This window comes from Onychomys torridus, chromosome 1, assembly GCF_903995425.1.
Source record: "Onychomys torridus chromosome 1, mOncTor1.1, whole genome shotgun sequence".
NCBI lineage: Eukaryota > Metazoa > Chordata > Mammalia > Rodentia > Cricetidae > Onychomys > Onychomys torridus.
In genome coordinates, this window is record NC_050443.1 from 130709922 (window position 1) to 130782010 (window position 72089).

Consider the following 72089-nt stretch of genomic DNA (forward strand, 5'->3'; position numbering starts at 1 on the left):
GTGGCTGAAGGACCCTATGCTGGCCAGACATCCTGTTGCTATGGCAAATACCAGAAACAATAAGGTAAAGAAGGGTTTCTTTTGGTCCATGGCTTCAATCTATGACTTTGACTTTGGGCCAGATGCAAGGTAGAACATCACTGCCAAAGGAATATGACAGAACAAGGTAACCAGGAATTGTATTGGAGTAACAGGAAGGACCAAGGCTAAGAAATGACCCTTCTCCCCTCCCCCAAGTGACTTACTTTTTCCAACTAGTCACAACTTTCATAATTTACCACCACCTAATTACTTAATTAAATATTGAATCTTTCAATTGCTTACACCAGTGATTAAGTCAAAGCCCCCACGATCTCATCTCTTCCAGAAAACAGCCTCATGGACTCCCTCAGAAGTGGCATCTTTCAATGGAAGCAAGCTAACCATCAAGAGAACCATCACAAAACCCAGTATGACTAATAGATAATCGCATATTTTAGAGTCAGATGTGCTGTGTAGGCTACCGTAACCATAAAAGGCAAACCCTATCCTATTAACGGTCCAATTGATTATATAGTTTTCTTTGTTGGTGGTGGTGTCTGGAGGATGGTTAGGCGGGCATTATTTTAGGATTTTTTCTACTACAACTACCTAGAAAAGCAAAAGGTGATGTTTAAACAAGACTGCTGGTCTGCAAAAATCTTGACAACATCTAGTTGACGTATGGCAGCTCCATACCTCAAATGTGCTCTTCTCTCAGTCTCTTGAAAAAGGTAATCTGGAATCACTCTCTACTTTGTCTTTGTAGGTAAATTCTAAGCCCAGGTTATCTTTTCATTTCAAGTTACAATGAGCCCATGTTTCCCCTTCTTATGAATCAACTTAGTATGAAACACTGGGTTATTCTCACTAGCCTTATGGTATTTTTAAATTAAATGCATACAAGAATGTACGGCTGTGAACTGGGAGACAGGTGGGGTAGAAACGACATATTAGGGAAAGCATTAATTCATAGCTGACTTCTTAGAGTTTGAAAGAGGCCAGAGCCAAGTCAAGTATCTATAACTCCTACTGAGGTAACATGGAAAGGCTATATCGTGAAGAGTTTGCAAATGTCGAGGCTGTGTGTGTGTGTGTGTGTGTGTGTGTGTGTGTGTGTGTGTGTGTGTGATTACTGGGAATCAAACTCAGGGTAGCTCACATTCTAGGCCTTGCCATCCTTTTCCAGTCATTTTGTAAATATTTCTGACATTCAAATTGATGGCATCTATGAAAACTCAGTAAGAGAAATTGTTAATCTTGCTGACAGAATAAGATCCTTACTATACTTTAAAGCCAACTTTGAAGCAAGCTTTAATTAAATACTGGCCAGGTGGATGGGCTCTGGCCAGGTCTATACCCAGGTTCCTGGGAAAAGTCCCAGAATCACAGTTTGTAGTGGCGTAAGAAGGAAAATTCGTAATTCACTGCATTTTCCATCAGGGGCAAACATACATCCTAATGTACCTCTAGCCTACATCCAATCAGCGGCAAGTGTACAGCTGATACATTTTCTGCCTGTGAAACTCCCGCTCACATGGGATCAAGCACATCAGTGCAGATGGGTAAAGCAAACTTGTTTAGGGGAGTGAAAACATGTGGCTTGTTATCTCCCATAAACAATATCCTCCAGCAGGCCAGGCTGCAGTGGTGCAAGTCTTTAATCCCGGGAGGCAGAGCCAGGCGGATCTCTGTGAGTTCGAGGCCAGCCTGGTCTACAGAGCGAGAACCCAAAACAACAACAACAAAAAAGCAATAGCCTCCAGCATATCAGGAACTATCTGTTCTTGGACAAGGGGCTTGCAGATCAGAGGCATTTTTGTTTCATGGATCTCCTAGGCATATTAATTAAAACTTAAAATGTAGGGGCTGAAGAAGTGGCTCAGAGGTTAAGAGCACTGGCTGTTCTTCCAGAGGTCCCAAGTTCAATCCCCAGCAACCACATGGTGGCTCACAACCATCTGTAATGAGATCTGGTGCCCTCTTCTGGCATGTAGACAGAACACTGTATGTGTAATAAGTAAATAAATACTAAAAACAACAAAAAACCCTTAAAATGTAACTTTGACTCTTGCAAAACAAAACTAAAATACAATAAAGGTTATACCTTGCCCTTATAAAATTTTCTTCCCTCAAAATATTAGTATATGTGTATATAATCATTGCAATGCTGTTTTACATCATGAAATCTGGGGGATGGGTGATCCCTAATTAAATTGTGTTGTACCCATACAATCAATGCTGTGCATTAATAAAACACGCAACTGTAACTATCCTGAATTACCATCTCAAAAATTCATGAATTGGATGCCTAGCATGCATGAGGCTCTAGGTTCAATCCTCATTACTTTAAAATATTCTTTGAATTTAACTGGAAAAAAAAATTAAGCTGGTGGATCTCTGAGTTTCAGGCGAGCCTGGTCCAAAGAGTGAGTTCCAGGACAGCAAGGGCTCCACAGAGAAATCCTGTCTCAAAACAACTACAACTACAACAACAAATCATTAAATACTTTTTTTTAGTTGTAAATACTCAGTTTATTACTATCTCTTACATTTTAAGTTAACCCATATTCTTTACTTTTGCAGTGCCACATGGTGGTACCTTTATCTTCAGCTCCTGCTTCCTCTGTGTCTGACTCATCATTAAGTGTTTTTAATGCAGAGAAGCCAATTGCACAACAATTAAAAAAAAAAAAATCTCTTGAGATGTAATGGATCACAGGTAGTAACAAGGTCCTTGCGTCATCGCCTTTGTAACATTCGTGACTACTTCAGCCAAACTTAACTGACTTAATTCTAAGAAACAATATTTCCTCATTATAATCATACAGGTTAAAAAAGGACTTGCAAGCGTGGCCGAAATAGCTCAGTTGGGAGAGCGTTAGACTGAAGATCTAAAGGTCCCTGGTTCAATCCCGGGTTTCGGCAGCTGATTTTATACAGTACTACCTGGACTGCTACTGACGTTAAGCCGGATCTGATGTCATCTTGTGTTTCTTACTTCCTCATCATGTGTTCCTGTCCTCATTTTTGAATAGTATAGAGTTAGTGTCACCTGAGAGGTACTCTACTGAGCACAGCTCACTTCTTGATGACCTCATCTTTCTTTTGGGGTTTCCTATACAGTGCCTGCCAGCTGCGAGATTTGGGGCTCCGGCTCAGGCTGGGCATGGGGTGTGGCTGAGCTGGGTCCTACAGCCTGAGGGTTCTGAAGCCCAGGTCTCTGCCTGCCTGGCCCCTTCTGGAAAGAGTGTGGCGCACGGGGTTTGTCCATGTAGGGTGACAATAACCAGGATCCGTAGACTGCTGGTGGATGGAAGTGGATGGAGTGGGGGGGGGGGGGAAGGGCGAATGAAGGAATCCTTGTCCGGTTTCGCTCTACAGTAGTGTTACCAGGCCAAATACAGCATACCTAAATAAATGTGAATTTCAGAGATATAACCCTTTAGAATAATCATTGTCCCGAATTTTTCAGGGAACATATAAAGCAAATGTCGTCGTTTCCGTGGAATTCCGGTGTAACTAAATGCACTGTATTTTCATTTGCTACATTGAAAACCACTATTTCACAGCCTCCTGCCCTCCGACTTCAATGCTCATTCACCTTGTGTCCCACCCAGTAAAGGTACCCAGACCCCAATCACTCAACTGAATTTAAGAGGGAGAACTATACTGAGCCTCACTGCTTCACAGTTTTTACAAGCATATCTGCATCTTTGAGCTGACTGATTCACACCTCCAAATAGCCTGCTTCATCCCTTTCCCCACATACCCGACATGTGCCTAGGCCTCCAGAAGCTGACCACAGTCTTCTGAACTGTAGTGGAAAACAAGAAATTCTGAAGGCTTTGGGTTGGATTCTAATACAAAACAACAAACAAACCCAGAAACGTTCTAGGGTGATGAGTCAGCCAGGAGAGAACGCAATGGAGCAGTGCTCAGCAGAGTAAACAGCCTTCTATGAAGCCAGGTGCCAGGCTGAACCAAGTCTCACGCTCTGAGAACAGGCACTATGGTAGAAACAACTGCACCCCTGACAACAGTAAACCCAGCAGCTTTCTGCAAGCTGACTCTTGCTCTTCTCCTTCTGTTAATCCAAGAGGCTAGATGATACGGGTCTTCATCCACCAAATCATTAGCTTCCTGGGAGGAAAGACGTGTTTTGGTCAGAGACTCTTCAAACTCCAATGATGACCAGAACAAACCAAAATGGCCATCTAATAAACTAGACAGTTCAAACTTTGAACGATGGATGTCACATGAGCTGTGAGTAATTTTACGTGTCAAGTTGGATAACAGTGCTTGGTTATTTGGTTTATTTGGCTAAACACCAAAGTAGATGTTATTTATTGGAGAGAGAGAGAGAGAGAGAGAGAGAGAGAGAGAGAGAGAGAGAGCAGAGTCTGAGCACTGTGCGGGTAAAGGTAATTATGGCCAAGCCTGATGATCTGAATTCATTTCCCAGGACCCACTTGGTGGAAGGAGAGAACTGATTCCTGAAAATAGTCCTTCCCTTCCCAGTGTGCACGCCTTCCCCCACCCCCATACACAGATAAACAAATGTAACCTTTTTTAAAAAGGCTATAAGTAATATTCAAATCAGCAGACTTTGAGCAAGGCCAATTATTCTCCATAATGTACTTTGCTCCATGCAATCATTTGAAGCCCTTAAGAGCAAAGATGAATTTCTAATGAGAAAGGAATTCTAAAATCTTGGACATAGAACACCTGACTGACTCTCTGGCTGACTGCCTTGCTGTGTTTGTTTGGGATTGAGATCTCTTCATTACATCCAAGTTCTCAGAGATTTTTAGTCTGTCAGTTTGCCCTACAGGTTACATTTTTTTTTTTAAATTTTTGAGGATATCATATGTGCATACAATGAAATAGAATCATATCTATCCCCCTCCAGCTTTCTCCCTCCAACTCCATTCATATCCCTCTAGCACATCTTTCCCACTTTTCACTTCTTTCTTTCTTTTCTTCCTGTCTTTTTCTTTCCCACAAAGGCCAGTGGGTTAGTGCGTGGGTGTGGGGGCCATGCGCTGGAGCACAGGAAACTTCCCAGTGGTCACATCCTCAGCGAAGTTTGATGCTCTCTCCTCCAGCAAAGATCCACTGCCAACGGCTTTAGTATGATGTAGGGCCTTCAGACCATCACCTATCTATTAAGGGATTTGGGCTGGCTTGATTTTGTGCAGACTGTGAGTAGGTAACCATAGCTGCAGTGAATTCATGAATTTGATAGCCAGGCCAGGTTCAAAAGACAGCATTCCACAGCACGCCTCCTCATCCTGCAACCCTTACATTCTTTCTGTCTCCTCTTTTGTAATGTTCTCTGAGTGTTGGTGGTGGGGTGGCTGTAGGTGTCCTGTTTGGCTGAGGAGTCACAGTCTCTTATTCTCAGCTCTGTGACCAGCTATGCCTCGACTGCTGTCCACTGCAAAAAGAAGCTTCTCTGACCAAGGTTGAGGGTAGCACTGGTCTGTCAGCACCAGGAGCTAGGGCTACTGAGAAAATTTGAGCCCCTACAGGTTTTGAACTTACAACTCTCACAACCGTTTGAACTGAGTTCTTCAACTGTCTTTTGTCTCCACTTCTCTTTTCACCTCTGTCTCTAACTGTATCCATCAGCTCTGTTCTCTGGAGCAACCTGATAGCTTGCTTCAGCATCTCTTGAACACGGGTAAGGGGAAGGTTGAAATTTTTAATAAAAATGGGAATCACACACGCCTAGGAAATGTTGCGCTTTCGCCCTGTTCAGGTTTCAGCCAGAAGCAGAGGGAGGGCATCCATGACAAGCACTCGGGACCCAAGCAAGAAGTGAAGAGAAGACAGCTGAATAACTTTACTCAACTTGGAAGGCATAGTTCAGATGCCTTTATCCACCCACTCTGCAGGATGCTGCTTTGCCAGCTGGTTTCAGGGGGCACCCCAGAGAAGATGGCAATCCATTCTCCAGTGTGTGCGAGGGAGGAGACTATGCCACGCCCGAACATGCCACTTCAGTGTAAAGTCTGAGTCATAGGAAATTAAGAAGCCAATACAATGGAAAACTCTCTACCTTTTTTCTAATCGCATGCAAGCAGGACATACATGTACAAAGGTTTCCCTCCTCCCTTCTTTATCTCGAAGGACAAAGGTTGGTCAACTAAAGAGTTTTAAGTTCTTATCAGCTTGCAGATGGCACAGAGGAATCTATACAACAGACTTCCTTAACTCTTTATCTTTATTTCCTATATATTTATTTCCCCATAATCTGTTGCTCTGGAGACACAAGGTCTCTTTCCTTTATCTTGTCACTCATCCGAAAATATTATTATTTTTTCTTGTTGAAGGTGGTATATAAAACTGGAACTTTGGGCCCATGCCCGGAGTATGTACCTTTCTGGTGTTTCATTGAAATACACGTGTTTATACACTTGCTTATTTTTCTCTTGCTTTTTCTTTTTGTTAAAAGAACGTCATCTGAGAACGCAGCAAAACAGGGATTATTCTTCTTCCTTCCCAGGTACTTGGAGATAGGGAACGAACAGAAAGGGAAGTGCAAGGGGAAGGGAAGAGTACCCACCAGCAAAGTCCCAGAGGACTGAAAGGTTGTGGCAGAGTCTGCTATAAAAATAAAATACTGTGGTATCAGAGGGGATGGGATGGGTGCAGCGTGCTGGTGTTTGAAGCTGCGTGTGCGCAAGGCCGGCCGTGGGATGCGGCCAGGTTGGGTTAGTCTGACTCTTGGTACGCTAGCGCGGCTCTCTTTGCATATTGTGCTTCGTGCTTGTCTTTTTTGATCTGGGCACCCGGGATGGGGAGGAAATGAAAGTCGTGCGTTGGAAGAAAGGGCAGCCTGTTCGCTCTGGGTTTAGGGGAAGAAACACGTGGCGTTGCAATTGTTAGCGGTCGGCTTCTGCTCTCTCCACACACTTTTGCAGAACTCAGTGTTCATAGTTAAGGGAGGGAACAACGCTCTAAGTGAAAGGGGACTTACGTGATTTAAGAAATCTGAATCCAGATGGTAGGTAACCGTATCATTACACTTTATAATCCATTTTGCTTTCCTCTAATCTCACGTGGTCGGTGACCGGAAATTGTATTAAACACAAAGAAAGAACCTAATAACCTTTTAGATGATAGTGAATTTTAGAAAAAGAACTAAGAGTCTTCATATACTAAACTGAGTCTCACCCCCGCGAGCCCGGATAGCTCAGTCGGTAGAGCATCAGACTTTTAATCTGAGGGTCCAGGGTTCAAGTCCCTGTTCGGGCGCTGCTGTTTTTACTTCAAAAAGTTACTCGGACTCCTAGTTTTAGGTATTGGACATCATCCCGTTTTATTGAAATCCTGGCGAGCACACCAGAAGCCTCATGGCATCTTGGGAAGGAGTTCGAAAGTTTGGGAAACACGCCAGCAACTGCTTTCCCCAAAGCACTGCTTTTCCCAAGGCGCCTGACTCGGGTTTCCCTGCACCGCCCCACCCTTCTCTTGGGAAAAGATACATTTCCGGGAACTGACACCCCACACAGAGCCTCTTCCCTCTTCACACCAGGTCAAATTTCCCCTGCCCTGAAGTGTGCCCATGGATTACCGCGAGATGTTGAAATTGAGGCAGAGATGTCTGTTAGTGGGAGAAAGGGAGAGTGCATTCAAGGGCTGGGACAAATAAAGAATGTCAGCGCACATCCACGACAAATTCATACACTCTCATCCATATTCTTGCAAGACTTTAAGAAATTGGCTGGTAAACACAAAAAGTTCCTCGAGGTGGAGCATTTTTCCCTGGGAGGAGAAGATACCCCTTGCTTAACACGAATCGAGTCCTCCTTGATTCAAGCGGGCCACCGCAGGAAGCCGACCTCCTTCCTGGATGGGAAGTCGCCCTCGAAAAGCCTAAACTGTCCTGATGAGCAAGGAAGGGCAAAGACAGAGATGCAACGCGAGTGTGAGGCAGGGTCTTCACCCTCCTCACAGGGATGCTTCACGTAGGGTCCACACCGACCTCACGACGACCTCCTCTTCCTCATTCAAAGCAGTCTTCTCAGAAGTAAAGGAATAATTATCTTGGCTTCCATCTCATAAACCTGTGATGATTAAAGGAGACCAGAATGCACTTACAGGCTTAGCAGAGTCCAAAGGCAAGCAGGTGTATGTGATAATTACTAAGAGCTTTCAATCCAGTGATGAAATAAAAAAAAATGTTGAAACGGCTAAGGAATCATTTCAAAGAAACATATACACAATATACCTAAAGTCATAGGCCCATAGCCGCGAGGAACAGCAGGGGCCACTCATCCAAAGAAGAATGGACAGCAGGGTGAGATTCGGCTTTTGGAAAATCACCATTATCCGGATTCTGGGGAAGGGACCTTCATTATCTTCAGTTGTGTACCCACCGAGGCGCGCTCTAAGCTGTGAAGGATTGTTCCACATTCGTGGTCACACAGACGGCCTTGGTTAAGGTCAGTAGTCCTCAAAAACCGAAACCCAGCCAAGATACAAACAACAAATCCAGAAGACATGAATGTGGGCTAGAGCCTAATGGTAGGGCTGCCAGGAAGACGAGACAGGGTAGGGAGGGAGCTCCAGTGATTAGAACGCAGTTCATGTATGTATGAAATCGTCAAAGCACATTATCCAACAGAAGTTATTCAAAGTCATCATCGCCGGAACGGGAGTCTCGAGACTGAGAAGGCATCCTAAGGAGAGAAACAAGTGCCTGTACCCAGATCCTCTTCTTCAGGACACGCTTGGAATGCCCAAACCAGTCCATTCGGGCATCTGGAACTCTCCCGCTCTTCGCGCCCATCGTTTTCAGGCCAGGCTGGGTGCAGAACACTGCCTCCTGCTGTCTGCTTTCGGCTATAGGTTTTGTATGCACCACCCTAAGCCAAAAGGCGACAGACTAAACACTGAAGTCTGTCTCGACCCTGACCTTTTAGACCTCGGACAGATCTGGATGATCGAGGACAAATGGTTACTCCATTTAAGAATTATGCGCGTGGACCTTCCAGCAGGCGCGAGTGTTGAATGGGACCTTCAGGCCATGCCATACACATCAGGTACTCCCTATCTCTCTGGGACCCGAATAGGGGTCGAGAAAACTTATGAACTAAATGCCATGGTATTAATAATTAGGAATTAATTTTCTCATTGTTTTCAAAACGGCAACACTAGAAATCATACACCTCTAGAAGTAAAATTAGAAATTAAAAAATTAGAGGTGAAGTCACTTTAATTTTTTTCTTTTTCCTTTAAATTTCCCTTGGCCCCGGTAGGGGACCCTCACACCCTCGCTGAAATAGCTCAGTTGGGAGAGCGTTAGACTGAAGATCTAAAGGTCCCTGGTTCGATCCCGGGTTTCAGCAGTGGTATTTTGTTGGTATTTCAGTCTCTAGAGTCTGGCGTTTCTCCCCAATTCCAGTACAATAGTCAGCACTGTGAGGAGACAAAACAAGCAAGGCATTGTTGCTGTTCTTTTTAGTCTAATGAGGATAGGGTTCTGGCAGTGATATATGGCTCAAGATCTTACATGGAGGAAGCTGAAACGTTGATTGTAGAAGGTTTGCTCTGGGGAAGCGGGCTTGTCAAGGTCTACCTTCCCTCCTCATAAAGTCCCAGTGACAAACCAAAAATGGATTACACCAAAGTTCATCCTGGGAAACCAATGAGCTTACTAGGGTTATTTACAGATCATGGACGAGGGGTTATGGGCAGGAGCTTGAGTGACCCCAAAGAAGCCACCAGTTTGAACCCTGCCTTGTAAGTGGAGCCCCCTCCACCCGTCACTTTCCAGCTCCTCTCTGAGGCCACGCGTAAAATTGCATATGACCGGTGGGGAGGAGTAACTGGACCCTTCTCGAGTCCCTTTTCTGGAGAACATCAGCAGTCAACGAGCCCAGCTGCGATGATATTTCCCAACTAGATACAGCTGAACTCACGAAGGTGGTGGCAGTTTGGCTTCGAAGATATGCTTGTACCACACATGTCTGCTGCACCAGCTGACGTTTTAGGTCTGTCCCCCAACCGCCACCCCGTATTGTCGCTTTGCTAAGCAGCCTGTAAGTTTCAGTGACAGGCTTGGAGACAGTCCTGAAAGCATTTGCCTCCACAGCCAAGTCTCCTAAGTCAGGGCCCATCACAGAGCACAGGGAATCTGGCTAAGAACGTGTTCCTAGTTGGGTTAGACTACACATTATGTGTCTTCATCAGAAATACAGTTTTGGTACCCCGGTTTCCATACTGCGCCTTTAATAAGAGATAAGAGAAATCATTCTTCGTGGCGGCAAATGTACAGTGTTTTTGGTTATGTACTTATCGATGTCTTGATTACAAAAATTGCACCCAATAACAACCACTTTCCAAGCAAAAGCCAGCTCCACGTGCTCTGATTTCAATTTTGTAAACTATCCTTTGGAGTATGGGTAAGTTAAGTAATTAGGGACCTGAGGGCCTCTCCCTTGGCTCAAGTCAGTCATTCCGAGACACAGTCTAAAACAACTTCCGCCCGAACAGGGACTTGAACCCTGGACCCTCAGATTAAAAGTCTGATGCTCTACCGACTGAGCTATCCGGGCTCTTGTTAAAATATTTCTTTTTAGAATATCCAGAGTCAAAATTGGGCCTAGCCTCCAAATTCTTAGGAAATAGTCGAAAACCCTTAGTCTTTTAGCTATTGCTTCAAAATCGCGATGAGCAGACTTGTGGTGAAATTAAGTCCGTCTTTCTTCTTCTTTCTCATCACACGTAGAGTATGAAGACTAAAATTACTGGAGATCCCTCGTGCGAGAGGGCTCCGAAAAGCACTTCCCGGGAGGAACGCCCCTCATTTCGGACCCTTGGGTCTGGCCTCCAGAGCTGGTGGAGACATTTCTAATTCCAGTCTTATTTTTTGAGGCTCCCTAGAGCGCCTTGGGGGTGCAGTAGAGATGCATAACTTGAGCTTCGGTTTGTGTTTGACATTTTTTGAGCGTATGCTGAGTTCCAGGATCTCTGCAAGCTCACAGGGCTGCAAACGAACACATGGGACCCTAAGCATCAGCTATCGAGTCTAAGTTCAACTGAGAAGGCTAACTCCACGCCCTCTGGAGGGGGGCTGCCTGGCCAGGGGTCAGCCTCAGGAAATGACGAGCCTGGGGCGTGTTGCCCTCCAAACCTCGGGATCGACCCCCACGTCTTGCTAGAGAGCCTGCTTCCCGAGGGCCGTGCAGGAACTCGATGTCCAGACGATTGACAAGAAATTCTATTCATTTTACAGTGCTCACCACACACCAAAATTCTCCTGTTTGTTTTTCTGTTCTTTCTCTCTTCTGTCACACCTTGTGGGTCAAAAGACCTTGCTTTTTATTTTTTCCTTTTAAAATATTTTTATTTTTTAAACTCTATGCAATCCTGTATCTAGCCATCAGAAAAGAATCCAGCATGTAGTTAGGTCTGGAGAGTTAACTGTTGAATAAAGTGCATGTTTCTCTACAGCACCATGTATCTTCCGCTCTATGTCCCGTCTCAACGTCGTAGGTGCTGGGGTAAAAGAGGAGGAAAAAAACAACAAAATAACTCATCTACCAGAAGTGGGGTTCGAACCCACGCGGATATAAATCCATTGGATCTTAAGTCCAACGCCTTAACCACTCGGCCATTCTGGTACTTGAGGAAACTGGGCTCTATTTACCAGCAACTGGGACAATACCACGAGACTTAGAGTTTCTAAAAAGCCCTAAAATTACTTTTTACTCTTATAAAACAGAACATTGAAAAACAAAGTCACAAGGGAGGGAGATTAATAACTATGATTACACCTCGCTCATTTCTTCTCCCCAGACATTGGACGTGTGATTTGTTGTGGAAGGTGACTGAGAGAACGCCCGGGTAGTAGCAGCAGCAAGACTCCTGATAATTCCAAGTGGGTGGACGCAGGAAACGACTGTGATACATTCCCTTTTTTATTTTAATGGGTGGGCCAGGGAGGACATTTTAAAGGTCAAGGATTTTGTTCCTCATAACTCTGCTTCATTCTTCCTTTCTTACTAAAATAAAAGCGACTCTGGTGGGACTCGAACCCACAACCTTTGAATGCCTTCACTTGTCTAGAAGTCCAATGCGCTATCCATTGCGCCACAGAGCCAGGTATGTTTAGTTCTTGGTAGTGCCTACATCAGAGCGGAGCGGCGACTCGAGGGCGGCGCTCTCTTCCTTCGTTAACACTGGGTGTGCAGCGGGGAAAGAACAGAGCGGCGGCACCAGAAAATCCGAGCCTCTGAAGTTTCTCGGCGCAGGATACAGAAACATCGTGATGCTCATTTCCGGTCCAGCGTCTCTGTGTGTAGTTAGTCTATCTGGCACAGTGAGCTCCCGCCCGGTTCCATAGTGTAGCGGTTATCACGTCTGCTTTACACGCAGAAGGTCCTGGGTTCGAGCCCCAGTGGAACCACGTGGTAGGGGACTCCACTTTTTTCGCTTAAATGATTCAGTTAGTCTGGGTTATTGAGTTTTGCTTGTGACACACCCTAACGGGGGTTGTGGTGCTCCCTTCTCCCGAAGGCGTCACATTTTCTCCCAGTGCTGAAAAGTTTGGGTTCATATCGAAACCTTTTACTTTGAGGTTTAGAATTTTTAACTTTTATTTTTAAACCATTGTCAATTAAAACTAGATGTTTTCATTATTCAGTCTCACAACGCTTCTTGCGGCACGTGGTTCCATAGTGTAGCGGTTATCACGTCTGCTTTACACGCAGAAGGTCCTGGGTTCGAGCCCCAGTGGAACCATCGTAGTTTTTCTTACTTTACTCTTCATTAATGTTGCGGTTTCCATTTCATTCTGTTTCGGGAATTTGGGTTCTGGGCGGGAGCCATTGTGTCCAGACAACTGTGGACGTTCTCAGTAGGTTTCTTCCAGCACCCGGAGCCAGAGAAACTGCCCCCTCGCTTTCTCTTCTGGGAAGTGCAGGTTGTGAATGGCTTCTGCTGGTGTCACTGCGCCTGCGCAGCTTCATTCTCGCTTTAGGTGCTGAGGGTCTGACTTGCCCTGGGCCACCTTTCAAATTTGCTTCTGGAGGTAGAAGGTCTGGGTAGCAGACCTGGTGAGGAGATGCTGCTGCAGGCCTCTCGCGGGCACACCCACTGTTCCACACTACCGCTTGCACGACAAGGATTTTCCTGTTTTTCTTCACTTTTTTCTTTTTTTTTCTTCTAAATTTTATTTTGTTTGGGGTGGTGGTGGTGGTGGTTGCAAGGAGAGAGGGCAGATACAAAGGAACGGGAAATGTTTGGGATCGAGATACATGATTTGAAAGACACAAAGAATAAATAAAAGAAAGTTTAAAAAAGTTGCTCCCGTTGTGTGGTGGAGCACGTCTACAATCCTTGCTTTAAAGAAATTAAAAAGTTGCTACCATCAGTGCTGATTAACTACAAGCCCGTTGACTTAATACTGTATTTACTGATATAAAAATACTTAATGAGAAATTAATGTCAGGCACAAAAAAATGCAATTCAAAATCTTCTCTCTCATTTTTAATTGTTAGACGTTTCTTTTGTTATCTCCTAGAAGTATCCTATTACAGTTCTGCACAAGTGCATCTATCTTCTTATGGTGCACTGGTAGCAGAAATTTCATATGGACCAAAAATGTAAACATAAGAAGTGTTTTGTTACATCAGGAGCAAACAGCATAGTTTTTAAGAGCATAATCTTAAAATAGAGTAGATCTAAGCAGGAAAAATTTAAAGCCTGTAAATGATAAATAAAAGGACGTAAAAACCTTTAATTTCTGTATTGGCAGAGAATATCAGAAGTATAATGCAAAGACAAATGGCCAGTCTGGGAAATGTGTTTGCAAAGCCTGTCCCAGCCTGGACCTGGGGTTGGGATGGGTCTCGGTGGTGGCAAGCGCTTGGGGTGGAGAGGGTCTTAGTGGTACAGTTCAGTCAAGGCATCAGTAGCCTCTGACAAAACTGCTGTGATTTCGCGAGTAATTCCCGCGTTCGTCCTGCTCCTTCTTCTGAGATGTTCCAAGAGCCTTGGGGGTTGGGGTGTGTGTGGATCCATAAAGATGATGCACTTCTCTTGGGTGTATGGCCTGGGCAGAGTTCATAACCAGTGTATGGGCCTACCTGTTGTGTGCATTCTCAAGAGGCTTTGGTGAGCTGACAATCTCCGCAGTCAGCGCCGAGTTAATATTGTGTTATTATTTTGGCAGGCATACTTGGCACAGTTGAGTACATCACTGGGTCTTGCCCTGATAGACAGTTTTGGAAACTGCTAACTGCCAAACATGTCGGATCTTGGCTTGGTGGGCTGATTTCTTTGGCTTCTCTTTTCTCCATGTCCTTACCCTGTCTTTCTTTCCTTTTTGTGTCATTTTAATTAAATTTTTTTTATTTAATTTTGTTTTGTTTTGTTTTGTTTTGTTTTTGAGACAGGGTTTCTCTGTGTAGCTTTGCGCCTTTCCTGGAACTCGCTTTGTAGATCATGATGGCCTCGAACTCACAGAGATCTGCCCTTTAATTAAAATTTAACATCACTTCCTCTCTTCCCTTTACTTCCTCCAGCCCCTCCATGTCTCTGCCCCCTCATTCTGTCTGGAATTGATGGCCTTTTCCCCTGTAACTGTTATTGTTACACACACAGAGATATATTTACCACATAAATATATAAATACAACCTGCTGAGTGTGTTTACTGTTATATATATTTCATATTAGGGTGACCACTTTGTATTGGATAAGCAAATAGGTGGAGACGGTTTCTCCCTTTCTCAGCAGTCATTAGTTGCCTTTTTTTTTTTTTTTTTTGTCTAGGAGTGGGACCCTGTGGCAGTTTGAATGTAACTGGCCCCCATAATCTCATAGGGAGTGGCACTGTTAGGAGGTGTGTGGCTTTGTTGGAGTAGGTGTGGCCTTGTTGGAGGAAGTGTGTCACGGTGCAGGTGGGCTTTGAAATCTCATATATGCTCAAGCCATGCCCAGTGTCTCAGACCACTTCCTGTTGTTTGTAGGATCAAGGTGTAGCTTTTTCTCTACTCTCAGTTCCTTCTCTGCACCATGTCTGCCTGCATGCCATCATGTTCTGCCATGATGATGAACTAAACCTCTGAAACTGTAAGTCACTCAAATGTCTTTCCTTTGTAAGAGTTGCCATGGTCGTGGTGTCTCTTCACAGCAATAGAAATCCTAACTAAGACAGACCCCATGAGATTTCCTCTACCTAGGTTAGTTAAATCACGAATCTTAGAGGAGAATCTACTGTTACCACTTTACTAGACCTGCATATTTCCTAACCACATTCTGTTTTTATCTATCTATCTATCTATCTATCTATCTATCTATCTATCTATCATCTATCTATCTATCTATCTATCTATCTATCTATCTATCTATCTAAATATCTATCTATCTATCTAAATATCTATCTATCTATCTATCTATCTATCTATCTATCTATCTATCTATCTATCTATCTGTCTATCTATCTAAATATCTATCTGTCTATCTATCTATCATCTATCTATCTATCTATCTATCTATCTAAATATCTATCTATCTATCTATTTATTTAATTTTTTATTTTTTAGGTTTTTCGAGACGGTTTCTCTGTAGCTTTGGAGTCTGTCCTGGACTAGCTCTGTAGACCAGGCTGGCCTTGAACTCACAGAGATCCACCTGCCTCTGCCTCCCGAGTGCTGGGATTACAGGTGTGTGACACCACTGCCCGCCTAACCACATTCTAAATACTTATCTTTGTAACCACAGCTAAGTGCAGCTCTTACCCCTCATCAAAGATGCTTGTCTTTAAGCAAATGAAGACCATTACAGAAAGCCACAACTGGTCAAAATGCAGCGATTAACTGTAGGGAATCCAGCCCCAGTAGATATATCTACAACACAGCTCCTGCACCTGAAGGTCAAGGAACTTCAAAGAAGAGACAGAAAACTTGTAAGAACAAAAGAATCAGGGAGGCTGATGTGAGATTGTGTTTCTTAGAAATGATAGGAAAGCCATGATGCCTCAACAATATGGCTGTCTACACAAGACCTGAACAATGTCAATATCAGTCAACACTGTCTTTCTTTTAAGTGTGTGATGGTACCCCAGTTTCCCTTTTTGTAAGGGCACCAATTATAATGGTTCAGAGTGGATCAAGAGGCCACATTTTTTTTTTCCATTTTTCTTTTTTAAGAAATTTTCTACTCACTCTACATACCACCCACAGATCCCATGTCTTCCTTCCTCCCACCCCCAGCCCTCCCTCCTAAGCCACCCCACATCCCCACATCCCCCAAATCGAGGTCTCCCATGGGGAGTCAGCAGAGCCCAGCACACTGAGCCTAGGCAGGTCCAAGCCCCTTCCCACTGCACCAAGGCTGCTCAAGGTGTCATACCACAGGCACTGGGCTCCCAAAAGCCTGCCCATAGACCAGGGACAGATCCCCATCCCCCTGTCTGGGTGCCCCCCAAACAGTTCGAGCCAAACAACTGTCCTCCATATCCAGAGGGCCTAGGCCAGTCCCATGGGGACTCCACAGCCCTAGTGGCCACATTTTAACTTGGACATCTTTCTAAAGACCCTCTTTTCCAATAAACTCATAATTTGGGGACCAGAAGTTGAAATTTCAACATATGATTTTGAGGTAGACATAATTCAAATCATACCATAAATTGTCCAAAATGAGCCACCGTTTCATTTTCCTTCTTGAAAAATTCTGTAGCTTAGATACAAACACATTGATCCTTTTCTCTTTATTCCCATCACTTGGACCGTAGAGCTGTAAACTCTTTTGTAAGCAGGAGATTCATTGCACTCCCCTCTCTATCCTCAAAGACGTCGCTGTCTCATCTGTGGACGCCTCCGTCTCTGGTCTTGCCATACTTGACAACAAGAGCAACTTCTCAAAATGTAGTCATTACACAGCCCTTCATCTCTCAACCCCTGAAAGCAGCTTGAGACTTGGTCCCTATGGCCACCATGTTTCTTGCTTTGTTTCCTTTCTTTCCTGGTTGTAGTTAGAATGTGGCCCTAAAGTCCATGTGTTGAAAAATTGGTTCCCAATGTAATAGCACTGGGAATATGGGGCTTAATGGGGGATGTTTAGGTCAGGAGCAACTGGCCTTTATGAATGGAGTAATGTTGCTTATGAAGCAGAAGTTCAGTGTCTTGCTCTGATTGACCATGAAATGCTGTCAGCCATGTCACCAGGTGGGGCTCCTGGATTTTGGACATCACAGCCTGCACCATCATAAACCCAATACATTTCCGTTCACTGTAAATTACCCAAGGCTGAGGTATCCTGTCACAACAGCATAGAATGCACTGTGATGAGTGATTTTGGTTGTCGCAAGTTGGGATTTAGCATCGTCATGGAAACAGTTGCACGGAAACAGGAGTTTCTAGAGTAGGTTAATTTAGGGAGAGGACACCCTGGAAATGTGGGGGGCATCGTTCCATGGCTGGGGTCCTGAACTGAATATAAAGGAGACAGTGAGCCGAGCACCCGTGTTCATCACGCTCTGCACCCTCACTGCAGTTGCAACATGGCTGCTTTCCTCCTGTCAGCAAACCTTCCTGCCATGAGGACCACTCTGCACTGGAGCCAGAACAAAGCACTCCTTCCTTAAGTTGTGCTTTTCAAGGATTTTGTCAGAGCAAAGAGTAGTGACTGCCCAGACTAAGTCCCTGGTGCTACACCCTTCAGTAAGCTAGTCATTCATTCTCTCCCTCCTCTCTCTTAAAAATATCTTTTTCAACTACATTTTCTAAAAAAAGATTTATTTTCATTTTAAGTTTTTATTGTGTGTATGTGTGTGGTGTGCATGCACACATGTGTGCAGGTACCCACAAGGCCAGAAGAGGGAGTCTGATCCACTAGAGTTGGAGTTATGGGTGCTACAACCTGAATTCCAGTCCTCATGATAGAGCAGTAAGTATCTTTTTAAACTGCTGAGCCGTCTCTACAACCCCCACTGTCATTATTTAAAAATAATTTATTGCACCAGGTGTGGTGGTCCATGCCTTTAATCCTAGCACTTGGGAGGCAGATGCAGGCGGATCTTTGTGAGTTTCAGGCCAGCCTGGTCTACAGAGCAAGTCCCAAGGCAGCCAGACTATTACATAGAGAAACCTTGTCTTGAACCCCTCACCCCAAATTATTTATTTATATTTACTTCATGTATATGACTGTTTTGACTGCATATGAGATGTATGTGTATCACATGCATTCCTGGTGTTGGTGGAGATCAGCAGAGGTCATTGGATCATTTGAAACTGGAATTATGGATGGTCGTGAGCACCATGTGGGTGCCTTGTGGCTTTTTACTCCTACCTACTGAACCATCTCTCCAGTGCTTCCCCCACCCCATTGCCATTGCTTTTTAAAATATATAATTTGTTTTTATTTTATGTTCGTTGGTATCTTGCCTGCATGCGTGTCTGTGTGTGGGTGTCAGAAGCTCTGGAACTGGAGTTACAGACAGGTGTGAGCAGCCATGCGGGTGCTGGGAATTGAACCCTGTTCTTTGGGTCCTCGTGCTCTTAGAACCACTCTCCAGCCCCCACAGTCATTCTTAAAGGCCTCTTGTCACCCCCTCAGGACACGGTGGCTTCTCCTGAACGCTTTCTTGACTTCCATCCTGGTCACTAGGCTGGCTCACTGCTTCCTTCCAGCTGTCATTCAGTTTTGGGCTGTCAAGGCTTGAGGCCTGACAAGAACCCAGACAAAGAGACGCTCTAACAGTTCCCCAGGCTCCAGTCTGTAAGAGGCCGATCATTCACAGACTTGAATCCAGTGTGTTTCTGAGGCAAATACTTTTAAATACTATTTAAAAGCTTGATATTCTTATGAAGTAACTTTAATTCAAGTTCCTTTGTAATTCAATTTTATTCCTCAAACAGGGCCCTTTTGGATCTTGTCTTTGAAGGTTTTCCAACAAAGCACAAATTTACTTATGTAAGAATGCCTTACCAGAGACTTCTATGCTTAAACTTCAAAAAAGCAGGAGAGAATGATGTAAAACCAGAAGCTATCAGGTATTACTTCTAGAAGAAGGTACAGGAGAAAAATCTTAGTGGTTATTTGCTGTGGATATCCTTCTGTATAAATAAAATGCTGTTTGGCCAGTGGCCAGGCAGGAAGTATAGGTGGGACAAGAGAGAAGAGAATTCTGGGAGGTGGAAGGCTGGGGCAGGGAGACACCACCAGCCGCTGCCATGACAAAGAAGATGTAAGGTACTGGTAAGCCACGAGCCACGTGGCAAAGTATAGATTAATAGAAATGGGCTAAATATAAGATAAGAGCTAGACAATGTTAGGCCTGAACTAATGGCCAAGCAGTTTAAATAATATAAATGTCTATGTGTTTATTTTATAAGTGGGCTACTGGACTGCTGGGGCTTAGTGGAACCCGGGGAGAAGAGCTCCAGCTACAGTTATTGGTTAGGTTAAAAAACAAACAAACAAACACCCTGTTAAATAGTACACAAAGATGTGATCTATACATTAAAACAACTTTGTTTACATGAAAAATGAAAAGTCTCCCTCCCCTCTGAGGATTCCATGAAGGAAAGAGAAGGAAAGCAGATTCAACAACAACCTGAGGGGTACCCAGGGCCCTCAGAAACTGGAGAGTCAGGAAAAACTCTCTTGTCTCCTAGGTCCTTTAGAGCAAACAGAATGCGGTAGTTTGAATGAGAATGGGCTGAGATGAATTTTTCTTTGGGCCACCAGCTCACAAATAATGACAAATTATTAATTATGAAAGCTTGGCATATAGCTTAGGTTAGGCTTGTCCCACTAGCTCTTATAATTTAAATTAACCCATTTATATTAATCTACATTTTTGCCTTGTGGCTTTTTACTTCTCTTGCACCTCCTGTTTCTTTGTGTTTTCTGGCATCCTCCTGTGCCTAGATTCATCTCCTGTTCCTCTCTCTCTCTGCCTGGAAGTCCTGCCTAACCTCTTCTTGCCTAGCTGTTGGTCATTCAGCTCTTTAACAAACCAGTCAGAAGGTGCCTTGGCAAAGACACATCTTCCCAGTGTACAAAATGATCATTCCACAACAACGAGCCAGGCTCATATGTTTGAAGGCTTGGTCCCCAGTTGGTGGAACTGTTTGGGAAGGATTAGGAGGCATGGCTTTGTTAGAGGAGGTGTGTCACTGGGAGTGGGCTTTAAGGTTTAAAAAACCCATGCCATTTCCAGTTAGCTCTTTCTGCCTCCTGGTCATTATCTCAACACACATGCTCTCAACTATTGCTCCAGGATGAGTAGCTCAATGCCTACCTGCTGCCATGCTCCCTGCCATGATGGTTGTGGACTGTAACCTACTGGAACTGAGTCTGAAACTAAATGCTTTCTTTTATAAATTTCCTTGGTCATGGTGTCTCTTCACAGCACTCGAAAAGAAACTAAGACACATGGTCTCCACTGTGTCTTTATCCTGCAAACAAACAGACCAATTCTGCCATGAATCCTGTAAATTTGGTTTGTGTGCAATACTCCCACCCCATGTCCCATTTGTGTGCAGTTCCTATGGAGGCCAGAAGAGGATGTCAGGTCCCCTGCAGCTGGAATTACAGGTGGTTGTGAGTCATTTGATGTGGATCCTGGGAACCTCTGAAAGAGCAGCAATCATTCTTAAACACCGAGCCTCCTGTCTCACCTGGATCTGCCCGCTTTTATATCTGCACATCTTGGCCCGCCTTCAGCAAGTGTGCTGTAAGTCATCGTATCAGCTGCTTGTTTTGTTGCTGGATGAAATACCCGACATTGGCAGCTTGAGGAAGGACAGGCTTATCTCGGCTCACAGTTTGAGGGTCCGTCATGGTGCCATGAGTGTAAAACTGCTAGTCCCACTGCATCCTGAGTCAAGAAGAGAGAACAATGAACGCTGGTGGTCAGCTCTCTTTCTCCGTTTATTTGTTCTGGGATCCCAGCTCATGGAATGGTGACACCCACAATTAGGGTGATTCTTTACCACTCATCTAGAAACTTCCACAGACATCCCGGAGGTTTGCCCATTAGGTGATTCTAGACTCTGTTCCGTAGACAATATTACTCATTTCAGTCGGCTCAGTCAGAACGCCCTGACCCTCAATGTCCCCATTAGCACTCTCCTTCAGTTCTGCTCCTTGGTTACAACTTCCCATCTGTGTTTACTTTGTTCAGAGTTGAGTCTATTCTGTCTGCTCTGCTGTGGCAATTATCACATTTGTCCTTATAGTTACGAATAAAGGTTTCCAGCACTTTGTCTGTGTGTGAAGGGGGTGGTGAGGGAGAAAGGATTCACTGCAAAGGGAAAGTTGTATTTTTTATTTATTTTATGTGCATTGGTGTGAAGGTGTCAGATCTCTTGGAATTGGAGTTACAGACAGTTTCAAGCTGCCATGTGGGTGCTGAGAATTAAACCCAGGTCCTCTGGAAGAACAGCTAGTGCTCTTAACCACTGAGCCATCTCTCCAGTCCCAGCTTGGGGACAGTTTTTGAAGTAATGGGACCATTCTATGTTTTGATTATATATCTTTCAGAATTAATAAAATTCTATACATATCAAAGGACAAATCTTATTGTATATAAATTGTACCTCAGTAAACAAGAACACTGAAGTCAAAGGCATCATTTACCTCTGCTAAAGAAATGAAGATTTGCCGGGCGGTGGTGGCACATGCCTGTAATCCCAGCACTCAGGAGGCAGAGCCAGGTGGATCTCTGTGAGTTTGAGGCCAGCCTGGTCTACAAAGCGAGTTCCAAGACAGCCTCCAAAACTACAGAGAAACCCTGTCTCGAACCCCCCCCCCAAAAAAAAGATAAAAAGATTTGCTTGAAACTTTAACCTTGAATACCACTTATTTTTACATTCTTTTTTATATACAACTTATCAAAAGGCAAGTCGTATCTGAGCCAAAAAAAGCTCAGAGGTAGGTTGTTGAGCAGGACAAGCCATTAAGCTGTGCCAGTGAATGAAGTCATAATTGTGGATGATTCCCTTCAGACGTGGCATCTTCTTCCTTCTCCTCTCCCTCTCCCTCTCCTCTCTATCCCTTCAATATTCTATTATGAATGGGTGTATTAACTACTTTTCTGTTGCTCTCACAAGACATCATGACTGAGGCAACGTAGAAATGAAAGTGTTTAGAGTCCATGATGGTGGAACAAAGGTATGAAGGCAGGGACAGCTGAGAACTCACATCTTGATCCACAAGCAGGAGGGAGGGAGGGAGGGAGGGAGGGAGGGAGAGAGAGAGAGAGAGAGAGAGAGAGCGCTCTGCAAATGGAGCACATCTTTTGTAACTTCAAATTCCACCCCCAGTAACACAGTTCCTCCAGGGCCACACCTCCTAATCTTTCCCAAAGAGTTCCACTAACTGGGAACCAAGTGTTCAAACATATGAGCCTACATGTGGGGGCCATTCTCAGTCCCACCACCACAAGGGGGAGGGGCTTGAGAGACTCCCCACCCCTCCCTGAGAATGACTACCTAGAGAGGGCCAGTAATTTTCTTCAGTGATATAGCCAATGGTTATTTACCCATGCACCAGTATATAAATAAACCCCTACCCAAGTTCATGCGAACAATACTGAGTCGAGAGGGAGAGAGAGAAGGCGAAAGGAAATGAAGGAGATATCAGAGCAGGAGGAGAATGTGCTGAGAAGTTGTTAGTGGGACAGGGGTAAGAGATAATAATGGTGATGTGGACAGTGGAGCATGTATGATGAAAACACATTATATTTGTATATGAAATTGCCAAAGAATAATAATTGTGGTGGTTTGAATGAGAGGTCCTCCCACATTCTTGGGACACTGGTGACAGTTAGTGACGCTGTTTGGCTTACGAGGTATGGCCTTGCTGGAGAAATACATGACTGGAGGTGAACTTGAGGTCTCACCAACCCCAGGTTGCTCTGTCTGTCTGCTGTTTGTGGGCTGAGATGTGAGCTCTTAGCCGTTTCTGCCAATATGCCTGGGTGCTGCCGTTCTTTAAGTTGTCTTGGTTGTGATGTTTTGTCACAGTGATTGAAAAGCAACTGATTTAGTAATTAAAAAATAACCTACAACTAGCTGGAAGTAGTGGCACACGCCTTTAATCCCAGCACTCGGGAGGCAGAGGCAGACCGATCTCTGTAAGTTCAAGGCCAGCCTGGTCTACAGAGTTCCAGGATAGCTAGGACACAGAGAAATCCTGTCTCAAACAAACAAACAAACAAACAAAAACCCAAATAACAAAAACAAAACAAAACAACAAGACCCCCCCCCCCCAACTTATATTCTTAACTGTCTATCAAAAGGACTTGGAGGAGTTGGAGAGATAGCTAGTGTTTAAGAGCATTTACTGCTTTTTTTTTCTTTGAGACAGGGTCTCTCTGTATAGTCCTGGCTGTCCTGGAGCTAGCTCTGCAGACCTCAAACTCATAGAGATCTGCTTGTCTCTGTCTCTTGATTGCTGGGATTAAAAGTGTGCGCCACTGTGCCCTGCTGCACTTATTGCTCTTGTAGAGTCTTTGGGATCAACTCCCAGTAAACACATGGTGGCTCATCACCATCTCCAGGTCCAGGGGATCTGATGCCCTCTTCTGATCTCCACAGGCACCAAGTACAACAAAATAATACACATATACATGTGGGCAAAAACTCATATAAATAAAATAAATACATCTAAAAAACAAAACCAATTAGCTATGTAGCTGATAGATAAGGTTGCTAGAATGTGTGTGTGTGTGTGTGTGTGTGTGTGTGTGTGTGTGTGTGTGTGTGTGTTTTGAAACAAGGTCTCACTCTGTAGCTTTGGCCAGCCTCAAATTCACTATGTAGATGAGGTTGGCCTGGAACTCATAGAGATCCACTTACCTCTGCCCTTTGAATGCTGGGGTTGAAGGTACGAACCAGCCTGGCCGGCATTAGAATTAAATCTTGTTCTCTGTGTCTTTACATAAAAGAGAAGGTGCTAAAGACAAAGATAGCAACATGGACTGAGCTGGTGATGTGGACAGTGGATCAAGAGTTAGAGATGGTTCTCTGCTGCTGTGTGGGTGCTGGGAATTGAACCCAAACCCTCAGGAAGAGCAGCCAGGGCCTCCAGCCTCCAGGAAGGAGGGTTTTTTAAAAGCTTTGCTTCTTTCTTGTGCACAAGTATGTCAGACACACTCAAGAGATGTGGGCAGGGTGGGATTCTTTCCTTCCTGGAAGGCTAGTCAGAATCCAATGGCTGTAAAGTAATGATTTTTGTAAGTACCAGAAACCTCACAGTATGGATTGTTTGGTCAGGTGAGGACAACCAAGTGCCTTTCATGACACTGCAACAGAGAAGAATCTTTTTTTCTTTCCTTTCTTTTCCTTTTTCTTTTCTCTTCTCTTCACTTCCCCCGTGCCCTGCCCATCCCCACTTCTTTTTTTTTTTTTTTTTTTTTTTTTTGTGTGTGTGTGTGTGTGTGTGTGAGCTTGTTTTAGATTCCACACCTGTGTCTGAGGTAGCAGGGGTAATAAAATCTGTACTTATCTCAGAGTCAGATATCTCAGTTCTAGCTGTGCCTCTAATGAAATCTGAATTCTTTTTTTTTTTTTTTTTTTTTTGTCTTTTGAAGGAGAAGTTTGAAAGCTTCCTTAGGAAAATGGAGTGGAAATTTTCCAAAGGGAAACTAGTTCCATGTGAGGTGAAGTGGCTGTATTTTATTAGTTTTATTCTGGGTCCCTGGAAGGTCATTTTACTAATTACTGCCTGGACAATACATTGTGCAGCCACAATTTGAGAGTCAAGAGATGGGCTGCAGATAACCTCTGTGTCAGAAGGTTTATGGAATATTGATTTTTGGTGGGTTAGCTACTTTTGATAGGGAAAAAAAAATCTCACAAGTTCAGTTCTTAGCATTACATATAAAACAATAAACCAATTAAAAATGGTAACCCCAAAATAACCCCCCCCCAATAAGACCTAACTTTCTACTGGATTCTATTTTCTTAACAGTAAAGCAAGGTGTTTGAGTCTTATAAGCATTTGAGATCCTAAGAGCTGACATTTAATTTTACTTAATTTATATACATACATAAACATTTATTTACATAATTATATGCATGTGTATGTCTGGTTCTGTCAGATGACAGAAATGTCAGGTCCCCTGGAGTTGGAATTATGGGTGTTGTGAGCTGCCTCATATGAGATCTAGGACTTTGACTCAGGTCCTCTGCAGGAACAGCAAGTCTTTTAACCGTTGAACCAGCTCTCCAGCTCAAGAATTGACAAGAATTATGTCTAAGGCTCCATGTTGTCATCAACCTCACCATAAGGAAACCCTAGAGAGACAATTGTCTCTAGCTTTTGAGGACTCCACTGTTCAATAAAGATAAACACCAGCCTCATCATGGCTTATTGATTAGGGTCGTCTGTCTTTAAGTTCTGACTTTTCTAATTGGAGACTTACAGTATCTATTCCTTTTCAGAAGGTCTGAGTCTTTTCCTGAGTCTCCTCATGGCTGACTTCATCTCCTGGTTCCTCAGGGTGTAGATCATTGGATTTAGGACAGGGATGATCACAGTGAAGGTGATGGAGACAGCTCTGTCCATGGGGAGGGCAGTGAAGGGCCGGGCATAGACATAGATGCAGGGCACAAAGTGCAGGGTGACCACAGTGATGTGGGAGGTGCAGGTGGAGATGGCTTTCCTCCTGCCCTCTCCTGTATATGACCTCAGCATTGTCAAGATGACTGTGTAGGACACCAGCAGGAATACAAACCACAGGGTAGAGATCAAGCCATTGTTAGAAATCATTAAGACCTCAAGAGCAAAGGTGTTGGTACAGGCGAGCTTGAGAACCTGTGGGACATCGCAATAGAAACCATCAACAACATTGGGTCCACAGAAAGGAAGTGGGAGCAAGAGAGAAATCTGCACAATGGAGTGAACAAAGCCCCCCACCCAGGAAGCCACAATGAGGCCTGTGCACCGCCCCTTACTCATGATAGTCACATAGTGAAGGGGCTTGGAGATGGCCATGTAACGATCAAACGCCATCACAGAGAGGGAGAAAATGTCTGCCCCACCAAGCAGGTGGAAGAAAAACATCTGAGTGATACAGCCATTGAAGGAGATGGTCTTTCTTCTTGAGAGAAGATCTACTAGGACCTTTGGAGCAGTGATGGAGGAGAAGCAGATGTCTAAGACAGACAAGTTGCGAAGCAGGAAGTACATGGGGGTGTGGAGGCGGGACTCCCAGGTCACAGTGACCATGATGAGGAGGTTGCCCAGCACAGTTGCTGTGTACACCAAGAACAAGAAAAGAAACAAGACCAAACTCAGCTCTTGGGACTGGGTCAGTCCTTCAAAAACAAATTCTTTCACCCTGCTGTAATTGCTCTGTTCCATTGGTTCATATTTCTCCTACTTCTTCTGTCACCTGGGAAAGAAATAATTTTGTTATGGAAGAGTACATCATCAAAAACAAAAAAAAAATTTGGACTGTGCTTTGGGTGTTATTTTTGTAAAAAAATTATTATTACATTTACTTAGTGTGTGTTGTTGCATGCTATAGAACACCCCTAGAGGTCAGAGGACAACCAATGGGAGTCAACTCTCTTCTTTCACCTTGTGGGTCCTGGGTATTGAATTCAGTTATCAAGTTTAGTGGTAAGTGCCTTTACTCACTGAGCCACCTTGCTGACCCTGGATTTGGCTATCTTCACTGTTCATGTGCTTTTATACCCCTTCCACTCCATAGTCGGTCCTTCTTGAGGCTGACTGCTGACCCTGCTCTAACCACTGAACACTCTGGATTTTACTGGACATGGTCTTCCCATCAGCACTGAACTATTTTGCTAGTTTTCCTGTTGTAGTCTTCTTTGAGGCTGAGACCACGCAAATATAATTCTCTAGTTTCACGCCTAACTATTTGCTAATCCATCAATAATTCAGAAAATTTCATTGCTTACAAACATGGTTAGTCTATAAAATGGTTAGGTATTTTCTTTCCAGTGTGAATATTTTACAAGACTTATTGAAAACTGGATCACATGCAGCCATTTAATGTATAAGCCTTCCTGCATAAGTTCTTTTTTTTTTTCCATTTAAGTTTTGAACTATGATAGAGGATAATATGGTAGAGAGAAAAGACAGCAGCTTGGGAGACATGAACTTTGATGCCTACATCAGGGATTGATAGAGCAATGTGGAGCAATGGCACAATTTTCAAAGTCATACGAGCTCTGGAGGCTTCTCTCTCATAAGTGCAGTTCGAGTGCTACTGATCACAAGGATGTAAGGTCTTTAGAGCCCATAGGCAATGCTAGATGAACTTGTCCTAGCTCTTCTAGCCTGTGGGGCTTTAATATTAATTGTTTTCAATTGTGTTGTCTTCAGTTACAGGGCGAGAAGGCAATGCTGTTTTCTGCCCATGACTTACCAGCACTTAGCCCTTACTTGGTCATAAACTGAACTGGCCAGGTTTTGTTCTTGTCAGGGAATTTGAAGCTGATGGGTGTTAACAAACAAACAAACAAACAAACAACAAACAAACAAACAAACAAACAAACAAAAAACTGTTGAGATCAAGAATTTCCAGAAACAGTTCATAGCTGTAGGAGAAAGGCCTTTACAGGTGCAGTGGCTACTTTCCATGCTAATGGAGTCTTCAGGAGGTAGAGCTGAGTAGTTATTGGGACCCTGGCCTGAGTTTCTTACAAGTCTTTCTCTCACAGCCTCCTGGTTGCCCTGAAGTGAACTGCCCTCTGCTGTGTGTTCCCACTGTGAGATTATGTGCAGTGAAGTCATAGGCAGAGACTCACTGGGCCATGTGACCACGAGCTGAATGAACTATAAAACTGAGCTGATTTTTAGATGTTTAATATTTTCTCAATCATTCAGGGTTTCTACATTTCTCTGTCTGAAAATAGAGGCAATTAAGTGCTGTTAAGTGTGATAATTCATTGTGTTGAATGTTTTTCAGTGGATGCTGTCTCTGATCATTACTGTAGGCTGAATTCAGACACAAATATATCCTACTGCTGAGCCCATCTCTTCAATATTGTCCAGATATATCAATAGAACAATTATCATGAAACATTCCAGATATCACAGAAGTGTTGGTATGAGGAGAGGCAACCAAAACATGCATAACTAAATAAACAAAAGAAATGTTTTAATAAAGGTGGGCTAGGTGACCAGTTTGTGAAAGTGTATCTCTAGTCCAGGGGTTCTTGCTCTGGGACCACACTTTAACTTCAGGTCTTTGTAAGGTCAGGGTCTGTTATCCATGAAATTAGGGTCTTGTCTCTTATTGGACTTGCCTGGGTTTCCAGAGCAGTCATATTCATTGAGGAGAATTTCTGATACTCTAAAATCCCTGCTGGGAACATTCCTCAGGCCCAGAGGTTTCTAGCCCACTGATTTCTTGTCATAAGAACTAACTTCCTGCTTTTGGCCTTACATATTCTGATTCTTGATGCCCAGAGACAGACAATGAGAACAAATTAAATTTTCAAAAATAATGTTTACAAGGGTGTTCAGCTCTCTCTTGATTGTGATATGATAAATGTAATAGAAATTGTCCATCTGCAGGGTACTACTTAAACATCACTGGAATATTCTCTTTAGCCAGGTATAGCGAGGCTATTGAAAAGATCTAGGTTGTTCTAGATATGAGGGTAGAGAAAGTGTCCATGACACACTAGTTGAAAGAAACAGGTCTCATAAAATTATGTATAGTGGGAATTATATTTATAGGATGAGTTAATTGCTTATAAAAATTCTCAAAGCGTCATGGGCGTCAGGATAGAAGCCTCCCTGCAACCTCTGTGCTGGGTGTTTGGGGTGGTTCAGGTTGAATTAGACCAGGAAGAATCATAAGGCCCTGGGTTCGATCCTCAGTTCAAAAAAAAAAAAATCGCAAAGGAGAAGATTTTGGTGTACCTTGGGCCCCACCTGTGGAAGCTCAGTGAATTGGAAAGTAGATAAAACTTGTACAGTGGGATGTGTGCAGCTGAATAAGTGTACATGAAAGAGAAGTAGGGATGGATTTAAAAGCACTCTCTTTGTTTTCTGTCTTAAAAAAAATGTAGGCCAGGTGTTGGTGGCGCACGCCTTTAATCCCAGCACTCAGGAGGCAGAGGCAGGCGAATCTATGTGAGTTCAAGGCCAGCCTGGGCTACCAAGTGAGTTCCAGGAAAGGTGCAAACTACACAGAGAAACCCTGTCTTGAAAAACCAAAAAAAAAAAAAAAAAAAAAAAAAAAGTACAGGACCAACAGCCTGAGGTTCTGTAAAGAAATCAGTCTTGAAACTGATCAAATCACCATTTTATCTGACAAGTGCCAAACTGATGGCCTTCCATGTTCAATGGCAGAAACAAGAAATGGAAATTAGGAGAATTAATCAGAACTCCTGGGGATGTGTGCACCCCACCGGAGCAGAGTAAAGAAACCGGTATAAGACATTTTTCTTTGTTTTTTTTTTTTTTGTAACAAAAACTCAAAATCTCAAGTACTTATCAATATGCCTGGGAAAATACACTCTAATAAAGTAGGCTTTTGAATTTATAGTTCCTAACTTGAGGAAAACCCCCAACTCCATCATTCACATCTTCTAACATGTTGATCTTTCCTGTGTTCTTCAAGTGCCTTCCTTATCTTGAACAATAAATTATCTCTCTCTGCATTGTTTTGGCTTTTAGAATTAGTAACTCTCATCCCACACCTACGGAAAGCATCACCGACATACAAAACCTTTCTAGTTAATCTACAGTAATATTTCAAAGTTGGTTGTGCTGGACATATCATCCAGATACATGATCAGACATACACACATACTCCCCAAGGAAGACCCTCAAACTCTTATTCCCACCCAAGAAGTAGAGGTGGCTATTTGATTGTACAAACTGACCTTAGACTTTGGCAATTTGCCACAGATTTCTTCTTAAGGAAATCATGCATCTGAGGGTTAGTGTCTTCTCTCTTAAAAGCACCAAGAATCTCTACTGCATGACTTTACCATGTTTCTCCATAGCATGCCTGCCCTGAGCTCCACTCCCTCAGCCCCAGCCCCAATAGAAAAATCACCAAAGACAATATTGTTGGGCATGATTATTGAAGTTCAGTGGCTAGACTTTTCCTTTTGGGAGAAAATTCTGTTGGGAGTTATTATAACTTTTGCTTGCACCAGAAGATGTGTGCAAACAAACAGTTTGGCTTTGAGACTCTCCTGATGTAGGCAGGGGAGGGGATGAATCCTCATAGATCTTGTACCCAGAGCCCAGGTATCTTTGCTTAATAGGCTCAGAGGGAGCGAACAAGTCTGTGTGTGTAAGAGATAGGAACTTAGAAAAAAATGAACATGATTCCTTATATGGATATTTCATCATATCTATTTTTTCTTGTTGATCTATTACATATTCAGAGTTACCATAGAGACTGGAAACCACATTTTTCTTTGTTCTTAAAGTTTCCATGTTAAAGTAGCATGCCAGCTAAGCATTTTCACTTTCACAATCCTATTCAAGCTGGAGTAGTACCTACTTCTCAGGAGTGGCTCTGTGCAACATTTTCTGGCCTCCTGAAATTCATTTAGCCCCCTTTGAAGATATCTTAAAATTTGTAAGCCTGAATGTAGCCATTATGAGACCATTAGTTCTGCTCCTTGTGAACTGCCTGTTTTTTCTTTTCTTTTTTCTTCTTTTTTAGATTTTATTTATTTATTATGTACACAGAAGAGGGTGCCAGATCTTATTACAGATGGTTGTGAGCCACCAAATGGGTGCTGGGAATTGAACTCAGGACCTCTGGAAGAGCAGTCAGTGCTCTTAACCTCTGAGCCATCTCTCCAGCCCCTGTTTTTTCTTTATGGTTCTTAGTTGTTCTTTTGTAGAGCTGCCAGCTTAAGTCATGCTGGGATCAAGAATAAGGGGCCTCAGTGGTTCGTGTTCCTGGAATTGTGTCCATGCCAATGGATACCCACACGTTCCAGAAGAGAATTTGACATCGCTGCTGCTGTTGTTGCTGTTATAACAATGATGACCACTTCTACTACTGTTTCTGGGATTACCATTTCATTATTGGTTACTACAGCTAGCACAGTGGAGACCCTGGAAGCAAAAGTAGCTACCACAGTTAGTTAATCTTTCATTCTATTGGGCATGACAAATTTAAATCAATAGTTATATACATTTTGATTGGCTTTGAAAGTTGTAAATTTACAAACTCAAGTTCCATTTGCTTTTGGGATACCATCTTACAAGGACTCCAATATGCAGTAAGGCTCAATTGCCTTTAGCCTACTGGCTATGGGTGGGTTAAGACTTCTGTTGGACTTTTCTGTGTCAAACACACAGATTGCAAGCCCAGCGCTACTTAGAGATCTTTGGCAACAGTTAACTCTGCAGCTCTCACAAGACTGAGCCTGTATGATAATGAGTATTCAGAGACAGGTAATGCCTGGGGGGGTGCTCACCTGGACAGGTGTCTCCATGACGGGTATGGTGACCTGCTGACATCCCCCACAACCTAAGTCAGAAGCTCATTTTTTAGTAAAAGGGGGGTACTTGTAGGTCCCTGGCCCCTGTTTTGGGTAACTGTTACCTTGCTTGCCTTGATATCCTTCCTATGCTAATTCCCTGTGAGATTCCACCCTCCTGAATGCTTAAGGGAAGTTCCTTGTCAGTGTATCCTGAATATTGGAACAGGAGCTTCAGATGCAAGTATAATCAACAGAATGCAAGAGATGGAAGAGAGGATCTCTAGTGTTGAAAATATGGTAGAAGAAATAGATTCATCAGTCAAAGAAAACACTAAAGCCAACAAAGTCATGACCCAAAATGTCCAAGGAATTTGGGACACCATGAAAAGACCAAACCTCTGTATAATAGGGATAGAAGAAGGAGACAATACCAACTCAAAGGCACAGAAAATATATTTAACAAGATCATAGAAGAAAACTTTCCCAACTTAACGAACGAAATGCCTATGAAGATACAAGAAACCTATAGAACACCAAACACACTAAACCCACCCAAAAAGTCCCCTCACCACATAAAAATTAAACAACTAAACATACAGAATAAAGAAAGAATATTAAGGGCAGCAAAGGAAAAAGGCCAAGGGACTTATAAAGGCAAACCCATCAGAATAACACCCGATTTCTCAATGGAGACTTTGAAAGCCAGAAGGACCTGGACAGATATAATGCAGACACTAAGAGACCATGGATGCCAGCCTAGACTAATATACCCAGCAAAACTTTCAGTCATCATAGATGGAGTGAACAAGACCTTCAAAGACAAAACCAGATTTAAACAATACTTATCCACAAACCCAGCCCTACAGAAAGCACTAGAAGGAAAATTCCAACCCAAGGAAGTCAGATACACCCTCAAAAACACAGACAATAGATAACACCACAGCAGTAAACCCCAAAGAAGAGAAGTACACACACACTACCACCAGAAAATAAAAATAACAACAGGAATGAACAATCACTGGTCATTAATATCCCTTAATATCAATGGACTTAATTCATCTATAAAAAGACACAGACTAACAAAATGGATATGAAAACAGGACACATTTTTCTGCTGCATTCAAGAAACACACCTAAAATTCAAAGATAGACACCTCCTAAGAATAAAAGGCTGGGAAAAGACTTTCCAATCAAATGGTCTTAAGAAGCAAGCTGGTGTAGCCATCCTAATATCCAGCAAAATAGACTTCAAACTAAAGTCAGTCAAAAGAGATGATGAAGGACATTACATACTCATCACAGGAAAGATCCACCAAGATGAAGTTTCAATTCTGAAAATTTATGCCCCAAACGAAAGGGCACCCACATATGTAAAAGAAACATTACTAAAGCTTAAATCACATATAAAACCCCCACACATTAATAGTGGGAAACTTCAACACACCACTTTTACCTCTGGACAGATCTGCCAAATTGAAACTTAACAGAGAAATAATGGACTTAACTGATGTTATGTCTCAAATGGACTTAATCGATATCTACAGAACATTCCACCCAAACAAAAAGGAATATACCTTCTTCTCAGCACCCCATGGAACCTTCTCTAAAATCGACCACATACTTGGCCACAAAGCAAATCTCAACAGATACAAAACAATTGGAATAACCTCCTGTGTTCTATCAGACCACCATAGTATAAAGTTAGATTTCAACAACAACAAAAAATTACAGAAAACCTACAATCTCATGGGAACTGAATAATGCTCAACTGAATCACCAATGGGTTAAAGAAGAAATAAAGAAAGAAATTAAATACTTGTTAGAGATCAATGAAAATGAATACACCACATACCCAAACTTATGGGACACTATGAAAGCAGTGCTAAGAGGGAAACTCATAGCACTAAATGCCCACATAAAGAAGTTGGAGAAATCTCACACTAGTGACTTTACAGCACATCTGAAAGCTCTAGAACAAGAAGAAGCAAAGTCTTCCAGGAGGAAAAGATGCCAGGAAATTATCAAATTGAGAGATGAAATTAAAAAAATAGAAATAAAGAGAACAATACAAAAAATTAATGAAACAAAGAGTTGATTCTTTGAGAAAATCAACAAGATAGACAAGCCCTTATCCAAACTAACCAAAAGACAGAGAGAGAGAGCATCCAAATTAAGAAAATCAGAAATGAAAAGGGGGACATAACAACAGACAATGAGGAAATCCAGAAAATCATCAGGTCATACTTCAAAAACCTCTACTCCACAAAACTGGAAAATCTAAAAGAAATGGATAATTTTCTGGATAGGTACCACATACCTAAGTTAAATCAAGACCAGACAAACCATTTAAATAGTCCAATAACCCCTAAGGAAACAGAATCAGTCATTAACAGTCTCCCAACCAAAAAAGTCCAGGACCAGATGGTTTCAGTGCAGAATTCTACCAGATCTTCAAAGAAGACTTAATACCAATACTCTTTAAATTGTTCCACACAATAGAAGCAGAAGGTATATTACCAAACTCCTTGTATGAGGCTACAATTACCCTGATTCCTAAACCAAACAGAGATGCAACAAAGAAAGAGAACTACAGACCAATCTCCCTCATGAACATTGATGCAAAAATACTCAATAAAATACTGGCAAACAGACTCCAAGAACACATCAAAACAATTATCCACCATGATCAAGTAGGCTTCATCCCAGGGATGCAAAGGTGGTTCAACATATGAAAGTCCGTCAATGTAATACACCATATAAACAAACTCAAAGAAAAAAACCACATGATCATCTCACTAGATGCAGAAAAGGCATTTGACAAAATCCAACACCCCTTCATGATAAAGGTCTTGGAGCGATCAGGAATACAGGGAGCATACCTAAACATAATAAAGGCAATCTACAGCAAGCCAACAGCCAAATTAAATGGAGAGAAACTCAAAGCAATACCACTAAAATCAGGAACAAGGCAAGGCTCTCCCCATACTTATTCAATATAGTACTTGAAGGTCTAGCCAGAGCAATAAGACAACATAAGGAGATTAAGGGGATATAAATTGGAAAGGAAGAAGTCAAGCTTTCTCTATTTGCAGATGACACCATAGTATACATGAGTGACCCCAAAAATTCAACCAAGGAACTGATACAGCTAATAAACACCTTCAGCAACATAGCAGGATACAAGATCAACTCAAAAAAAAAACCCAGTAGCCCTCCTATATACAATAGACAGGCTGAGAAGGAAATCAGAGATACATCATCCTTTACAATAGCCACAAATGATATAAAATACCTTGGGGCTACTCTAACTAAGCATGTGAAGGACCTATATGACATGAACTTTAAGTCCCTGAAAAAAGAAATTGAAGAAGATGTCAGAAAATGGAAAGATCTCCCATGCTCATGGATAGGCAGGATTAACATAATAAAAATGGCAATCTTACCAAAAGCAATCTACAGATTCAACACAATCCCCATCAAATTACCAACACAATTCTTCACAGATCTGGAAAGAATAATACTCAACTTCATATGGAAAAACAAAAAACCCAGGATAGCCAAAAGAATCCTGTACAATAAAACAACCTCTGGAGACATCACAATCTGTGACCTCAAGCTCTACTATAGAGCTACTGTAATAAAAACAGCTTGGTACTGGCATAAAAACCGACATGTGGACCAAGGGAATCGAATTGAAGACCCTGACATTAACCCGCACACCTATGAACACATAATTTTTGACAAAGAAGCCAAAAATGTACAATGGAAAAAAGAAAGCATCTTCAACAAATGTGCTGGCATAATTGGACGTCAACATGTAGAAGGTTGCAAATAGACCCATATCTGTCACCGTGCACAAAACTGAAGTCCAAGTGGATCAAAGACCTCAACATAAATCCAGTTACTTTGAACCTGATAGAAGAGAAAGTATGAAGTAGTCTTGAACACATTGGCACTGGAGATCATTTCTTTTTTAAATATAACACCAGTAGCACAGACACTGAGAGAAACAATCAATCAGTGAGACCTGTTGAAACTGAGAAGCTTTTGTAGAGCAAAGGACACAGTCAACAAGACAAAGTGATTGTGTACAGAATGGGAAAATGTCTTTACCAACCCCACAACTGATAGAGGGCTGATATCCAGAATATATAAAGAACTCAAGAAATTAGGCATTAAAATGCCCAACAGTCCAATTAAGAAATGTGCTATAGAACTAAACAGAGAATTCTCCACAGAGGAAGTTCAAATGGCTGAAAGACATTTAAGGAATTGCTCAACATCCCTAATTATCCGGGAAATGCAAATCAAAACAACTCTGAGATACCACCTTACACCTGTCAGAATGGCTAAGATCAAATACACAGAAGACAGCTTATGCTGGAGAGGATGCGGAGCAAGGGGAACTCTCCTCCACTGCTGGTGGGAATGCAAGCTTGTACAGCCACTTTGGAAAACAATATGGCGCTTCCTTTAGAAAATTGGGAATCCATCTCCCCCAAGACCCAGCTGTAGCACTCTTGGGCATATACCCAAGGAATGCTCAATCATACCACAAGGGCATTTGCTCAGCTATGTTTATATCAGCATTATTTGTAATAGCCAGAACCTGGAAACAACCTAGATGCCCTTCAACTGAAGAATGGATAAAGAAAATGTGGTACATATACACAGTGGAGTATTACTCAGCAGAGAAAAACAATGACATCATGAGGTTTGCAGGCAAATGGATGGATCTAGAAAAAAAATCATCCTGAATGAGGTAACCCAGACTGAGAAAGACAAACATGGTATGTACTCACTCATAGTAGGATAGTAGGATGTATAACAAAGACGACTAGACTGCTACACAACTCCAGGGAGGCTACCTAGAAAACAGGACCCTAGGAAAGACACAGGGATTGCCCAATGACAGAGAAATGGGTGAGATCTACATGAACAACCTGGATGACAGTGGGAGTAATGAATGGCAAGGTTAGTGGGAAAGAGAGCTCAGGGGAGCAGGAAATTCCAGCTGGATCAAGAACAGAAAGGGAGATCAAGGAATAACAGACTATGATAAATGAAGACATGAGAACAGGAAGAAGCAAAGTGCTAGAGGGCCCCAGAAATCCAAAATGATACACCCACTGTAGACTACTGGCAATGGTGGAGAGAAAGCCTGATCTGACCTAGTCTGGTGATCAGACGTCCAAACATCCTAACAGTCATGCTGGAACTCTCATCCAATAACTGATGGAAGTGGATGCAGAGATCCTTGGCCAGGCCCCAGATGGAGCTCCAGGAGTCCAATTGTTGAGAAAGAGGAGGGACTGTAGGTGTGTGAATTGTTGAGACCAAGATTGGAAGAGCACAGGGACAAATAGACAAATGAATGGAAACACATGAATTATGAACCAAAGGCTGTGGAGCCCCCAGCTGGATCAGGCCCTCTGGATAAGTGAGACAATTGAATAGCTTGAACTGTTTGGGAGGCACCCAGGCAGTGGGACCTGGACCTGTCCTTGGTGCATGAGCTGGCTGTTTGGAACCTTGGGCTTAAACAGGGACACTTTGCTCAGCCTGGAGGGAGGGCACTGAACCTGCCTGTGCTGAATCTGCCAGGTTGAATTGTGTCCCCAGGGGATTCTTGTCCCTGGATGGGATGGGGATGAAGGGAAGGGGCTGGGGGGGAGGATGGGACTGGGGGTGGGAGGGGGGAGGACAGGGGAACCCATGGCTGATGTGTGGAATTGAAACACAAATATAATGAATGAAAAAAAGGAGAAAAACAGCTTAGATGCAAGATTGTAAAACATGGGAAGTGAACTTCTGCCCTCCAGGGTTCTCCCATTGTGCTGTAAGTCTGTATTTAAGGCCTCCTCCCTCATTCAATAAATGGCATTTGGCATTAAAAAAAATGTTTCCATGTTAACTATTATTTATTTATTTTAATTTTTCCTCTCTTTGTGTGTGTGTGTGTGTGTGTGTGTGTGTGTGTGTGTGTGTGTGTGTATGTTCCAGTGTATATGCATGTGTATGTAGGTGTATGTTCCCATGCTAATGGGTGGGGAGGCCAGAGGTTGCACTTGGGTGTCTTCCATTGATTGCTCTTCACTTTACACTTTGAGAAAGTGTCTCTCACTTGATAGATTGCTCATGTCAAACTTAAGACTCCTCAGATGATCGGATCTTTGAGACCAAGAACTAAACACTTCCCTGTGTGTTGCTGACATACTCTATCACCTCTTTCCTTTGCAAATATTCCCAATTAAATTGCTTTCAGAATTCTTTCGTATTTTGCAACAACTTATCACATTTTCTTTTAGAACTTGTGAGCTCTTTACCACCAGGAGAAATATCAAAGAATGTATGACCAAATAAACAAAAGGGCAAATTAATAGAGGTGGGCTAGGAGAGCAGTTAGTGGCAGTCTGTCTCTAGTTAAGGCTTCTTTTGAGGAAGCTTAAAGAAAACAGAGGAGCATCTGGATGACAATCATTTTAGGAGATGGTTTTCTCCCTGACACACTGATCAGGAAGTGTGATGAAGGAAAGCAGATGTCACAACAGACTGTGGAGCAGGAAGTTCACGGAGATGTGAGAGATTCATGGCGACGGTGATGGTGCTGAGGTTTCCTGTGATAGTTGTTGCCACTTACACCGGAAGCCAGATTGATAAAATCTAGCTCGGCTTCTGGGATTCAGCAATCTCCAGGATGATAAATTCTTTCACTGTGGTATAATTTCCCTGAGGGACAGGGAAATTATATTCCTTTTCAAGTACATCTCTGGAAGAATAACAGTACAATGACTAAATAACATTCCTTTTCTCCTCCTCCTCCTCCTCCTCCTCCTCCTCCTTCTTCTCTCTCCCTCTCCCCCTTCCCCTTTTCCTCCTTCATCTCCTCCTCCTTCTTCTCCTCTTTCTTCTTCTTCCTCCTCTTCTTCTTTGCAGGGTTTCTTTTCTCTGTGTAGCCCTGGCTATCCAGAAATTTGCTTTGTAGAGCCAGCTCTGGCCTTGAATTTAGGAATTTAGAGATCTGTCTGCTACTGCCTCCCAAGTGCTGGGATTAAAGGTGTGTGCCAGTATGCTGACAAAAATTATTTTTAAAGTGCATGCTCTGTGATACAGATGGAGTTTTCCTTTCCTGATCACCTGCTCCCAAATAACCAGCAGCTACTTCCCACATAACTGACTTGGAGACTTTAACTAACATTAATTGTAAATCTTCAGCCTATAGCTCAGGCTCATTACTAACTAGCTTTTACAATTTATCCCATTTCTATTAATCTATTGCTGCTCTGAGGCTCATGGCTTTTACCTCTATCCCATTTTGTATGTATTCACATAGTATACAGAAGGATTATTCCCCAGAATGGTTATTACAATTTAGGATGCAGCTATTGCCTGAAAGATTACCCAGAATTTTGACTCAGTCATTAAGCAGGTAGAGTCTGTCACTAACTCATTGCAATGTAGGAGACAAGGACTCTTTATAAGTGAGTGTGTCCAAATACCAGTTCAATTTTATTAGCATGGACTCATAGATTAAAATTACAACAAATCAGTAACCCCCCCCCCCCCCCCCACATCAGGAAGACAAGAATGAAAATGATGAAAGAAAATTATAAGCAATAATAACAATAATAAATCAAAGGAAAAGTACCAAGTGAAGGTGGAGGTTTGGGATTACTGGAATCCTTATACAATGCAAATGATATGTGAGATTGATATACCCACTTTTCTGCTAGGATTTTGCATATTGCATTGAAAGACAGACAAAATGGAAAGGGGGCAAGGGAACTGGGCTGGCTAGTTTTATGCCATCTTGACAGAAGCTGGATTCATCAGAGAGAAGGGAACCTCATCTGAGAAAGCACCTCCCTAAGATCAAGCTGAAGGCAAGCCTGGTGGGCATTTTTTAAATTGGCCCAGGCAATTGTGCGTGGGGCCACCCCTGGACTGGTGCTCCTGGGTTCTATAAGAAGGCATGAGAATGAAACCAGTAAGCAGCACTCCTCCATGGCCTCTGCATTAGCTCCTGCCTCCAGGTTCCTGCCCTGTGGGAATTCCTGTCCTGACTTCCTTCAGTGATGAACTGTGATGTGGAAACATAAGCCAAATAAACCCTTTTCTTCCCTAGTTGCTTTTGGTACTGGTGTTTCATCACAGCATCAGAAACCCTAACTCTGACAAGAATTGGTGAAGAACTGTAATTTCCTAATTCTTCCAAAACTGGGCTCTATATTAAAAACCACCCTGTGGCCCATGGTAGAGCATGCACTGGGAACAATCTCAACAAACATCATGGACTTGAACCTGCAAACTAAGAGCTCCCTCTGCCCCAGAATCCCACTGAGCAAAGTATGTCTCACTGTCTACTGTGAGTTCATGCTCTATAATGTCCTTTATGTTGAGATTTTTCTCCTTTTCAATGTTGAAAGTATTTTACTGTTTAAAAATTTACAGTTTATTTATTCATTTGTTTGTTTATTGTATGTATTTGCTCATGTCCATGTGCCTCAGGCCACATGTGAAGGTCAGAGGACAAGCTGCAGGAGTCAGTTCTATCCTTCCATCTTGTGGGTCTGTGGGATTGAACTCAGATTGTCAGGCTTGGCAGCAAGTGCCTTTACCAACTGAGCCATCTCAGGATCATGCAAGCACCCTCCTCTTCATTGCACCTTAAAGCTTTAGAAGCAGTATTCATCATCAGTGGCAAGGGTGCTCATACAGATAAATGAGTCACTAAAATACCTTATGTGGACTAAGGATTTGGCTCAGTGGTAAAGTTCTTGCTTACCATGTGCAAGGCTTTGGGTTTGATCCCAATACAATAAAAACTTCTTGCTCAAGGCTTCTAAAGGCCATTCCTGACCAAGAAAGAAGCTGATTAGACTCCACATATGAAGCTCAGAAACCACTACCTCAGAATCCTACAGAGACAGATGTGGGACAGCTCTCCTGTCCCAGCTACCTTTATTCTGTGCTGAATAAGTTACAATTTCCATCTTACTCAAGGTGAGAATCTGCCACTTCTCTTCCTGATTTTTTTTAAATTTTATTTTTTTAAAGAATCTTGCTTTGTTTGGAGTATTATATACACTTGTAGCATTTCTGAAAATCCAACATAAATAGATATCAGTTTTGGAAATTCATTGTTGGTTTAATTGCCAAGTGGGAAACTGACCTTATAATATTTTACAATGCTCCAAATTGAATCTTAGAAGTAAGTTTGCTGGAAATTCTCCATATAACACAAAGCCTGCCTGCCTCAAGGCTACTGATTTTATCTTCTTTTAAATTGGGGGATGTAGGTGTGGGGGTTTAGGGTAGAGACAAGGTGGATGTGGGGTACAGAGGTGTAGGGGGGCTGGGGAATAGGATGGGTCAGTGAGCAACCTCAGGGAATCACAAGGTTCTGATACTTCTGTCCTGCTTTGCAGTGACTGGGCCACCTGTTCTAGTCCCTCAGCCACAAACTCATAATAGGGGGCTGTAACATGAATCTTAAAGAGTCTTATTAATAAAACTCAAACCTGAAGCCAGTTATTGGGGTGAATGCTGGAAGATCAGAGAAGCAGAACAAGCCACAGCTATCTCACCTTGCTAGTTCCTCAGGTGATCTTGTTTTCCTCAGGCTGGAAGCTTCTGAGTCCTCCTCCACATGAATTTCAGCTGAACTGTGTTGCTCCAAAGCTTAACTAACTACATGCTTTTTCCTCTTTAGTTCCTGGTCCTCACGCCTTATATACTTTTCTCTTTCTGCCCCCACTCCCTGGGATTAAAGGTTGTGTTTCTGGGATTAAAGGCGTGGGTCACCATGCTTAGCTGTTTCTAAAGTGGCCTTGAACTCAGAGATCCAGATAGCTCTGCCTCCCAAGTGCTGGGATTAAAGGTGTGTACCACCACCGCCCAACTTCTGCTATAGTTTACTCTTCCCATTTTCTAGCCACCAATTTTGGCTTTGTTCTAGTGGCTGTCTGTTCTCTGACCCCAGATATGTTTATTTCAGGGAACACACAATATTTCAGGGAACACAATACCCACCACAGGGGGCAGCAAAGGGAACATTCCCGAGGATCAATGTGCAAGCAGTGTGGCCAGTGCAATGAAACTGCCATGGGAATCATTAAAATGTCAGCAACGCCGTCCTTCCTCCTGCCACTTTGTGTACACACACACACACACACACACACACACACACACACACACGTTTTGTGTCAGTGTTCCTTTGGGATGTGGTCTTTCCTCCAGAGAAGCACAGGAGACAGTTTTCTTTGCTTCAGGGAGACAACGTTGCATTAAGCCACAGCAAGAACTGCGGTCTCTCTCTTGGTCAAAAGCTACTTTGCCTTAAATCAGCTGGGAAATGGAACTAAATGAAGAGTGTAACAATGGAAAAAAGAGAGCTCTGTGGCTGCAGTTCTCTGAGCAGGATTATGTTAGGTCTCATGCTCAGTTTCTTTTAAAACAGTATGTGCACTGTCCTTGTGCAGTTGACATCGATGAGATTCACAATTCACTCAGCATCTAGGGTGACAGGTTTTGATATTCATCAAATTACCTACTTCATAAATAAATATATATTTCTTTTTTATGGGCACTCAGAGGTGTTGATCATTACAATATTTGATTGAGGGAGCGTAGAGACCAAAGTTTTTATAAATCACTACAATATATTTATTTCACACTGTACACTGAGAATACAGATACTTTTATTTGATGAAAATATTTCAGTGGAACAGGTAAAAACACACTTCTATTTTAAATGAAAAAATAATGCAGTTCAACTGGATATTTACATTATCCCAACAAATAGTTGTACTATCAGGTGAAATGATTATTTCCTATGGCACTAACTCAGGTGACATTGCCTGCACAGACATGGTTCATGGATGTCACCAGAGATAAACATATGACAGGGTTTCAGGATTCCTGATTTCTTGGGACTATAGTCTGAGATATAACGACTCAGATGTTTAGATTTCTGTGCTGTTAGATTCTAACATAGACTTGATTTGAGTGAATTGCAAGAGATAGACAGGGAAAGAAAGGACACATTGGTGTGAGATGGCAGGCAGGGTTCTATGGTGTGCACTTTCATAAAGAAAGCCCGAGGGCCAGATGTGGTGGCACACAAATTTAATCCTAGCACTTGGGAGGCAGAGGCAGGTGGAGCTCTGTGAGTTTAAATCCAGCTTGGTTTATGAGTTCCAGTCCAGCCAGGGCTCCTCTAGAGACCAAAGGTACTAGGGTAAGGGAACAGGACCCTAAGATCAGTGATTTGGCAGTGTGAATTGTTTCTAGCATTTCTATGCTTAAGGTTAGTTAAAAATAATGTAAAAACTTAGAAGGGGTCTATCAGATGATGGACACCAGCAGACATTTGAGACTCATTCTTAACCATCTTAAATATTTATGGAGCCAAGAGAAATCCAGTGGGGAGACACATCAAGTCTGTCTTCCACACTCTCCATGCTTTGGAGGACTTTTCTTGGGCTTGGTTCTCTCCTATGTGCCCTCAAATGACATTCCCATCCACCCCTTTTAAGACAGGTTTCTTATGGGGCTGGAGATCATCAGTTAGGCCAGAATGGTTGGTCAGTGATCCCCAGAGACCTTCCTGTCTCTGTCTCCCCAGATCTGAGGTCAAAAATCCACCCACTTGCAGGGTAAGTGGTTTACTTATTGAGTCCCCCAGTGCCAAGGGTTCATCTATAATTCATAGATTTTTAAAGTTACAATATTCTCCCGTGATGTATCATTCATCAGCTTCAGGGTATCTCTTTTAAAGGATATATTTATTTTACTTTTCATGTATATATAAATATATAAATGTATTTTTAATTTACTTTTCATTTGCCTACATATATGCTTATGTACCACACGCATGTTCAGTGCCCATGGAGGTCAGAAGAAGGCATCAGATCCTTTGGGTCTAGGGTTACAGATAGTTGTGAGCCACCATGTGGGTGCTGGAACCGAACTTGAACTTGGGTCTTTTGCAAGAGCAGCAAGGGCTCTTAACCATTGAGCCATCTCTACAACCCATTAGGGTGCCTGTTTGAGCTTCATAAATGACAAGCAAGCCTATTATCATGTTTTAATGATAGAGAGTTGGTAATTGAAAGATAGATTTTTGAATTCAGTATACTTTCCAATTCTTTCTATTCTGTCTGTTTCTTCAGTAAGGTGGAAGAGAATAACACAGCAGAGTGACAGGTCAGTGTGTGTGTGTGTGTGTGTGTGTGTGTGTGTGTGTGTGTGTGTGTGTGTTTTCTGTGTGTGTGTGTGTTGGGAGGAAGGAAGCTTGTTAGGGAAATAAATAGAGATGTTGTAATAGTGACATTTGCCTATTACTAAGGATTAACTCTGTGGCAGCCATTATGTTTCATAAATGCAATCTCATTTGAACCTTAAGACTCTATGAGATGAGTATTCTAATTACTTTCATGTAAGTGAGCAGTGAGTGACCTTTGGAGAGAAGACATAACTTGCTTAAGATCTCAGAGCTAGCAGGTGGCAGATGAATGACTGCTGTCTACGTCTGTATAACATTGAAGGTAGCACTTTCAGCTGTCCGGCTTCACTATGTTCCCAGACAATGACACCAGTCTATATGGCCTTTCCATAGATACCAACAGATTAAAAAAACAGACATGTATGAGTTTTATCTTCTCTCTCTCTCTGTCTTGATCTCCTTGTCTCTCCTATTCCCATCCCTTTCCACCCCACATTAGCAGGAAATGTGAATAATGAAATCAACCTGAGATTGACTTAGTAAGTCCACAACTGTAAAGTCATTTGGATATTGGGGATGGATTGGTCCCTGTATGGGGTCCTCAAGGGTCTGCTCCTGTTGAAAAAAAAATCATCACAAGAATTTCAAACTGGGGCTGGAGAGATGGCTCAGAGGTTAAGAGCACTGACTGCTCTTCCAGAGGTCCTGAGTTCAATTCCCAGCACCCACATGGTGGCTCACAACCATCTGTAATGACATCTGGTGCCCTCTTCTGGCCTGCAGTCACACAAGCTGTATACATAATAAATAAATAAATAGATATTTAAAAAAAGAATTTCAAACTGGCAAGTCATATTCTGTATTATCATAAACACTTTTAGGTCATGATGAGAACTTTTGTCAAGCTTCATTCATGACAGGAATCTAGGAGAGTAATCATCATGATCTGGGAACGTCCTCACAAACCCAAGTCCACTAAGAGTTTAACTAACCAGAAACAAATTTCCCAACCTGTGATAAGCCAGCCGCACCATGAATGTGGACCTCAGGCACCAAGCACGAGACGCTTCTAGAACAGGAATAAGCTTTTGTATGGCAGACTAAACACTGTTAGTACTTATAATCATGTGAGAGAAAAGTGATGAGTTGGCTATTAAAGATGTTTCTGTGCCTAACTTGACTAAAGACCTTGAAAAAATAACTTTTTATCTCTGGATTGTCTCCCTCCCCCTTTTTTTATGGCTTAGTGTTTTGAGATAGGTTCTCATAGAGCCCAGGGTGGCTTCAAACTGGCCTTGACTTCCTGACCCTCTGTCTCCACATTCTAAATACTGGGGTTACAGGCAAAGCCAACGGTTCTAACTCCTGACCTTTTGCAAAAGGAGTTGAGCTTAAAGACATAGTTGTTCTGGTTGACACACTGTAACTTTGGTCTTAGATTGAAAACATATTAATCAGGGACTGAAGAGATGGCTCACTAGTTAAGAGTACTTGCTTGCTCTTGCAGGAAACCCTGGTTTGGTTTCTTACACTCACATAGCAGCGTACAACCATCTGTAACTCTAGTTCTAGGGGACCCAATGTCCTCTTCTAGCCTACATAGACAGCATGCATGCATGTGATGAATATATATATATATATATATATATATATATATATATATATATATATGCATGTATATATATGTGTGTATCTTGACAAACCATCCTTATGCATAATAATAAAAGATAATCCTTTAAAAAAAGAAGAAAATAGGCAAAGCCTGGTGGCTCATGCCTTTAATCCCAGTACTTAGGAGGCAGAAATATGCACATCTCTATGAGTTCAAAGCCAGACAGGGATCTTGTCTCAAAACCAACCAACTAAATAACAAATCAATTAATCAGTCCAATCCTGTAAGACTATTTACTTTGTGCCATATAGAAATTTGGGTTATTAATTACTACTAATATAAGCAGAAAATCAAACCGTTTCCTAGAAAGTGTAGTTGGTTAATTGACAGTTATTTGAGTATATGAAAGTACAGAAAATATAATGAAAAGAGTTCTTGGTGACAAGAGTTGGGGTTTCTTTTTCTATTACTTTTCACGAGGTGTGAGCCTTCTCTTTAGTCTCCTCATGGCTGACTTCATCTCCTGGTTCCTCAGAGTGTAGATCAAGGGGTTGAGCAGGGGGGAGATGACTGTGAAGGTGACAGAGATGGCTTTATCTGTGGGGAGGGCAGTGAAGGGCCGGGCATAGACATAGATGCAGGGCACAAAGTGCAGGGTGACCACGGTGATGTGGGAGGTGCAGGTGGAGATGGCTTTCCTCCTGTCCTCCCCTGCCTGAGACCTTAACATCATCAGGATGACCATGTAGGACACCAGCAGGAAGATAAACCACAGGGTGGTGACCAGGCCATTGTTTGAGATCATCAGGAGCTCAAGGGCAAAAGTGTCAGTGCAGGCAAGTTTGAGAACCTGTGGGACATCGCAGTAGAAAGTATCGAGAACATTGGGTCCACAGAAAGGGAGTGGGAGCAAGAGGGCTATCTGCACAATGGAGTGGACAAAGCCACCCACCCAGGAGGCCGCGATGAGGGCTGTGCATCGCCTACTACTCATGATGGTCACATAGTGCAGGGGCTTGAAGATGGCCATGTAACGATCAAACGCCATCACAGAGAGGGAGAAAATGTCTGCCCCACCAAGCAGGTGGAAGAAGAAGATCTGTGTCATGCACTTTGTGTAGGAAATGGTCTTTTTCTTTGATAGAAGGTCCACCAAGACCTTAGGGGCTGTGATGGAGGAGAAGCAGATATCCAGGATGGCAAGGTTTCGGAGCAGGAAGTACATGGGTGTGTGGAGACGGGACTCAAAGGTCACAGTGATCATGATGAGGAGATTCCCCAGCAGAGTTGTCATGTACACAAAACACAAAACAAGGAATAAGACCAGGCTCAGGTGTTGGGACTGAGTAAGACCCAGAAATATAAATTCTTTTACTCTGGTGTCGTTTCTTAACTCCATTGAATCATGATTTTTCTTTCTTGTACATCTTGGAAAAATTAAGAATATTATTTCAGCAAGTGTTATCTTTTTCTTACTAATTTCAGATTCTTAGAGGCGAATATCAGAATTGAGAGCTCACAAGGTGCCATTGTCACATGGATTGCTACTTCAGGGTTATTGTAATTGTCACTGTAGAATGTATTTTATTACTCAAGCATGCTTTTAATTATTTTCATCTGTAAATCACAAACATTTTTAGAATGTATAAAGGCAATGTTCTAATTATATAAGCTGTGAGTATTCAAGGCAAACAGAGGTAGATGATGAGTGTTCAGATATGAAGTATTTGTGGTATGAGAGATATAGAGTAGATTGTTTTTTTGTGTGTAATAAAGCAGTGACTATTTGGTACAACTATAACATTTTATATCTCATAAGGATTTTTCTAGATTGGATACTCCAAATAAATAGTTCTAAGAACCTCTATTTGCCAAACAATGCCCTTCGAGTTGAATTCTACAGGAATTAATCATGAATTTCATTCCATGACAAATTAGAAAAAGTTAAGGTCATCATTCTCCTCTATTGTTCTTTTCCTTAGGAAAAATTCATTATTTATAACTTTATTTCCAGCTAGCTTATGTGGCAGAGTAGCTCCTCAGCTAGAGGAAAACCATGTTATTTCTTGGTCTGTCATTGCTGCACAGTGGCTGCACATATTTGAGGTGTGCATCTTGTTAAGCTTTGATCTATGCATATTGGCATGTCATGATGCCAAAGACAGTGAACATATGCAGCACGCCAAAAGAGACTTTGTGACCTTCCTAAAACCAGTGGCTGTCTCATTTCAAGCACTGTGCTCTGCTGTTATACATGAGTTTGCATTATCTAGAATATTCTGTAAATTGAACCCACAATTTGTACCCGTTTTTTTTGGCTTCTTTCACTCATGAAACTCACCCATAGTTTGTGCACACTGCTGTTTGTTTTTAAACTTTATTTTAACAGTGTATTTAAGATTTACTTGATGAACATTTCCGCTCTATTTTTTTTTTGACTGTTATACATACAGCTGCTATGGGCTGTGTGTCCTTAGGTAAATATGCTTCCAGTTCTTTTAGGGAAGTAGCTAGGAACGGAATGGCTATAATTCTTAAAATTCATGAGTAGGAAATCAACCAACCCAATTTAAAAAAAATAGGACAAATGAGGTGAGTAGGGTGGTGCATGCCTTTAATCCCAGCACGTGGGAAGTAGTAGCAGAATCAGGTACATGTCAATAAGTTTGAGACATAGGATATTCCAAGCTACCTAGGGCTACAGAATGAGACCGTGTTTTTAAGAAAAAGTGAGTTAAAACTACAGTGTGAATGAAATCATCGTACAAATAAAAAGCGGTACACATCCATTAGAGTGACTAGTGTGGAAAAGACTGACATATTAAGAGTGGGCTGGAATGGTGGTGGGAATGTGAAAACTACTTTTGAGAACAGTTCGGTATTTTCTTGAAATATAAAATATATGCTTACCATACAATTGTTTTGCTTTTTTAGTTCCTTTCTTTTTTATTTGAGGAAATCTTGCAATGGTCCTCAATTTCTTTCTTCTAAATATATTTCCTGTTACTATAAAAAAAGAAAGAAAGAAAGAAAGAAAGAAAGAAAAAAGGAGGAAGAAAGGAAGGAAGGAAGGAAGGAAGGAAGGAAGGAAGAAAGAGAGGCAAAGGTCACATTTTGGAGTATGTTTTTCAGTTCCAATGAAGATTTTTGTTTCCATATAACTCACTTTCCCTTCAAGTTTTTTCTTTTTTATATAATATTCTCTAAAGCCAATTTAATTTGGAGGACTGAAAACAAACTACCCAAAGAGTCCTAACTGAGAGGTGGGGACATTCCACACCACACTGACTGGCCTCAGAGGGACATGTACGGTCATAACACAACCAAGTTACTTTATTCCTCTGGCCTCAGTCTCTACATTTGTCACTGGGCAACAATGATACCTTCTTTGCACCATTTTCATGAGGATTAAATGAGTTAATTAATGTAAGACACCAGTATTTAAAGCATACTAATTAATAGGAGATGTGATTATGTGTGTGTTAAAGAAAACCTGTGTTAACCACTCACACATGTACAGCTGTTTCAAACATACCAATGTCTTAGAGGAACTGTGTATTTCTCAGGATATCTATCTATCTATCTATCTATCTATCTATCTATCTATCTATCTATCTATCTATCTATCTATATCCTAAAACAACTTAATCAGAACACATACTCTTAAGGAAGTTAGGACGTACTCTTCTTTCTGAGGCAGTGAATATTGCAGAATGTGGTGGGATGTTACATGTCAAAGAAAACATGCTTGGTTTGCCTTCTTGTCTGGTACCTTCTAAGCAGACCGCAAGTGTTCAGTAGGGCATCTGGAGCAAGAGCCATTAAGGTGTAACGTCTGGTTTCATCTGTGACAGACAGGCAAGTGTGTGGCCTCACTGAGACTCTACTTCTGTGGCATGCAGATCATGGTGAAGGGAAGTTGGGGGGATTAGAGTAATATGGTAAAGGTTTTCACATACAGGATGGTTACCTAGTATAAGCTATGCTGATTAACTTAGATCAGCTAAGTGGTAACTGAACTGTAAATGCTTGCCTTAAGAGAGATGGTCACTGAAAACACTAACTCTGAACAGGTAACAGAGATGTTAAGGAGACCAACCTAGCCATCAAAACCTTCCATTCTGACCCCCATCTACACAGCACACGACGGTCTATGGGAACCAAGAAGGCAGGCCATAATTCAGATTAAGGAGTTAAGTTTTATTTTCAGAAACCAGATTTTTTTGAACTTCCTCCAACTTCTGCTCCATCTTGTGATTTTTTTTTTATTTCCACTTAATTATTTGGCATGAATCGATGGAGCTTTGGCAGAGTTCTAAGTTATTTGAGAAAAGGAATATAATCTATACACAGTGAGAAAATAATTAAAATCTAACAGTTATTTGGGAGAGAAGGAGCTGCCTTCAAATAGATGAGACACTATGTGTGAGAAAAGGAGGATTTTTCACTAATGGGTTCAGAACAGCTACATGAAGATGAGGACTATACTGGGGTCCATAGGGATGGGAAGAAGGTGGGTAAGGGGACAATTTGGGTACTGAAAGCTGCTTGTGGACTGGAGTTTTGTCTGGGAAGAAATGGTTTGAACACAAAGGTATTGGAAGGTATAGGGAAAGAAATCATTGCTATAACAATTTTTCTCTTTGCAAATTTTAAGAAAGGGTTATAAGTGTTACTTTTATTAGTCTTTTAAAATTTATTTTTAATTTTAAATATTTACTTGCTTATTGTTGTTTGTGTGTGAGCGCCACAACTTGTGGAGGCCAGGAGACAACTTTGTGGAGATGGTTCTCACCTCCCACTTTTATGTGGGTTCCGGGGATTGAACTTGGATCTTCAGGCTTGCACAGGAAGTGTCTTTACCTGCTGAGCCATCTCTCTGGCTCCTTGTATTAGTCTTTCAAATTGTTTGAAGGTTTGAAATACATCATTATTATTTGTATAAGAATTACCTCTGTAGATTTCAGTCAGAGGAGATCCACCTATAGAGACAAAAAAAAAAAAAAAAAAAGGCTGAGGAAAAAATCTCCAGAGCTAGTCCCACAACAGCTAGGGCTGTTACACAGATAAACCTTATCTCAAAAACAAAACAAAACAAAAACAAAAAACAACCCCCAAACAAACAAACAAACAAACAAACACAAACCTCAATACGGCTTGAGAAGTTTCTTGAAACAAAGAATACCTTTTCCCACGTTCCGAAACCATGGGAAATGTGTCTCATTTCAGTGTCCTCTCTGTAAATATTTCTAATCTGTGTTATTGGCTATTGGATGTTCTCTGAAATGTAGGATCTTTTGTATACACAATATTTGGATGATTACATTCAAATTTTAACATATCTCACTCTTACCTTCTCACCTCTGTTTTTACATCCCACAGGCTCTTAGAGCTTTAGAATTCCATCACTTTCCTAAGAACTTCAGCATCTTAAGCAATGTTCATGTGAACCTTAGAGATTGTTTGGCTTCAGAAGGTTCTCTTGTGAAGGCCACTGCTTTCAGTGGCCTCTCCTTTTATTGATGTGACAAAGGGCAGACTCCAAGAATGATGTTTTCTTGGCTTTTCCATACTGTATTCCATCATATTTGTTGACTTCTAAGTCCCAGAACAAATGTGAGAATTACCAGAGGGATTATATTTGATGTGACTGTGGAAAAGTTCTGCTGCTGATGAGGTCGTTTCAGTGGGAGTAATTAAGATGATACTCAGCAAAGGATGCTTTGGAATCTAAAAGTGCGAGTTCCCTGTGTCCTAACTCCAATAGGAAAGAGGTTTGGGTTGGGACACAAAGTTGGGAGAAGGCCCTTTCTACTCCATATCTCAGCAGTTTTTGTTCACAAGGGATCCTTCATGTTGGGAAGAGGTTGAAGCAGGCTGAAGTAGTATGGGGACTTGTAGCAAGCTTTCTTGTTAGACTATCTTTGGACCACCAGCCCACAAATAATGATCCAGAGACTTATCATTGATTATGAAAGCTTAGGCTTATTACAGATAGCTCTTATAACTTAAATTAACCCTTATTTTAAAAGTCTATGTTCTGCCATGTGGTGTTACCTCTCTTCCATCTTGCACTTCCTGTCTCATTTCTGTGTCTGTCTGGTGACCCTGCCTTTCTTCTTCCCAGAGTTCCCTCTGTCTTCAGAAGTCCCACCTAACTGATTTCTGCTTTGCTATTGGTCATTCAGCTCTTTATTAAACTTACCAGAAGGTGCCTTGGCAAAGACACATCTTCACAGTGTAAATAAATATTCCACAACATTTCCCTCTTTGGGTTCAAATAAAAAGGAAAAGGTTTAACTCTAACATAGTAAAATTATATATAATAAGAACAATTATCAGGTAAGAATTACATTTACAGTGTCATTCCATTTGTATTTGGCAATTTTGGAGAAAATACTCTTTTATCTATCCTAGCTTGATGAATCCAAAGTTTTATACCTAAACCATTTTCTATCGTAACTTGTATTACCATCCTAAAAATATCTTTTTAGACCTTAAAACATCTTAGATAAACAACTTAAGCTTTTATGTCTCTGAACCTTAGGAACTTTACATCTCTTAGTAAACTTCTCTTTTGAATTTGATAACAAAGAAAATGATATAATTATCTAGTCTCAACTCCCATCAGAGATACAAGAAGAATAAAATATTACCTGAGTAAACAGTAAGTACAGAGCAAACAACTTACAAACCTATAGAAATGACAGAGACAGCTGGATGCCTGAACAGTCACCCAAGGTTCCTCTGCAATGCTGGGGCATCTATCTTTGGCTTATAATCCTAGAATATCTGACAGACTTTTTTGTGAAGCAGAAATTTTGAAGGACAGTTCAATCTTGTCTTGGAAAAGTTCAGCAGTTGCCTTCTTTTGTGTCCTGCTTGTCCAGTGTTGACAGCACACTGTCAGTAGTTGAGGTAAGGGCAGTTTCTTTGCCAACTTTGTGGCCAACTTTGCCACAAAAAGCAAACTCCATATGGAGGTTCTTTGATGCCCATCATCCTTTTTTTGGAGTAAATTGGTGATGCCAGGAGTAGACATGTCTTATTGTCATGAAAAGTCTTACGTTATTAAACCACTTTAAATGCCATATTCTGTAGATCTCTGACATGTTTGAAGACCATCTATTTAAAATATACCTCTGACCTTGAAAACATACCTAACATGACTATAAGTTTGATTGTTATAGATGACTAACCTCTAACCTGTCTTTCTTTATTATCATAAATAGCTTTCAAGGACTAAAACTTTACATTACATTTTAAAAAGAGCTGCATAGGTACAATACCTTAAACAAGAATTGTGGTGATATATTGTGTCCCCCCCATATATTGTGCATCCTAATAAACTTATTTGGGGTCAGAGGACAGAACAGCCACTAGATAGACATAGAGGCCAGAAAATGGTGGCACATGCCTTTAATCCTATCAATTGGGAGGCAGAGATCCATTCAGATCTCTGTGATTTCAAAGCCACATTGGAAACAGCCAGGTATGGTGACTCACACCTTTAATCCCAGGAAGTGATGGCAGAAAGCAGAAAGTGTATAAGGCATGAAAATCAGGAACTAGAGCTGGTTAAGCTTTTAGGCTTTTGAGCAGCAGTTCAGCTGAGATCTATTTGGATGAGGACTCAGAGGTTTCCAGTCTGAGGAAACAGGATCAGCTGAGGAATTGGCAAGGTGAAGAAGTAGTGGCTTGTTCTGCTTCTCTGTTCTTCCAGCATTCACTCCAATAACTGGCATCAGGTTTGATTTTATTAATAAGACCTTCTAACAATTAATGCTACAAAGAATAGGAATGTATATACAGTATAACAAAAATAACATTACATTTGTATCAGTTTACAAAAATCCATACCAATGTGATATATTTGAGACTAGTGGTTGTTCAAGAGTTGACTCAACAATTAATCCTTTTATTTCATCCTTTGTATACTATATCTGCCCCCATTTTTCTCTTCATAAAGAGATCCCTCAATCTAATCTCCTTTGTTTAGCTTTTTTCTTGACCATGACCAATAACAGCTTGTAACCAATCCCGCTAAACAATGGCAAATATCCATAACCCACTGAATGACCAAAAACCATCCACTCCACCTCTTGGGAATATGGAAATCATGTTCTTTAGACTGCTTCCTGTTGTTTGGGGACAATGGCATCTTTAGAGGATCCCAAGAAAAGTGGGATAATGGTCAAGTCCTGGGAGAGCTAGTTGCAATTATTTTTTTGTTTAGTATCTGTGGGATGGGTAGAGCTTACTTGAAGTCTTGGCTGGATAGTTTGTGAGGTTGGACCATCTCAGCTAGCAGTGTTGAGGTTGTTCTGAATGCAGAATTTTGAGGAAATTGTAACAGAGGCATTCTGAGAGGCTAGATCACCTGGGCTACTTATCTTCATTGGTGTCTGGTCCTTTTTTTTTTTCTTCCTGAAAACACATATTCTTTTAAAGGTAGCATATATATCTGTATTAATACAAGTATGGAATGTGTGGTTTTTAGTCTATGTTTGGGAAGGCAAAAGACATCTGTCAACTTTGTAAGTCCATTAGGACTTGATAACCAAACCAAAAGATGGCATGTAATATGTCAATGAGGACTCTGTAGCCAACAAAATTTATGTCTCATCCAGTCTCAGAACTATTCCCATAGTAGAGAGATCAGCGTATACATCACCTGTCCTGTAGTCTTTCTTGGTTTCTTTTTTCATGTCTGTAGCCAAGATTTTCAGGAGGTCTCCTCCCATCAAATCTGGTATTTGTTAATTTTGAAGAGAACCATAGTGTTTTGTTTACTGTGGAAACAAAGGCATAAACTCTCCCCCAAAGCAACATATTTTCTGACTTTCATTCTGAAGTTGACTTTAAAATTGTATAGGTTGGTTTAATTTAGCAGTTTCCATAATTCAATGTCTCTCAGCAGCTATTGCTTTTTGTTCATTAACATTTAAAAAACTCAAAGTCGCCGGGTGGTAGTGGCGCATGCCTTTAATCCCAGCACTCAGGCTTATTCTTTTTACATTATTTTTTCTTTTTAGACTTTATTTTTTTAATATTTATTTTTTTCTATAACTGTCTATACTCATTTTCTTTTTCTTCTCCAGCACCTAAGCATATTCAAAATATTGTATCTGTTTAGAAGTTTTCTCGGTCTGGACCTGACTTTTTATGTGTCTGCAGCCTCCTCTGACCATATGAGCCAAACCTTAAACTGCTAAGTGGCTGCTAGGTGCTCCACAGTGTAGCTCTGCTTAGTACATGGCATCTGGTGGCTGGCTCCTCTCCTCTTGCTCTGTTCCTGCAGAGCCCTAGCTTCATCTTGTCAGTATCAGTGGGAGCCATGTTTATCACCCAAGCTCTGGGAAGTTTCTGGGTCCACAATGTAGTAGACGTTTCTACCTAGTCTCCCGCCACTGAGTAGTGTGCTGCCCACTGCTCATAAACCCCATTCAAAGCGCTCGGTAGAAGGGCCTCTTAAAATAGCTGCACCTCTATATGCCGAAAGCACTGAGCCTACTTGAGAGACTTTGTTGCCAGAAAGCCTTCTCAGGCCTTACGTGGATTTATGTGCCAGATGTTGGGCGCCAATTATAGCAAGCTTGCTTGTTGGACTATCTTTCCACTGCCAGTCTGCAAATTATGACCCAGAGACTTATTATTAATTATGAATGATTGGCCTTTAGCTTTGGCTTATCTCAACTAGTTCTTATAACTTAAATTAACCCATAGTTTTAAATCTATGTTCTGCCAATGTGGCATTACCTCTCTTCCATCTTGTACCTTGTGTCTCTTCTTTATGTCTGGTTGGGGACTCTGCTTTTTTTCTTCCCAGAGTTTTCTCTGTCACTGGAAGTCCCACCTAGCCTCTTCCTATTGGACGGACATTCAGCTCTTTATTAAACTGATCAGAAGGTACCTTGGCAAAGACACATTGTGTAGTGTAAACAAATACTCTGCAAGAGGGACTACTTAGACTAAGAAAAATTAATACAGCACGACAGCAAGATGGCTGCCCAGTAACAAACATGATTCCATTCAATATCTATCTTGATTTTTGGTCACCTTTAGGGTCTAAAGTTTTTAGAGAGTGGCCCTGCATATATTCTGGAACTCACTATGTAGATCAGACTGGCCTGGAACTCACAGAGATCTGCCTATCTCTTCCTCCTGAGTGCTGGGATTAAATGTGTGCACCACCATGCTTGGCAGGATCTCTAGTTTTAAGGCTCCTTACCCTAGTTGCTGGCAATAATTGCTTTCCTTGCAGGTCAACAGCACAGAACTGCCTCGTGGCTTCTCCTTCCTTTGGCCTCAGCCAGCCTCCAGGCAGCATGGTTCAGTTTCCTTCTATGGCTGGAAATCCTCTAAATTTTACTCAGAGTCCATATCCAGCTGTCACTTCCCAGTTGCAACCAGAAAGCCAGTAGATGCAGCAGTGTCCCAGGTTACCAGGTGAAGTCCTTATCTTTGCAAGAGTACTTGTTGAAGAAGAGTTTAGATTCAGGAGTAACATAGCCACAATAACACAGCCATTTACTTTACACCTGCATGATTCATTAAAGGTATCCTTTCAAGATAACAAGCCTTCCAATCCAACTTAAGTCGAATAAACAAATATAAGAGGTACTCCCTAATGGCAGTTGGCAGGTCATTGATTTTCATTATTACTCCAGTCTCTGACATCACCCTCTTCCCATTGTTAAAGCCTTAGGGATAGACCAGGTGCATGAACTGGCTTTATGGAGCCCATTCCCTGTGGTGGGATACCTTGCTCAGCCTTGATACAATGGAGAGGGACTAGGCTCTCCTTCAACTTGGTATGCCAGACTTTGTTGACTACCATGGGAGGCCTTACCCACTCTGAGGAGTGGATGGGAGTAGAGTGGGAGGGAGGTGAGGAGGCGGGAGAAGGGGAGGAAGGGGGAACTGGAGTTGGTATGTAAAACGGGAAAAATTTTAATAAATAAACATATTTAATAAAAAAAGCCTTAGGGATAGAAATGGAATGCTTTGAGAAACATCTTGATGCAAAAATAAGAGCAATATTCATTGAGATTTCCAGTGTGCCAGGTACTTTGAAGAGAAAAAAACTTTTAAATTTTAGAGTAGGTTTACTGCAAGAAAATTTTGTGTATCTCACACAAAATTTCACCATTAATGTCACCATGACTCAATGAGCCACATACTGAAAATTATTATTAAGTGAAGTCCATACGTTCTTTAGGTTTCCTTATTTCTTCTCTACCTCTGGATCATATCCAGGATACCAGATTACATTTAGTGGCCATGTCTTTTCATCTCTATGAGGCTCAGACAGTTTTTCAGATTTCTTTTGCTAGATGCATTAAAGAGTGCTGGTCAGGGAATTTGTAGAATGTCTCTAAATCTGAGTTAGTGTCATGATTATTTTCTTATAGTTAGACGGAATTGATGAGTTTTGGGGGGAAGGAATATAGTGTCATCCTTACACAAACATATCAAAGGGCATACACTGTGACCATCGTCTATCAATGATGCTTTTAACTTAAAATCCCAGATCCAGGTGATGTTTTCCAGGCTTCTTCAGGTCTTTTCTTTCAGTGCTACCCTTTGCCTACATTAGGAGGAGATTATCTCTAACTCTTACCTCTGGAGTTGGGAGTTAAACCATACATCCCTGAGGGTGGAAAAATCTTTGAAAATTATTTGAAATTCTGCAGAGGAGCACCTGGATTTACTTACATATCCAGATATTTACATATGCATGGACTCAAAGGTATTTGTTTTCTGCAATAATCCAACAGTGTCATATATATTTTGTTGCTTGGGTTGTTTCTACTTTGGCCATGGGGAACTCTTTAAAGAGGCTACTGGGTCCCTTTGACATACTTCAGGTTTTGTTTTTGAGAACTTTCTTGAATTTTGGCAAGATGCTTCAGGTGTATATTGCATGTATCTGCTTTAGTACTACTGGTAGTCATTCTTCAAGGAAACTTCCTCCCTCCCTCCCTCCCTCCCTTCCACCCTTCCTTCCTTCATTCCTTCCTTGTCCTCCCCCAATCCCAGTGGTGCTGTAGAGAGTCAAGGGGCCATTTATATTCAGGCAACATGATGCTGGTATCAATATTTGTATCTGGCAGGGGTCAAGACGGCTAGTGTTGGATATTGGGAGCTATGAGTTAACACAAATGGCTGACACCAGATGGCTGGGAAGCCCCAAAGTACACAGTGAAGTCTATAAGTATTTCTGGCAGAATGCCATTTTTTAAAAAGATTTATTTATTTTTTTATGTATACAGAAGAGGGTGCCAGATCTCATTACAGATGGTTGTGAGCCACCATGTGGATGCTGGGTATTGAACTCAGGACCTCTGGAAGAGCAGTCAGTGCTCTTAACCTCTGAGCCATCTCTCCAGCCCCAGAATGCTACTTTTGTGTGGATTTTATATAAAGATCCTCTTGAAGCCAGAGGCAGCTCATCTGCCTCGGCCTTTGCAATTCTGCCTGTGGGTTTGGGGGCCTGTTTTGCCTACCTTCTCCAGGCCTGTGTGCTGCTCTTTATGATCCCATGTATCCTGGAATGTGCCTTCTGGAGACTGCCTGCCTACTCCCTGTGTGCTGGCCTTGCCTGTATTGAGTGAATTATGACTCATCTGCCTGAGACTCCCTGAATTCTTTTCAATATGCTGGCTTCCTACGATCTGCCTCCTTTACTTTCATTGGAACATGGCCTCACATAGGCTTTTTTAGTAATTCAGAAATATAAATAACAATTAGTGGCAACATATCCATAGTCAAACAGTAACAAAAATAATAACACTGTATGATTGTGACTTCTAAGCATATTGCTTATTAATTAATAAATGTAAAAATTTAAATTTTATTATTTTATGTTTTTCTCCCTGTATGAATACTTTCTAGGAAGCTCAAGTGCAGGTAATGTCCAGCTCCTGTAGGGAAATGCATTTCTAATGACCTAAGGTAATTTCATCTCCTCAGGGGATTCCTGATGGGTAATGTAGACTACTGGAAGGAATTGTTAGCTCTGAAGGAAACATGAAGGGCAAATGCAAAGCTCTCAGAGGGCTGATGACAGGATAATAAAGATCATAGGGTTTACAGATAGCAGGAACCCATACTGGGTCCATCAACAAACCCAACAAACTTGACCTTCAGAGTTTTTCAAGTATCTTGCCTAGTCCACCGTTACTCCTTTACATTATACCTTCATTATTTATTTCATGGGTTGATTGAAGAAACCTCTTAGTTGGTCTCTTTATTTTTTTTTCCTCTTCAGTCATTCATAGAGGTAGCACCTTCTGTTCTTTCAAAATATGCACCATTACTTTGGTTTTTGAAGCTTTTTAAATACTTTCCATTTTATTCAATGTGAGTGTCAAGAGCTTTTCAGTGGCCTATACTGTAGGTTGTAATCTCTTGGTCATACACTCCCTTTATCTTTCTGACCTCAACCAGCACATCTCTTCTTCTTGTTTCCACTAATCTGCTTCCGTGGCCTCTTTGCCATTTCTTGTATTCTCCCAATGCCTGTCCTCAAATCAGAGTCTTGGCTTGACTGATTTGTGTACTAAGATTTTTGTACCTTACAGAAACCTTTTCTAGACTCAACAATTTAAAGAACTAGGATCTACTTTCAGAAAAATGAAAAGATTCACAGTATACTAAATATATACTACGTAAATATCATACGTAAATAGATAAAACTTAAGTTGATACACTGAATACAGTTGTTCACTTTCCCTCATATTTCATAATCCATATAGAAAGTCCGAAGTACTTTCATAAAATTCTGCTCTTTTTAGGAAGTCACGCAATAAAATAAAGCAAATTGTCTATATTTATTTTTAAAGACAGGATCTCATGTGACCCAAGTTGGCCTTGAACTCTTTACATAGCTGAGGCTGGTATTGGACTTCTGGTCTTCTCAGAAGGGTAGAGACAGAGTCTCTCCATGTAGCCCTGGCTGGCCTGGGACTCTCTATGTAGACCAGCCTGGCCTCAAACTCTGAGATCTATTTACCTCTGCCTACCAAGTGCTGGTGTTAAAGGCCTGTGCCCTTGCTTCCCCACTGAACTTCTGATCTTGTCTGGGGACTACAAGTTTGCATCATCATACCTGTTAACCTTTAAAAAGTTATTTATACTATTTATGTGTGTTTACACTTTCTTGGTTAATTGTTCATATTATTTATTGCTTAAAATTTTAAATTCCTTTTTAATTTATATGTATGTGTGAGTGCCTACTTGTCAATATGTGCATAGCTGCTGAGGGATACACTGAAGTGGAGGCCTGCAGTCTTGAGGTTTAGAGAATGCTCAGGTAAGAACTTTGCTTGGGGTAACAATTGTGGGGTCTGAGTTCTGGCACAAGCTATGGTGATACCAAGGTAAATGCTTTCAAGTGCTGGATGTGAATATTCTAGTTTATTTTCTGTTGCTGTGTCACACAGGGACAAAAAGCAACTTAACAAAGGGGCTTATAATTCTAGGTCACATCATCATAGCAGGCAATTCCAAATGATTGGAACATAATATAGCTAGTCACATCACATCCACAGTATAGAGCAGAGAGAAATAAATGCGTGTCTGATTCCTTCCTTCCTTCCTTCCTTCCTTCCTTCCTTCCTTCCTTTCTTTCTTTTTTTTCTTCCTCTCTTCATTATGAATGCTCAGCCTTCGCTTAGGATCATTCCACTAGCTCTTCTAATTTAACCTGTTACAATTCATCTACATTTTACCTTGGGGCTTTTTACCTTTCTTTCATTCTGTATGTCCTACTTTCCTGTTTCCTCTGTGTCTGGCTGGGTGGCCCCTCAAGTCTCCTGATATCTCTTTTTCTTTCTTCCCCCTAGCCTAAATTCCTCCTCCTACCTACTCTCCCTGCCCGGAAGGCTTGCCTATACCTCCTCCTTTGCTATTGGCCATTCAGCTTTTTATTAGACCAATCAGGTGCCTTAGGCAGGCAAGGTGAAATAGCAACACATCTTTCCATAGCTAAACATATATTCAACATTAAACAATAGGTAGTTGGTAGCCACCTCTCCCTTGGGGCTTCAGTGCCCTAGGGTTGGTGTTTCATAAGTCCTAGAGCAGAAGCTGATACTGAAAGGGCTCACCCTGGCCTTTTAAGTATCAAGCTAACAGCACATCTCTGCTTCTAGCTTGTTCTTTCTTAAGTGTTTAAGACCTGGCCACCCCAGTCAAAAGGTAAGAAAGTACAGAATGGACCCATGGCATATGCATATGCCAGCTTCCGTCTGGGAAAAGCTGAGGAAGGTGTGAGGACCTGAGGACATGCTTGATTTCTTGCTTGCTTGCTTGTGCTCAACTCTACCTTTCCACGCCAAATGGTGGCACCCACATTGGGCTGGATACTCTCATATCAGTTAACTTAATTAAGACAATCTCCCATAGAGATGCACACTGGACAACCCGATGTGAACAATGCATCATTGAGAATCTCTTCCCAGGTGAGTCTAGGTTGTGGCAAGTCGAACATTAAAGCTAACCATCACAGGGGGTTTTAGATGATAAGTCTTCAACTGATAGTGATTTGTAGGAGAAACTTAATTTGGATTTGTCACCTCATAGATGTGGTAACTTCATGGAAGACATTATAAAGTTCTAGAGTCCCTGGTGCATTGTGCTTCTAATATGTGTTTTAATTCCCTCCTGGGTCACAGTGCTGGAATATCTGAGTGTCTTTTGATTCAGTTTCTTCTATTTCTTTCAAGGCTGTGTTGCCCAAAAAAAATCCATTTCCTAGCTAACAATTTCATTTTTTAATTTTCTTTTATAACATGAAATATCATACCAATGAGATCTTTGAAAGTCAAGTGTATCTTAGTAAAAGCAGAAAAACTAGCCAGACATCAGTAGATTGTATATATCTGAGGTGCAAATGTTTTCAAAGGCAGTGACAGGCAGGAGCTGTTTACTTCTCTGTTCCATCAGAAGGTCCAAGTCTTTTCCTGAGTCTCCTCATGGCTGACTACATCTCCTGGTTCCTCAGAGTGTAGATCAAGGGGTTGAGCAGTGGGGTGGTAACTGCAAATGACAGAAATGGCTTTATTCCTGGAAAGGACAAACACAAAAATGCAGGGCACAAAGTGCAGGGTGATTACAGTGATGTAGGAGGTGTAGGTGGAGATGGCTTTCTTCCTGCCCTCTCCTGACTGAGACCTCAGCAACAATAATATGATCATGTATGATACCAGAAGCAAGAAAAACCACAGTGTGGTGAGCATCCCATTACTGGAAATCATCAGCAGTTCCAGTACAAAGACATCTGTGCAGGCAAGTTTGATGACCTGGGGGACATCACAGTAGAAAGTGTCAAGAACATTAGGTCCACAGAATGGAAGCGTCAGCAAGAGAGAAACCTGCACGATGGAGTGGACAAAGCCTCCCATCCAGAAGGCCACTATTAAACCAATGCAACGGCCCCTGCTCATGATGGTCACATGGTGCAGGGGTTTAGAGATGGCCACATATCAATCTAGAGCCATCACTGACAGAGAAAACACATCCACTCCTCCAATAAGGTAGAAGAACATCTGAGCGAGGCAGCCATTGAAAGAGATGGTCTTTCTGTCTGAGAGAAGGTCCACCAGAACCTTGGGGGCAGTGATGGAGGAAAAGCAGATGTCAGCAATAGACAAATTCCTGAGAAAGAAATACATGGGGGTGTGAAGGTGGGCCTCACAGGTCACGGTGACCATGATGAGAAGATTCCCCAGCAGAGTTGTCACATACACCAGGAGAAGGAAAAGAAATAGCACCACGCCCACTTCTTGACTCTGGGTCTCTCTCTCTCTCTCTCACACACACACACACATACACACACACACACACACACACACACACACACACACACACACACGTTCAATTTAGTTCAATATATTGAATCAATTATTTCAATATATAATCATTCAATTATATTGAATATATTTCAATATATAAATATTCAATTATATTGAATAAATAATTTGAATTTATATACTGAAATTAGTCTAGTTGTGTACATTTTAAAGAATGCAATTAATTTAGTGATCATGCTAAATTATTACATGCAAAACCATTGGATAATTCTTTTTTTTACTGAGCACTGTTGGGAATGAAAATAGAGTATGTAGTGACATTTAAGTAGCATTTGTACAAAATAAAAATTATCAAGTCCATTGGTGACTGGGATGATGACTAAGTGGGTACGAGCCCTTGCTTTGCAAGCATGAAAACTCAAGTTTATTTCCTAGGACCTACCTAAAAAGTCAGATGTGCCTGTCAGTGCCTATAATGCTAGCATTGGGGGTGGAGATGGGTGAATCCTGATGACTATGTAGAGTTTCCTGTTTACCCAGAGACCTCTTTTTCAAGGCAATAAGGCAGAAAGCAATAAAGTAAGACCTACGACATCCTATTCTGGCCTCTGCCATGCACGTGCACTTGCACACCATCATTCATGCTCTTCTCCCATCACAAAATCATGAAGGTTTAATTTGATGCTTTGGTGTCAAACGTCCAGTGCACTAACTGTGCCTTTCTCCATTTGTTTTGCTTTAGTAAAATCTTTTCAACTCTCTTAGTCAGTTACACTATTTTCAGGGTCAAAGGTTCTGGCTTTCCTAAGAGCTTGAAGTGAAAGGACCATCATCTTCAGGTTAACTGTCCCCCATTTGTTATAATTATTATCAGTTGTTTTCTACATTGTCCAGGAAGGTACTTGGACAAAAACACATAGGAGAGCCTGCAAGTTCTCTGGAAGATGATTTATTTGCATTAAAGGGAGAATCGAAGTGTACATTGAGTGTGGGAGGCAGTATAGAGACCCCTGTAGGAGACATTGGAGCACTTGTAACAACCTCTTCCCTATTCTGCCCTCAACTCACTGAACAATGGTGGCTTTCATCAACTGTGAACCTGTAGATGATACCAATCAAGGAGAAGGAGGAAGCTGGGCAGGGGTGGGGGGGGGGCTCACAGGAGAACAGGAGGACAGAAAGGTGTAGCTTCCTGGGTCTTAATGTGGGTGTCCCAGTTTTCCCTTCTGCCTGAACATAGGAGCCAATTGGAGATCTGCTTCCCTCTTCTGCTGTGATCCTCCTTCATCTCTACTGTTGGCACCATCATCAGATCCATTTTCACATTGCCGAGATAAAGCAGTTGCAGGGTGATATTGCCTTTGGGAGTGTCCGCCTGTCAAAGGCTAAAGTGTCTTGTGAATGGTTTAGTATATATGTCTGTATGAAGAAGAAACTTATTTTACTTATTCCCTAAATAGGAAGAAGAAGATGAAAAGCAAGCTCATTTTTCCAAACTCACAGCAATGTGCTCATTGGGAGACTGAATTAAAGGTGCGACTGTTTAGCTTCAAAGCCACTGCACTTGTTATAACCACCATTTTTTAAGCATCCAGCAGGATGGAACTAAATTTTCATCTCAAGTTTAGAGGAAAGACAGCAGAAAACAGTTCAAGATGAGCTATTTGTTTTAAAAGTCACAACATTCCAGATAAACTAGGACCTGGCACAACCCATTCTCTCATCCACCTGCAGCGCCGCGGTAACCCTGTGCAGGAGAAACTGAGTTCCCTGAAGTTAGAGTCAACTGTGTTCCTGATACCATGTTTATTAGGAAGTGGGAATGCTGTGAATATGTGTTGCTCTCATTGGTTGATAAATAAAACTGTTTGGCCAATGGCAAGGCAGAATAAGGTTAGGTGGTACATTCAAACTGAAGATGGAGATGAAGAAAGGCAGAGTCACAGAAGCAACTGCCAGCCACCACCATGAGAAGCAAGATGTGAGAGAACAGGTAATGCCATAAAGCCACATGACAAAACATAGATTAATAGAAATGGGTTGGATTAAGTTTTAAGAACTAGTTAATAATGAACCTGAGCCATAGGCCATACAGTTTGTAATTAATATAAACCTCTATGTGTTTACTTGGGACCAAGCAGCTGTGAGACACCGAGGGACACAGGAAAACTTCTAGCTGTAAGTGAGGGAATTTGAATAAGAGTAATGGCTGGGGGCTGGAGAGATGGTTCAGTGGTTAAAGGCATATACTGCTCTTATAAGGTACCTGAGTCTGGTTTTCAGCATGTAGTTGGGCAGCTCACAAATACCTGCAATGCTAGCTAGCTAGCTTCTGGGTGTTCAGTGCTCCCTTATGGCCCCATGACCACTCACACACATAAGCACAACAGACACACAAATAAATAATAACAAGCCTTAGTAAAGAATAATGTTTGTTTTAATAAGCTGTCATTGGTCATCTCTGAGAATTATAGGGTCATATTATGTATGTAGCTCAGTGTGGCTCTGAAATTTCCACCCTCCTCTTTCAACCTCTCAAATATTGGTATTAGAGGGTTGTACTACCATACTTAGCATCAAGGAAATTTTTGGATTATAATGATTTTTCTGACTTGTACACAGAATATTTTTTGGAATGTTCAAATATATTTAGATAGACAGATGGAAATGGACAAAATTATGCTAAACAAAATAAACCAGACACAGAAAGATGAGTGGTTCATTGTCTTAGTTAGGGTTTCTATTGCTGTGAAGAGACACCATGACCATGACAACCCTTGTAAGAGAAACATTTAATTGAGGCTGGCTTACAGTTCAGAGGTTTAGTCCATTGTTATCATGGTGGGAAACATGGTGGCACACAGGTAGACATGGTGCTGAAGAGTTATCAGAGAATTCTGCATCAGGATCTTCAGGCAGCAGGAAGAGAAAATGAGCCATTGGGCCTGGCTTGAACTTCTGAATCCTCCAAAGCCCACCCCTGGTGACACACTTCCTCCAACAAGGCCACACCTCCTAATGATGTCACTCCCTATGGACTTATGGGAGTCATTTTCATCAAAATGCCACATTCATGTTCTACCTTTTAGATATAGAGGGTAAAAATTGGTCTGAAAATAGAATAGTTATTAATGGAGGTTGAGAGGGATATATGTGCACATGAGCACACATGTGTCTGAGTGTGTGTGTGTGTGTGTGTGTGTGTGTGTGTGTGTGTGTGTGTGTGTGTGTAGAAAAAGAGGCTGGACTTAGTCCATGCTGAAAGCTTATATGTTACCACATTGAATTCCATTAGTAAGTATAATTAATACATGTTAAGAATTAACATGGGCTGGAGAGATGGCTCAGAGGAGAGATGGCTTAGAGGTTAAGAGCACTGACTGTTCTTCCAGAGGTCCTGAGTTCAATTCCCAGAAACCACATGTTGCTCACAACCATCTATAATGAGATCTGGTGCCCTCTTCTGGCCTATACAGAACACTGTATACATAATAAATAAAAAATCTTTAAAAAAAGGAATTAAGATATGTGACTATAAATTTGAGGATATTGCTAGTGTGTTCATAGTTTAAGAAAAGAGAATGACTTGTGCAACTTTAAAGAGATAATGCAGGATGAAAGTGAGACACGACTATCATTCTACAGATCTTTGCTACTAAGCCTGCCTTCTTTTTTAATTCTAAGTCAACAATCATAACTTTGCTTTGCCTCCTTTCTACTCTGCTTTTGGAGACTGATCAAGACCCCAAGCATGCTTGTTCTGACACTCAGGGTTTCTCACACTTTTCTCTGAAGATTCCCATTAACAGTTGCATGCAGTTCTCCATGGCTTGCTCTAACTCAAAAGGTGTAACTGCCTCTCCTTCTTGTCCCTTCTTCTGGCAGCTGCCAGGATTTATAGCCTGCTTGCCTTGTGGCTTCTCTCCCAAACTCTAATAGAATGGAAGACATATTGTTTTCTTCCTGCTGCACAGATTCTATCGATGTAGTTTCTCATCTTGTATCACAAGAACATTTGAAGAATCTCATTTGGAAGAAACTCTTTTTACATTGATTTTAACATGTGGCAGCCACAGTGCTATGTAACTCAAAGGCTTTCAACAAATACAGGAAGACTACTTAAGCTCACTGCTTTCTTCTTCTTTTTTAAAATTTAACTTTACTGATTCTTTGAGAGTTTCACATCATGTACCCCAATTCTACTCACCTCCCAGTCTCTCCATATCTTCCCCTCACTCCTGCAGTGCCCTACTCCCACATCAAAGAAAACAAAACACAGTAAGCAAACAAGCAAACAAAAATAAGAACAAAACAAACAAACAACACCACCACCAACAAAAAACCTCTTTGCTCCTCCTCTTTCCTGCCTCTCCAACACCTCTTCATTCGTCCTTGGGGACCTCGGGGTGACATATAGTACATTCTTTTGTCCTATCAGCTTTATTAGCAAATGTTCATTGCATTGAGTCACTGGTTTGGTTCAAGGCCTCTGGTTTCTGGTACACCATCATCACTGGATCCTCACAGGAACTCTTCTAGGATATTTGGGGCTGCCCTGAGTCTTAGAGATACTGTGGGTATTGTGCCACAGGACCAGTTCCTTCACAAGAATTGGCAATGGACACAGAGGGGACCCACTCTGCCCCACCCCAGGACTCTTGGGTCTTTGAGGGCCACAATCTACTAGGAGCTGCTGGCTCAACCTGGAGTCCTGATTTTCTTTCTTCTTAATACCTCCCCTTCCAGTACTTAACACTAACCTTTGTTTTGTTTGTCAGGGAGATGATCATCTTTAGTTTTGAAGTATATACTATCCCTAGAAAATATTCAGCCAGATTCCTAAAACACAGCAATAGTATCTCAATTTTAATATGTACAACCTTAAAACTAAGCCGGGCGGTGGTGGTGCATGCCTATAATCCCAGCACTCGGGAGGCAGAGACAGGTGGATCTTTGTGAGTTTGAGGCCAGCCTGGTCTACAGAGCAAGATCTAGGAAAGGCACAAAGCCACACAGAGAAACCGTGTCTTGAAAAACAAAACAAAACAAAAAACACAAAAAACCCCCAAAAAACAAAAACAAAAAACTCCCAAAATTAAGCTAGTAATTTAATGTCTTTATCAAATTCTTTTGCTCTTAAAATTTCACTGAAAAATTTTATGTTATTAGATACAGTACAAAACAATTGGTAAGGTTAATTATTGAAAAATATGCTTCTGAAGGTGAAGATTTTTGGGTGATTGCATGTCTTAGTGTCTGTCTCCATTTTCAGGAGAGAAAGGGCAAACACAAGGAATATCTTTAAGGTTCTGACAACGTGTCCCTGTCTTATATTCAAATCGCTCAGCTACAGACCTAATGTAAGAATGGCAAAGAAAGTAGCAGACTGATTGTGGTTTTGATGATGTTGTTTCAATGGGATCCATTAAAGTGTTATCAAAACAGTCATGTGTGCACATTGATATATTTTGTCTGGTGTTTGGAATTCTTTAGAGGCAATAAAAGAATCTATTTGATTTGCACCTTCTAATTTTTTTGCACTGAGCCCCTGTGTAGTGTGGTCCCTTAGTCCCAGACCTATTATGAGAGCTAGGCAGAGGATTATTGTTGGACAAGAAAGTGGAAATCAACTGGCTACTTTCCCTGGTGGTAATGGAGTTTCAGTGGGAATTATTAAATTGTTGCTACAGTATACACCTACATGTAAACACACAGAAAACGTATATGGAAAAAAACAACATTTTGGGTAGTATCCAATTGAGATATCAAACTCCCTTATTCTTAACTTAATTAGCTCTTGTTGAAACATACTAGGTTGTGTGCCTAAACACATTCCAGGGTCTTATTTCTTGTTTCCAAATACATAAAAATTGTACATTTGAATATACATGTCTGCACCTACATATACATGTACACACACACACACACACACACACAGAGAGAGAGAGAGAGAGACCTGTGTATGTATGTTGTGATGGATATCTTGAATGAGGCTGTCTGGAGTTGTATACTGAAATGAACCCGTTTCTGCCAGTGGTCATGTCAGAGGAGCAGCAGCTGACAATTGAAGTTCAAGGTGTCAGCTCACCAAGAGGCAGATCCTTGATGGGTGAATGAGTCTCAGATAGGCAAGGCCCTGAGACCACAGACTCCAAAATGTCTTTTGCTTCTGCTGTGCCTTCACATGTTTGCTGCTGCCATCTTTCTCTGGAACTGGTATGGTGTGAATGAGTATGGGGAGATCCCCACTGCCTGTAATGTAGAGTGTTTGTCTGATGGAAACATCCCATTCTACCAGGCATTTTTACCTGTGGAGTATTATGAAAATGATTTATTCCCTAAGCTGTACTGTCTAGTTGATAATAATAATGTTAGTTTAAATAAAGTTTTGATGATAAAAAATAAAACAATGTAGTGTCACACACACGAATTTCTATTGAGGAGCAATATAGGCTATGGCTTAGGTTAATGATTAAGAAAAACTATTGAGTCCCAGTAGCCCAGTTAGCTTAAATTCTTTTAACCTCATGTTGAGAGATGTGTTCACAGGTTTTGGAATACATCATAGCTGAAACAGAGCTTTGAAAATAGTTTAAAGTTAGACTAAGATATTTTTTGCCAAATAGCTTTGAGGTGAAAAACCCAAGAAGATTACTCAAGAAATCCATGGAAGTTTGCTTAAGGGGATATTAAGATATTCCAAGAATATATAAGGCAAGGTCTCCCCCCTGGGGAGTCAGAAGAGCCTGGTACATTCAGTTGAGGCAGGTCAAATCCCTTCCCCGCTACACCAAGGCTGAGCAAAGTGTCTCAGCTTAGGCACTAGGTTCCAAAAAGCCGCCTCATGCACTAAGGACAGGTCCGGGTCCCACTGCCTGGGGGCCCCTTAAACAGTTCAAGCTAAACAACTGTCTCGCTTATTCAGAGGACATAGTCCAGTTCCATGGAGGCTCCTCAGCTATTGGTTCACAGTTCATGTGTTTCCACTAGTTTGGCTAGTTTTCTCTGTACTTTTTCCAATCATGGTCTCGATATCTCTTGCTCATATGATCTCTCTTCTCTCTCGTCGATTTGACTCCTGGAGCTCAATCTGGGACTTGGCCCTGGATCTCTGCATCTGCTTCCATCAGTCATTGGCTGAGGGTTCTATCATGACAGTTAGGGTGTTCAGCCATCCGATCACCAGAGTAAGTCAGTTCAGGCACTCTCTCAACCATTGCCAGTAGTCTATTGTGGAGGTATCTTTGTGGATTTCTGGGGACCTCTCTAGCACTCTGTCTGATTCTTCTTATTCCCATGGTGTCTTGTAGTATCTCTTTCTTTGTTCTCCCACTCTGCTCCTGATCCAGCTGGGACCTCCCACTCCTCTAAGCTCTCTCCCCCCCTACCCTTGCCTTCCATTACCTCCCTCTTACCCCCAGTTTGCTCATGTAGATCTCATCCATTTCTTCATCGCTCATGATCCCTGTGTCTTTCCTAGGGTCCTCCTTACTAGCGAGCCTCCCTGGAGCGGTGAATTGCAGTGTGGTTATGCAAATTCTCATCAGTAGACCATCTATTTCAGTGATTCTCAACCTTCTTGATGCTGTCACCCTTTAGTATAGTTCTTCATGTTGTGAGTCCCAACCATGAAGTTATTCATTGCTACTTCATATCTGTAATTTTGCTAGTTATGAATTGTAACATAAATATTGGATATGCATGATATCTGATATGTGACCCCCAAAGGGGTCATGACCCACAGCTTGAGAATCACTGGTATATATTATTCATGTTTGAGGTCCTATTGCCATATAAGGGAAAAGTACATTTTTATCTTATAGAGTTTATAAGGGTTGAAATATTTACATACTTGTGAAACCAATATCATAACTCAGGTGTGAGTACATCCTTTGCTAGTTCCCTATGTTTCATTGTTACATATAAGCAGAAGTGAAGGGATCAAATTTACCTATAAATACCTCTTCACACTACTATCTCTTAAAAAAAAATCAGTGGCAGGGCATACTGGTGCTCACCTTCAATCCCAGCACTTGGGAAGTAGAACCAGGCAGATCTCTTGTGAGCTCAAGGCTAGCCTGGCCTACATTGTGAGTTCCAGGTCAGCCAGTGCTACATAGAGAGAGCCTGCCAAAAACCAAACAAAAATAAGCAAAAAAACCAAATCCTCCCCCAAATAGAACAACAACAACGAAGTCAATGTATTTATTTTTCAACTCCCTTCCTGACAAACAGGGGTAGGAGAATCACACCGTTTCTCTAACAAAAGCCAGCTCTTCCTCCTCCTCATTATTCAGAGTTAATGGGAAACCATTTTTTCTTCATCCTAGTTAGTTTGACACACACTATATTGCCCTCCATTTACACTTTGTAGTGCATTGCACTTTGTTTCCTAAAAGATACATTTTAAAACGTTCTATGAAAATTCCATACGTGTATAAGTGCATGTTGATCATGTCCGTCCCTGATTCTCTCAGTTCAACTCTCCTAGGTTTTGCCCTGAATTAATTGCTCTTTCTCAACTCCACATCCTCCCTGTTTTTTTTGGTAATGCACTAAATCCAATTTACATTTTACCTCATTCCCCACAATTTGAAAATACTTCTTTGAAATTAAAATATAATCACATTGTTACCTCCTTCCCTTTCCCTCCTCTAGCCCTTCCCGTGTTCCCTCACAAATTCACGCCCTCTTTTTCATTAATTGTTATTGGTACATATATATGAATAAATACACAAATACAACTTGTTCATCATGTTTAGTGTTACTCATGCGTATGCGATTTCAGGGTTGAGTAACTGGCATGGGTGGAGCCCCATGAAATCTTCTCTTTCCACGTTAGCGTGTCCATTGGTGTTGTACTTGTTGGGGTCTGTTTTTGGTCAGCCACACTGTTGCGGTATCATAGGTACAGCTTCTCGGTCATTTCTAGGAGACACAATCTCACAGCAGATTTCCTAGCCTTCTGACTTCCAGTCTTTCCACCTCTTCCTCTGAGATGTTCCTTGAGCCTTTCATGCAGGAGTGTACTCAAGGTGCTATGCAAGCACCCTAGGGAGAGAATCAACCAGGAGTCCTACCTAGCTGTCACACCTATGGTACATGACAGTGACAAGGATGAGAAAATAGCCCTGAGAGTGCAATAGTGGCATTGATGTCTTGGCAAACTTAAGTCCTGCTCAACAGGAGGGAAATCAGGCCTAGCACAGGAACTTACTAAAATTCTTGCTACTAGTGAGGTCATGAGTCTTGGAGAAGAACCATCTACTGCCACTTCACCAAACATTTTTACTTCCTAAAATATAGTTTTGCCCATGGATTGAAAATCATTTCTCTCAGCACCAGAAGATAATGCTACGTTGATGTGTTAAAAATAGTTTATATAATTTATTTTTATTAGTAATGTTTGTTTCTTTCAAATTTTATGTTTGATATTTAAAATATATTTCTTTCATAATCATTGCAAACTGAAAAAGTAGATATTGGTATTTTAAAAGTGTTATTCTTTTTAGAGAAAAAATCATGTATTTTTGTTTCTTGTGTTTTCCCTGCATGCTTGGTATCTATGGATCCCAGAAAGGAGAGTCAGATACCTCTTGGAACTGGGGTTATAGAAGTTACAGGTATTCAAATTTTAAATAACGATTCATTAAAATGAGATTTTTTGAGTAAGAACTATTAGTTGTAGATCTCTTTCAAAATTCCAGTATAATCCTATTGTGAATCCATCAGAGTCTGAATTTTTACTCAGTTGGAGGCTTTGATTAGGGTTTCAGTCTCATTTGTTAGGAGTCTGTTTAGGTTATTGATCTCTTCTTGATTTAACTTTGGTGGTTTGGATGAATCTAGACATTTACCCACTTTGTTTAGGTTTTCTACTCAATGGAGTATAGTATACCTTTGTAATCTTCTGAATTCCTTTGGTGTCTATTGTAATGTTTCCTCGCTCATTCTTCTGTTATTTGGATCCTCTCTTTCTTTCTTTTGGTTATTCAGGCCAAAGGTA

The 72089-nt window shown here is 41.6% G+C and overlaps 2 protein-coding genes, 8 non-coding genes and 1 pseudogene across 10 annotated transcripts; 5 read left to right on the forward strand and 6 right to left on the reverse strand.

Annotated features, from left to right (window-relative positions):
• Nucleotides 1-2873: 2873 nt before the first annotated feature.
• Trnaf-gaa lies at nt 2874-2946 on the forward strand. Its single transcript has one exon. It is a non-coding gene; the product is annotated as a tRNA-Phe (tRNA).
• Nucleotides 2947-7208: 4262 nt separating this feature from the next.
• Nucleotides 7209-7281, forward strand: Trnak-uuu. Its single transcript has one exon. It is a non-coding gene; the product is annotated as a tRNA-Lys (tRNA).
• A 2023-nt stretch (nt 7282-9304) lies between these two features.
• Trnaf-gaa lies at nt 9305-9377 on the forward strand. The gene has a single exon. It is a non-coding gene; the product is annotated as a tRNA-Phe (tRNA).
• A 1136-nt stretch (nt 9378-10513) lies between these two features.
• Nucleotides 10514-10586, reverse strand: Trnak-uuu. The gene has a single exon. It is a non-coding gene; the product is annotated as a tRNA-Lys (tRNA).
• A 985-nt stretch (nt 10587-11571) lies between these two features.
• Nucleotides 11572-11654, reverse strand: Trnal-uaa. The gene has a single exon. It is a non-coding gene; the product is annotated as a tRNA-Leu (tRNA).
• Nucleotides 11655-12047: 393 nt separating this feature from the next.
• Nucleotides 12048-12133, reverse strand: Trnar-ucu. Its single transcript is given in 2 exon segments — nt 12048-12083; nt 12097-12133. It is a non-coding gene; the product is annotated as a tRNA-Arg (tRNA).
• Nucleotides 12134-12366: 233 nt separating this feature from the next.
• Nucleotides 12367-12439, forward strand: Trnav-uac. The gene has a single exon. It is a non-coding gene; the product is annotated as a tRNA-Val (tRNA).
• A 262-nt stretch (nt 12440-12701) lies between these two features.
• On the forward strand, nt 12702-12774 carry Trnav-uac. Its single transcript has one exon. It is a non-coding gene; the product is annotated as a tRNA-Val (tRNA).
• A 12643-nt stretch (nt 12775-25417) lies between these two features.
• LOC118571429 (olfactory receptor 4D9-like) lies at nt 25418-26353 on the reverse strand. Its single transcript, XM_036170444.1, has one exon. It carries the CDS (start codon nt 26351-26353, stop codon nt 25418-25420), a length of 936 nt encoding a protein of 311 aa, XP_036026337.1.
• A 19379-nt stretch (nt 26354-45732) lies between these two features.
• LOC118571261 (olfactory receptor 4D11) lies at nt 45733-46665 on the reverse strand. The gene has a single exon (XM_036170222.1). It carries the CDS (start codon nt 46663-46665, stop codon nt 45733-45735), a length of 933 nt encoding a protein of 310 aa, XP_036026115.1.
• A 14532-nt stretch (nt 46666-61197) lies between these two features.
• On the reverse strand, nt 61198-62068 carry LOC118577724 (annotated as a pseudogene).
• Between the last annotated feature and the right edge of the window lie 10021 nt (nt 62069-72089).

Coding starts and splice junctions, on each gene's coding strand:
- LOC118571429 (XM_036170444.1), bottom strand. CDS start 26,353: ATGGAACAGAGCAATTACAGCAGGGTGAAAGAATTTGTTTTTGAAGGA.
- LOC118571261 (XM_036170222.1), bottom strand. CDS start 46,665: ATGGAGTTAAGAAACGACACCAGAGTAAAAGAATTTATATTTCTGGGT.